This window comes from Urocitellus parryii, chromosome 4 (genome assembly GCF_045843805.1).
Source record: "Urocitellus parryii isolate mUroPar1 chromosome 4, mUroPar1.hap1, whole genome shotgun sequence".
In the NCBI taxonomy this organism is placed as follows: domain Eukaryota; kingdom Metazoa; phylum Chordata; class Mammalia; order Rodentia; family Sciuridae; genus Urocitellus; species Urocitellus parryii.
This window is the reverse complement of record NC_135534.1, coordinates 145954367-146026455: the sequence shown is the minus strand read 5'-3', so window position 1 is coordinate 146026455 and position 72089 is coordinate 145954367. Positions and strand designations below refer to the sequence as shown.

Below are 72089 nucleotides of genomic sequence, written 5' to 3'. Positions count from 1 at the left end.
ATGAATTTACTGAAGGAGCAAGGCTGTAGCACATTGGACACTGTTGTGCACACATCCACCAGATGACATTTGGTGGGGAACTGAGACACTCTTGTTATCAACTCAACTTTAGGACTGATTTTTTCTCTAAATTCCCTGCCCTACTCCCTCCCTGGGAAAATACAAAGAACAAGAAAATTTAGTATTAGCAGATGCTTGCAATTCTGAATTTATAGCTTAAAGGCATTTTTCCCAGTTTTCTTTGGGGGTAAACTGTCTTTTGGCTCCCAGAAGCCATGAGTGGGTTTTTTTTCTTTCTTTCTTTTTGACCTTCATGGTTTGGCACAAACCCACTTTTATGATTTGGCATTTCCTCTGTGGATAAACTTTCTGGTTTTGGAAAAAGCCTCCTTTTTTATGAGGCACTTTTAACCTGCAGGATCTCCATTTAACTTAATTGGCATATTTATGTATTGAGATGGGTGCCCAGAGGGCTTGGGCCACAGCATCTTTTGTATGAATTGAAAAAAAAATGAAATGAGCTGTTCACACAGTTGTGTGCCCTTCAGTCATGGAGTGTGCTAAAAGGCTCATCATTTACAGGCTGCGAAAGCTCAGGAAGATCAATAGGCATAATGCAACCTGCAGCCATTTAGAAAAGCAAAACTCTGGGTTTTCAAAGCCCAATTACTTCAGGAGCTTGGCCATTACTAATTCCCAGTTAAATCCTTCCTGGGCCTTCATTCTGGTGTTAAGGAATGGCCTCAACTCTGGATTAATCATCCTCCGAAGGCTAAGCGAAGAGCCTTCTCCTGAGGGTTGGACAATTTGTAAGCTCTGGGGAACTGACTGCTCCTGGCCAGCCCCCTCTGATCATAAGCTCAGCTGCAGACTGTCACTTTTCAGGTCACTTCTAAAGCCCAGCATGCTTTGAAGGCAAGTGTGGGAATTGATTCTTATTAGTTTAATATAGCTATGGCTAATGGCTTATAGATTTTTATATACTCTGGCCCTGCTCAGCATGTCTATTGAGTCTCTATTAAGGTTGACAGAAGAGAGAGAAGGTCAAAGGTCCTGGGACAAATTCATGGCTTTCTGCAAGTCAGGCTGAGAAATGTCTCCTTAACAAGAGTTCTTATGACCTCCTGGAGAATTTAAAGAGAAGAGGGGCCTTTTGGTGGGTACCAGGGGAATTTGTCACCCAAGCTCAAGAATGCTTGTCTCACTAGGGCCAAAGGTAGTATTAGGATGCACAAATACCCTGCTGGGTTGAACTGATGAAAATAGAGACAGGTGAACCAGCTTCCTTTAGAGGTTTCAGCTCCTGCCAAGATGGCTGTAAAGTAGGTTGAATGGCAGTCCTGCAAAAGATGCATCCACCTGGAAACTGTGAAGGTGAACTTGTTCAGAAAAAGGATCTTTGCAGAGGTAATTGAGTTAAGGACCTCAAATGAGATCACCTTGGATTTTCTGTGAGGGCTGTATATCTGATGACAAATATCCTTACGAGACGACACTGACATAAGGAAAAAGGCAATATGAAGACAGAGACAGAGATGGAAGCAGTACATCTGCAAGTGAAGGAGCACCAAGGATTACCAGCAAAGGACAGAAACTAGTAGAGACAAAACCTGTACTGCTATCACCTTGATATTTAGACTTCTGACCTCGAGAACTGTAAGAGAAAAAATTTCTGTTTTTTTAAAGCCACCTAATTTCTGGCAATTTCTAACAGTCCAAGGAATCTGATATAACAATCAATTATTCAGGCTGCTGGCCTTCCTCCACAATCAATCCTGGAGAAGTTCTGGAACCAAAAAGAAACATAGGCTCTAGAAATTAGCGATAAGAAAAAGTACGAGGCACCCCTAAGGAGACAAAGCTGTGTTGATTTGTGCTAGCACAGATAAATGGCTGCAGCTCAGAAAGAGGGTGACCCGGGGCAATCGTGCAAAAAAAGTTGGAGGAAAGCTTATTAAATTCTGTACATGCCTCTCTCCTAGGTGATTTGGAGCAATCATTAACTGATCCTTTGCTGCAAAAATCCCTGCAATTGTCCAGATGTTCTCTGCCAATATCCAAAGAGTGATGGGCACAGTCACCACTGCCTGAAAGGGGCAGAGAATTGAATAAGAGGAAGCAGGGCTCTGAGCAGTCAGTTTCCACTCCTCTCCTCCTCTTCCAATCCCAGAACTGTTGCTGGCCTGCAACCTAGGGAGAAAAGCCCCCCCCCCCCCACACACACACAGAGCACTTCTCCCTAGGATTTTAAAGGTATGATCCTGTGCTGAGGGCCATTGCCAAGTAGGAATGACGCATCGAAATTTCCTTGCCAGCGTATCCCATGTTAAATGGAAATTTGTTGTGACTTTGCATGTGTCTTTGAAAAAGGTGACCCTGCTCAAGGACCAGGGTGGATCCAGGTTTAAGGTGTATCCTGCAGGTTTTAGGAAGTATCCCGGTTTAAGATAATTTGGGTTTAAGGCGTTCCAGGTTTAAGACAAATCTGGTTTTAGAGAAGTTTCAGGTTTAAGGTTATTGCTGCTGGGTATAGGGCGTTCCTGCTACCTGAGTTCCCGTTGAGTTCTTGTGGAATTCAGAAAGTATTTTGGGACGTGAATTGGCGGGCAGAACTGGGATTTCCCCAGAACGTGTTTGTACAGGGCCGGTGTGAGTTCGGGAATAAAGAATTGCTGTTTGAATCTACAAGGTGTGTGGTGGCTCGTGATCTTGTGCCCAGCCAAGACATTGGCAATCCTGACTAAGAGAATTGTCTGGTGAGATGGGAGCAAACCACAAAAACTACCAGTTGTCCTGTAAGAACCCAGGGATCATTTCTGGAACTTATCTCTCCTATATCCTCTGACTCATCTGAACTCACACTGATGAGCCCTTCATATTCCATTTAAAGCAGAATTGTGGGAACAAAAATTTAAAAATAAACATGAAAAAAGCTTGTGATAAGGGAATATGTTAGGTATATGAACAAATAACAAGAAATCAAAAAAAAACAACATCATGTTTTAGATAATACAGGAATGTTCAGAGGTGGTGTGATTCAAGATTATGAGAGTTGGAACATGATCAGTGGATTAATCCATTTGACAGAGTAATAATTTAAAAGGACTACTGTACAGGGTTGTGACTATAGGCAGGTAGGCTGTGTCTGGAGGAAGTAGGTCCCTGGGGTTGTACCTTTGGAATTTATATTTTGTCCCTGGCAAACAGAGCTCTCTCGGTCTCTCTCTGATTCCTGGCTGCCATGAGCTGAGCAGCTTTCCTTCCTGAAACTTTTCAGTCACGTTCTGCCTCTCCTCAGGCCCAAAGCTATGGAGTTGGCTGACCATGGACTCAATCTCTGAAACCATGAGACAAAATAAACGTTTTCTCCTCTAAATTGTTCTCATCCAATTTTTTTTGTCTCAGCAAATAAAAACTAACAGAAAGAACTAAATACAAGCTCTAATTCTTAAAATAGAGAATATAATACATGGAGTAAATGTGGCACTGAGTGGTACCACTCTAGTAGTACCAGGAAGAACCCTGATTCCTCTAGATCATCTTCTGGCACCTAGGCTTCTTTCCAGGAATTGTGTCACTTTACTTAGAGCTAGAAAGAAAAGGTTCTGGTTGACACAGGTACCCAGAAAGAATAAATTCATTACTAGAAACTACAATGTAGGTCTGAGGAATTTAGAAAGAACTGTACTTCTAATCAAAAGGAGGCAGCTCTGAGAATTCATGGTTACTAGCCTTACACGCTACTCAGACACCATCAATATATCATTATTCACATCTTCCCCTGTGGGTCCTCCCCACTCCTGCCTCCTTGTTGCTAGGAATGTTTTCAAGATTAGGTACATTAATATAATTTATATTTAAAGCTTTACTACTTGGGCTGGTGGGATTTCTTATGCTTAAGAGATTCCACTTTTGTCTTTGGGGACATTGTTTGAAAGAATAAGAAGCTTAATCTCTAAATTTCTTCTATCTATCAGTATTTCCTTGGGGATGCTCAAGTTATATGTTGAAGTGTAGCATTCTTATAAGTTGACTCAGAATAGCACAGACTTCTGCAAAATTTATCCCATTTTCCCTAATGCTAAGTAATGTCAATATTCTTATGTAAAGATAGCATACATATATATATACCAGTTTATAAATGTTGATGATGGTTTAAATGAATTAGGAGAGTTGCAGGCTTTGTTAGCAATACGGATTTTAGCGTGATACTTGGAATAGAGGCTTGGTAGAAAACTGAAGAAGAAAAGATATGAAAACACTGGCTATATAGAGAAAAGAGACCAAATGTTAAAAGGGAAGGGAGGAAGTGTTGGGAGGAGAGAAGGAGGTCGTGACTAGGTTCAACGAAGAAACTGAAGTTGATATTGGTGTGATAGAGATGAAGGCATGTTGGCAGTCTGTCACTCTGCTGTTTTATGTCATCTTATTTAAATCCACACAAAATGTAAAGTTAGTTTGAATGATTCATTGAGTTCATTTGTAAATGAGATGCTATGACATTGAGGATAGTTATTCTCTATTCTTTTACCATCAATTAGCTATGTAGAAAGATTATTTTTTAATGAAAGAAACTCAAGGGTAAATTTTTGAAAATTCAACTTGTCAGACCCTGAAAGTACGAGGAATTACATAAGCAAATCTGTTATTATAAAATAGATTTGTATGAGGACTTTTGACGAGCAAAAAATTAGTAGGAAGACAAAGGAGAAAAAGAAAAGAAACTAAGTGGATCTATGTTTTCATTACTGAAGATTTGGTAGAAAATCAAAGGGCAAAGAGCAGTGTGGACACTCCTGAAGAACGATGGCAGAACTTGCTCTCTCCAATGTCAAGACTAATCAAACTGCTGAAGACACTGAGGTACAGAGGTGCTGCAAGGACGGCCAGGTAGATCAGTGGTACAAAACAGAACACCCAATTTGTAATTAAAGAATCACTACAAAGTCATAGAGAAAGCATAGCCTTTTAAAATAAGTAGTGCTGTAACAACTTAAGAATATTCGTTCTTAAGTGAAAAAAAAAAGGAAGGAACAGTGGGAGGGAGGGAAAGAAGGGTGCATCTTGATTCCTACTTTGAACCCTATTCAAAAACCAATTTTAGAGGGTTAAGGATTTAAATATGAAAAGCAAAACAATGAATCACTTAGAAGACAACAGAGTGGCATATCTTTGTAATCTTGAGGTATAAAAATATTAAATAGATCACAGAGAACACTAATGAACAGACTTTTAAAATATTAAAGCTTTTGTTCATCAAAGGACACCAATAAGGAATGAAAATGCAAACCATTAAGTGAGAAAAATATTGTAGCACATGACACTAACAAAGGGCTTTTATTCAGAGTATATGAAGAATGCCTGTATACAAATAAAAAGATTACAGTTCAGCAGAAAAATGAATTAAAAAAACATATACAAAAGAGTTAAACACTTAACAAATGAGGGAATACAAATCAAAATGTGCTCATTTTCACTAACGTAGAGGGAAATAAAAAACCAAAGCCACAAGGAGATGTCACTCTCTACTCTCTAGATTTGCTAAATTAAAATGTCTAAGAATATCAGATGGCACTGAGAAAATGGCGAAATTCTAGCGCTCACGAATCACTGATGGGGTATGAATTTGTATATGCATATCAGAAAATAATGTCATCAGTAAAGTTTTAGATATGTCTTCCTCTGGATTTAGCTATCTTTCTTCTAGAAAATATCAGAATAGGTTTACGAGGAGGAATGGAGAAGGATATACAGAACAACATTCTCACAATGTGAAAGACTAGGAAAAATGATCAATGAGGAAAAATTGAGAAATAAATTATGGAAAATGTACATCATGTCATCCCATACAGCACTAAAAATCAACGAACAGCTATATACAACGATGTGCATAATTTTTAAATGTTGAGCAAAAGAAGTTAGAAAAAAGTGATTCCTGTGATTTTATTTTCATAAAGGTCAGAAATGACAGAAACTGGGTGAGGGACATATAGCTCAGTGGTCAAGCTACTTGCCTAGTATGCACAGGCCCTGGCTTCAATCCCCTCATCCCTGTTAAAAATGGCAAAAACTAAGGTATAGTGTTGAGGGCTGCCTACTTACATGACACAAGTAAAGAAAAACAAGAAAGCCACGAGCATAAAAATGGGGAGGGAAGTATGTGATCAGGAAGGACCCATAAGGACTTCTCAGGTGCTGAAAATCTGTATTTCTTGACATAGGCATTAGTTACCCATGGATAGGAGGTCACATAAGCTATTCATTAAACTACATTAAAACACAAATTTATGTTTAACATATTTTTTGTTTGTGTGTCTAATTTATTTCCAAGGAACAATTAAAAGGAAAAAAATAAAACTACTGGACACTAAAAAAAAAGAAGAGTCCCAATTTGGGCAGATGAATCTGAAGCAGAGGGGAGATGTGATAGATTGATAAATGACCTCTTCATACTTCAAATAACATACCTGATGCTTGTAGATAGTTGGTTTCCTGGTTTTGTTAATAGGTTGAAAAAAAATCGCATCATGGGTCCCTACTGGGCAATAATGGTTATGGCGATTGTTTGTGGCAAAGACATTTTACTTTCACAAAACTTGTATTTCACATTAAATATCCAACTTAGATCAATTCTTCTCTAGTCTACATGAAGAGACAGGAAATAGGCAGCTCAGGACAGCATTTTTTAAATAGCTAACTGGAAAATGTGTCCATCAAAGTTAAATTGATAGATTATGCTAAACTCTGCCTAAATTAGGCCACAAACTAGAAGCTGCACACAGCAATCTGGACCCCTCTCTTTTTCAAATGTTGAGTGAAAGAGGAGAGATACAAAAGGACATATTTTTCATGATTCTTTTTTATTAGTGCATTATAGTAATACATATTATTGGGGTTCATTTTGACATAATCATACAAGCATGGAATGATTTGTTCTACTTCAATTCCCAGCATTTCCCCTTTCCCTCTCTTCATCTCCACCCCAGTCTCCTTCTTCTATTCTATTGATCTTCCTTCTATTTATGTTTTTTTAAATTAGTGCTTTATCAATAGACACAAAGATGAAATTCACTGTGGTATATTTATACATGTACATAGGATAGTTTGGTCAATTTTATTCTACCATTTCTCTCTTTTCCTGTCCCTCCTCCCTATTCCTCAATCCCCTTCCTCTGCTCCATTGATCTCCCTTCTATTTTTCTGGGATTATCTTCACTTCTTCATTTCTTTATTTCAGGTTATTTTCCACATGTGAGAGAAAACATTCAACCTTTGTCTTTCTAAGCCTTGTTTGAGTCACCTAGCAGCATGTTCTCCAATTCCATCTATTTACCAGCAAATACCATAATTTCAATTCTTTTTTGTGGTTGAGTAAAACTCCATTGTGTACATATACCACATTTCCTTGATCCATTCATAACTGTTGAAGAACACTTGGGCTGGGTTCCATAACTGAGCTATTGTGAATTGTGCTGCTATAAACATGGATGTGGCTATATTGCTATGGTATGCTGATTTTAGTTCTTTTGAATAAATACCAAGGAGTGGGATAACTGGATCATATAGTGATTCCATCTTTAGTTTCCTGAGGAATCTCCATACAGCTTTTCAAAGTAGTTGTACTAATTTGCAGTCCCACCAACAATGTATGGGTGTATTTTCCCCACACACCCTTACCAGCATTTATTATTTGTATTCTTGATAATTGTCACTCTTACTAGAGTGAGATGAAATTTCAGTGTAGTCATGGTTCCATTTTTAAGAAGTTCAAATACATGCAAAACTTAAAATTTAGTGTTTAAGGGTACATATTTAATGATGAAAGTGTGAAAAAAAAGCCAGAAATTGATAGTGAGTGTATTATGGGTGGGCAAAGCAAACCAGAGCCTCACATGTGCTAACCCATTCTAGGATACTACCATAAATAACTATGCTGAATAATTTGATTCTAGACTCATAGCATCTCACGATTAAAGATCACTGAGCAGACCTTTGATTTTTTTTATTTCAAATTTTAGAAATGGCAAGAAGTAAATAGTATCAGAATAAATAATAGTCCTTTTAATTGACTAAACTTGGATTCACAAATCATGTTACCTATATCTTTCTAGGGATTTAGTAAAAATTGTGTAATAGACTCTCACCAATGTGATAAATTTCTACCCCACACACCACCCATCCAGCCCTTGAGTTTTCTTTCCCAAATCCATGAAAAGTGGTGCTAGTGGCTATCTATGCTTGAACACTTGGGGCGAATGAGAGTTCACTGCCTCCTAATAACATTTCTTTACTTTTGAACATGTGACTGAACCCTCTGATCAGAAGGCTGAACCTAATTCCACTTGTTTCCCTTTTGCTTTTTGTTCCTAGATGCAATTTACCTGCTGTCAAACCATGCAGTCTTCTGATTGTCAACTGCAGGATGTGAGCAACATACTTTTCCCCTTCCCCCACCCCCTGCTCCTCAAGCCTAAATACCCCAGGTCTTGTTTGTACTTTCTATACATATCATGTCCCACATCTTCAGCATCCTTGCCACTCTGACTATGGTGGTCCAGTTTGTCTGTATCTACTTTTAAAACATGGTATTCTAAACTGAGCACAATTTTCCAGGCAGCATGCCTAGCACAGAGGGAAGAGTAAACCCACCATCCATTTTATTCTAGACATTATACTTCTTTATTCAAAGTAGCCCAAAGTTGCCCAAATCAACCTTCCGATTCTTATTAACCTATTCAATGAAAACAAGTTTATACTCCACTCTGATCAAGACTGCTTGCTCATAGAAAGATGGGATGATGTAGCTTGTAAACTGATGATAGGACAATACTTATTTTTTAAGTGCTCTGAATGTACCTAATTTGCATTTAGGCTGTGTTATGGTTAGAAATTAAGTGTTGCCAAAAAGCTTATGTGTAAGATAATATAAAAAGGTTTAGAGGTGAAATGACTGGGCTATGAGAGCCTTAACATAATCAGTGAATTAATCCACTGATAGGGATTAACTGGGTGGTAACTGAAGGCCAGGAGGGTGTGGCTGGAGGAGATGGGTCATTGGGAGTCCTGCCTTTGGGGCATATATTTCGTCCTTGTTAGGCAGAGGAAGCAAAGGCCTCTCTCTCTCTCTGTTGAGAGCCACAGTTTAGTCGGAATGATGCCTGGCATTTTGCTAGAGGGAATGGTTGAAAGGTGACCCTGCTCTAGGATTAGGGCGGCTCCAGGATTCGGTGGGATCCTGCTGCCTTGGGCACCTGCTACTTTGGAGTTCCGGTTGAGTTCTTGCAGGGGTTCCAGGAGAATAGGCACGCAGAGCCCGGTGGAGGGAGTGTGTTCCCGGGAAGTGTGTGTAGAGTGTCGGTGAGAGTTCAGGAATAAAGAGTTGCTGTTTGAACCTACAAGGCTTTGTGGTGGCTGGGTTATTTTGTGCCCAGCCAGACTGCGGCATCTCTCTCTCTCTCTCTCTCTCTCTCTCTCTCTCTCTCTCTCTCTCTCTCTCTCCCTGCTTCCTGGAACCATGTCCCCAGCTTCTCTCCTCTGCCACACCCTTCTGCCATCATGTTCTACCTCACCTCCAGCCTTTAGGAATGGTGTTTACTATCCAGGGTCTGAGACCTCTAAAACTGTGAGCCCCCAAATTAACTTTTACTCCTCTAAAATTATTCTTGTTTGGTCTTTTTGCCACTAGAAAAATAGCTGACTAAAACAGCCTGCATCTCTCCAATTGTCAGAAAGCATACCATTAGTGAAGTCCCCAAATATCTTTCAGAGGACTCACACAGGGTCTTGATATACTAAACTAGTCCAGTAAATTCTAGAGGGCAGAGAATGGGGCAGGATGCAGTAACTGAGCTGGGATTTGTCCTTGCTGGCTGCTCCATGGCTCCCTCTACTGATACCAGTATCCTGGTACCCAGTAGGTACCAGAAGTCCCACCAGCATCAGTTCAGTGATCTCATTTGCATGTTTCTTCAGTAAACTACACCTTGATTTGCCTGGGCCATGAGGTACAAAGGAAAAATAATTAAATATCCTTACTCATTTGTACATTGTAAGAAAGTAAGACAATTTATGAAAAATTAAATTATTAATAATAAAAATACCAATTTTCATCCGTACCAAGGAAAGTTAGTTAATTAAGTTAGTTAATTCTCTCACTCCATTCTATATTTATATTTATTTATCATTCTATATTTATATTTATATATCATTTGTCATATTCTCTAGTAAGTTTAGCTAAGTATGTATATCTATTCTATTTAATATTTAATAGAAATTTACTCATAACCCTCAAAAGCATTTTTCAAAAAGACAATACGAAATTCAGTTATTTTAATAATTCAAAAAGAGAAGGAAACATTTGTTTTCATTAAATGTTATCTAGTTTGCATAAAAAGGCAAACTGTATTTACAGAAAATTAAAATATGTATGCATCTTGTATTATTTGTACAATTGCCAAAACTCATTTTCTATTTTCACTCTTCTAACTTTTAAGAAATAACCTTTACAGACTAACATTACACTCCATTGAAATCACCCCATGAAACCCACCCATGGTGATTTTGTACTTCTAGATTCAATGCAAGACAATAGAGGGAAAAAAAGTCTGAAAAAGTGAAATTTGAGAATTATTGACATTACTGTTCCTTTTCAATCTGCTTCATTCCTTTAATAAGTATTAATTCATCACCTACAACATTCCCAACCCTGTGCTCGGCACTAGGGAGACTGAAGCTAAAAAGCTAAATCCCTGTCTTAGGAAGCTTTCGTGTTAGTGAGGGAAACAGAAAATAACAAGGTAAGTACACAAGTAAATAATGTCAGATAAAGAAAAGAGCTAAAAAGGAATAAAGCAGAGTAGGGGAGAGAAAGTAATGGGGGACAAAGGATATTTTATCTGATGTAGAGACGCAGAAGCTCCATGTTTTCTATGACTCTAACTACTGGAGTTGGCTGGCTTTCAACAATGACCACATCTTCCATCTTTTTCCTCCACCTCTGGAGGGATAATAAAGAAGAGAAGCAAAGGGCAAATGACTGGGCAGTATTCCTGAGACCGAGTGACTTTGGATAAAGCATAAATGGAGGAGCAAAGAGGTTCCAGGAAGTGGCTTTGGCTTCAGTCAGAAAAGAAGAAAGGGGAGCCTGGAGGAAAAGAATGTGGGAAGGAAACCTTAGCACTTCAGAGGCATGACAAGAACAGAAGGGGGGGGAGGAGGAGCTGTGGCTGTGAACAGGAGGGGTTGGGGCCCCAGAGGGATGGAGAGGGAAAGGATGTGTCACATCCCTCTAATTAAGCCATTCCAACCTGGCCAGCTTGAATGAGGCTTTGCTTCCTTCAACTGGCAAAATGAATGACAAATGTCTCAAAAGACAGAATTATAACAATTCTAGTTTAAAGGTCTTACGTGGCTTTTATTCATGATTCTAGAATCCAGAAACTCTGGCAACTTGCACAGGTTTAAAGACTTACGGGTGCCACATGGTCAGAGGGCACCAACAGACAGAAAACGGAAATGCCCTACAGGAAACAGAAGTGAGGTTGCCAGAGGCTTGCTGCGCTATAAAACAGCCTTTGTCTTATTTGAACAAGGGCCACCAGTTGGTTACCTGTGCTGAATGAAGCTTTGAGGCTGTTATTGGCTGAAGCTACATATTACCCAAGTATGCTCACACCTAGGCTTTCATTTAGTTTACATATGAAGAAGTTAGGCTGCAGTTAAGTAAGGACCTGTGTCCAGGCATTCTCAGGCCACATTTGATTTAACTGATCCATTAAAAGGCATTGAACGTAGGGTCTTGGAATATTCAAGAGGTCCAAAGACCGAATCCATGAACTGGACAGGGAAGGGAAGGAAGTAGAGAGACAGAGAGAGTGCAGAGAGAAGGGGGAAAAAATATGTCTTTATTTTTATTAAACTCTAACTAAAATGAAGCAGTTTATCAAATAAAATCATAGGCCACCAACATAATAAACAATTGTAGATATATTGAAATCCTGTCAGAGTTATTTCAAAATTATAATGGACAGGAGGCCTGCCCTTGGGTTTTATTAATTACTGCCTTAGTAAAGATGCACATATATTGCTGACATTTTCTTAAATATTCTAAGAACCATGTTTCATTATGTTTGGCTTTTTTTGTAATTCAATGCGTTCTATTTTATGCATTTAAGAACACAAGGGTGAGAAGGACTTCAGAGGCCTCACCAGACTGCCACAGGCCTTAGAACCCCTGTACTGAACTACTGAGGTGTGGGAAGAACAGAATCCTTCAAGTCATCCTTTGTGGGGGAATCCTGAGAACAGACAGAACTACACTCACCCCTTACCTCTGCGGCTGTAGGCACCTGGCTTTAGAAAAGATAATTATGCCTCACTTTGAATCCTGCGGTTCAGTACTATCAGACATTTCAGGGATAATACTGCCATCTGGTGGCCAATGGTCTTCTTCCTGGACATACTTCTGTTTGTCTTGCAATTAGAAACAGTCGCAGCAAATCACAGTGGCATTTCCAGGGTTGGTGAAGAGATCTTCCCATTTTCTTCCTCCTGCTTGTGCTTAGTCTTGTCAATTTCCATATTTCACGGATTCACTGCGTGATAATGCTCAAGCTGGGTTCTGTGGAAACACATTTTTTTTATTTATTATTATTCGTTCTTAGAAATGTTCAGCAGGGGGCAGTGGTTGGCAGTATTTGAATTCTGATTATCACAGAATTCTGTAATGGGGAAGGTCCCTCTTCCCTCAGAAGAGCATTTTGATTTGTGATGGTGCCTGAATAGTTTCAAAGGCAAGGTGTACACAGATAGGAAGACTGTGGGGTGTCCATCTCTCTGCCCACTGGAAGCCTGAAGGGGAGTTGATCCCAGTAAACTCATGGAACTCCTAATACACTGATCACAGATTTTCTTTCACATTTTGTTTGACTTGCCCTTGATCCGTCAGCGCTGGTGCTGGTTCCTTACCTGGGTCCCACTACTTTTCTGTCTCTTCTGAGCCATTTTTCACAACTTCTGTTTCCTCCTCCAGATCCAAGCCGCAAGCTTTTTCTCTCAGATTTTTTAAACAACCTCCTTTCCCTCTTCTTCCACCTTGCCCTCTTCACTTCATTCCACATGGCACTCAGAATTATCCTGTAAAAACACACTCAGATCATAAATTTCATATCTTCCTTGTCAGAGTAAAATTGAAATTCTTCATAGTACCCTACAAGACACTATGATCAAGCCTATGGGTAACTCTTTAATCTCATTGCCTCCTACAGCAACATTGGCCTTCTTCATGTTCTTTAAACAAGTGGGACACACTTGTGCCTCAGGACATTTACACCTGTTCCTGCTGCCTAAAACACTGCTTCTCTAGGTACCAACAGGGCTCACTCTCTCAATTTTAGGCCCAGAGACTTTGCATCCCTTCCTTCCCAATTTAATTTTCTCTATAGTACTTAACACCATCTAACATATTATGTTTTTTACTTATTTTTTTGTTGTCTTCCTCCTGCTGCTAGAATATAATCTCCTTGAGATAGAGATTATTGTCTCTTCAGTTGATTGGTGTCTAAAAAGATGCTAAGTCACAGGGTAGAAAATCAAATGTCTGTTGGTTGAAAGGCTTATATATCCTGCCTTCAGAAGATCATGCTCCACCTGTTGGGTGGACTGCTGTGACTCTGCCCTGCCCCCATGGACTCTCTTGGATCATTTTCAAGTATATCCTGGGCAATGTCAGGTTTATCTGATGCTTATACTGTTAAAGAAAGACCCCCAAATCAAAGTGACCCAAAACTATTTCTCATGTACAGTTTGAGCCAATCTTGGGATGCACCCAGGATCACCAAAGTGCAAGTTTTGAGTATACAAAATGACAACATTTCTTTAGAATGTCTATAGTTTATCCTTGAGAGATTTTTTATTATTTCTTTAAAATATATTTTTATTTTTTAATTGACACATAATTGTACAGTGTAACATTTCAATACATGTACATAATGTGTAATGATCAGAGTAATTGGTATATCCATCACCTCAAACAATTTATTATTTTTATGTGTTTGGAATACCCAGAATCTTCTCTACCAACAATTTTAAATATACAATTAACTGTTGTCCACCAAAGCTACCTGACTGTGTTATAGAATGTTGAAAGTCGTTCCTCCTGTGAAACTGCAATCTGTACCCATTAACCCTCCATTCTCTTTCCCTCCTCCCCTCACCCTTCTCAGACTTTGGTAACCACTATTCTACTATCTATTTCTATGAGATCAACATGTGGCATTTGTCTTTCTGTGCCTGACATTTCTTAACATAAAGTCCTTGATATAATGTCTTTGGCTCCTCCATGTTGCTACAAATGGCAGAATGTTTATAGCTGAATAATATTCCATTGTGTATATATACATTTTCTCTACCAGCATTAAATTGATGGATGCCTTGGCTGATTCCATATCTTGGCTATTGTAAATAGTGCTGCAATGCACATGGAAGTGCAGATGTCTCTTCAGTGTACTAATTTCATTAATTTTGGACATAGACCTAGTAGTGGGATTTCTGGATCATATAGTAGTTCAATTTTGAATTTTATCAGGAAAATCCATACTGTTTTCAATAATGACTGCACCAATTTACATTCCCGCCAATGGTGTGTTAGAGATTCCTTCATCCCACATCTGTGCCACCAGTTGTTATTTTTCATCTTTTTTATAATAGCCATTCTAACTGGGATGAGATGTTATCCCATTGGGGGGTTTCTTTTCCCTGATTGAGATGTTGAGCATTTTTCACATACTTGTTGACTATTTGTATATCTTCTTTTGAGAAACGGCTACTTGGGTCAGTAGCCCACTTTTCAATTAGAGAGTTGGCAGTAAGATGGAGTTTTGAGAGTAGATTATTCCCCACCACCTAGAAAGGGGGACTATAATCCATGTGTGGGTACATGAGACACAAATGATCCAAAGCGCAAAGTTGCTGCCTGTTGCTAAATTTTTCACCATTGATGGCCTGGGGAACATTGTAAAGGAACTGCTGTAAAGGAACACTCTTGCCAGTGTGACAATTCAGGCATGCGAAAGTTACAGGGTGAGGGATTCAATGCATTTAAGGGCAGTGGAAGTGGATGATTTTCTACATACTGATAATGAGAAGCAGGATGCAGTTTATGACTAAAGTCTAATGGGAGAGCCAGAGGCATTTTTAATAGTTTAGAAATGGGATCCTAACTCCTTCGAAGATAAAGGACAACATGAGGAGCAAGCACAAGAGTTACAGTCATGGAGCTCCAGTTTAAATGCTAAGCCAAAGCAATATGTTGCACTGAGATCAGCATCCTAGTTGGGCAAACTTGAGATTGAAATAGGGAATAGAGAGAATATGGCTCTAATGACTGCCCTGAACACACAGAGCTTTCTCCTCCCTCCTTTACAAGATTTAGACTACCCCCAAATAGGAAGATGTTGCACAGGCTTATCCCCGCATTGCAAAGCCCTCCCCTGACCAGGTGTTGCCCCCATCAACTTTCCTGGCTGCCAGGCCTGTAACTAGGATTAAATCTCAGTGGCATGCTAGGACTGATGAGGGAGAAAGATATTATACCACACAGGACTTTCAAGAATTGCCCAGCTTGCATTTTTAAAAGAAGAAGGGTACCCAGGGACTGGATTATAAGGGTGCTCTACCAAGGGTCTGGCAGGTAAAAGTGAACATTCGAGGATACATTGACTTGGGGTTATATTCTAAGGGCATGGACTTAGCACCCTAGGGAGGTCCCTGAAGGATAGGGCAAACACATTGTCATGTGGCTTCCAAAGTCTGATAAAAGCAGTGCCCCAGCGCTGAGCAAGGGTGAGATGCTTGAGTTGCCATCACAGATGGTAAAAGTGAATGAAAAAAATAGATGGAAAATAAGATCAGAAACAGTTCACATTCCTTGGAATGAACAGCAACATTCATTTACAGTTTTGCACTAGGGCTATGTTAGTTCGCCCACCCTCTGTCTTAATATAGTCCAAAGAAATGTGGACCATCTGGACACCCCACAGCATATCACATTGATCTGTTACATCAATAAAGAGATGGCTGGGATGCAAGAGACCTTGGTAAGAAACATGTGTTTCAGAGGGCAGGAGACAAACTCTATAAAGATTCAGGGATGGGCCACTTCAGTAAAGCTTCTAGGAGTCGTAAGAGAGTAGACACAAAACAGACATTTTCACATGCTAACATCTATCGAGAAGCGTTCGCTGAGGAGGAGACATTGAATAATTAAGCAGACAAGTCAGCCAGTTGGCGTTAGTCAGTCTTCAGAGTTGGGCATGATGGGTACATGAATGTAGTGACCACAATGGTACAAGCAGGGAATGAACAGCATAAACTTTCACTTTAACATATCAAATAAAATTGCTGCTTCCTCTAAATGTAGAAACTTCCAACCACAGAAAACAATGCTGAGCCCCTCATATGAAACTATTTTCCAAAGAGACCAACAGGCCACTTGGTGGAAAGTTAATGACATTGTACTCCTTTCATTATGGAAAACAGCAGTTTCTCCTTGTAGGAACCAAGTGCTGCAAGTATAGGCTTGCCTTTTCTACCCACAGAGTCTCCACCAGCATCAGTATACAGAAGCTCATGAAATACTTGATCCATAGACATAAAACTTCCAAACAGGGTTTATGCTCACAGCAGAGAAGGTGCAGGAGTGGTCCTATGGGCATAAGATTCACAGGTCATACCACATATTGCGTCACCAGAGACAGCTGGCCTGGTAGAGCACTGTAGTGGCCTGCTGAAAACACAGCTGAATTTTGAAGACAATAGTCTTCAAAAATGGGTTCAATCTTCCAGAAAAGAATAAATAAATCAATATCAGAGGTGTCCTAATAAGCACACATGGGTCTAGGAACTGAGGGATAGATGTAGAAATGGTCCCACTTGCCATCCTCAATGACCCTTAGGAGGAATTTGCTTGCCCAGCATAGATGGGAGGAGTAGACTCTGGCAGCCCTGGGTGTGACCTGCTCCAATCTCCTTTCAAGAGAGATCTGCTGTGAGAGGAACGGCTGACTGGCAGCTTCTACCTGCCATGACTTCCAGCTGCACGGCAGCACTGTACTGAGGCCACATCCTTCCTGGGTTCCTCCCCTCCAATGACTGTGCAGGGGAAGTAGAAGGAGGTCATTCCTAGCCAGTATGAATATCCTCCTCTCAAAGGAAATCTTTACTCTAGAGTTCCAGGCTGGCCTAGCCAAGACCTTCTGAGAGTTTTACTGTAGTCTGAAGACTTTTTACACATCTTCCTTTCATCTCTCCCTCCACAGTTGTCAGATGCACATCACAGTCTGAGACTCTCCCCACTGACTCCTTTCCCCTACCCACTTGCCCTTCATTCGTTTTTCTCACAATGAATCTCTGGGCCTCTTAATTCTGTCTTGGAATTTGCTTTCTGGAGAACTCAAACTGATAAAATGAGTTTGGATAAGTCAATTAATATTTTTCTTAATCTTAAAAGGAAGATGTAGGGCCAGGGTTGTGGCCAGTGGTAGAGCACTTGCCTACCATGTGTGCACTGGGTTCAATCCCCAGCACCACATACAAATAAACAAATAAAATAAAGGTATTGTGTCCATCTACAACTAAAAAAATATTTTTTTAAAAAGGAAGAGGTAAGTTGAGTAGGTAAATAGGTAGGGTTAGGTCATTATGCTAATGACCAAATTAAAATTTCTATAGTTTATTTAAAAGCAAAATGGGAAGAATAATTAGAAAAATACTGATTATTCTTTTCATATTTGAAAAGACAAGTTTCTTATTTGTTAGCCTAATAAAATATATCTTAGTTATGCAGTCTTTATTGTTCATAAATTAAGGAAATCACAAGATAAAACTAATTGTTATTTTCCAAAGGAAATTGCTCATATTGAGCCTGAAAGTAAAATTTAAACAAAAAGGTAAGCCGTAAACATGTTAATTGTTCTTGTTCTAGATTACAAAAAACAGCTTGTACGTGACTACGACTTTACAAAATCACGGTATGATATAAATGTGCTATGTATAAATGATAATTTGTGAACTTTAAGGGATATTAACTAATTTTTATTTTGTTTCTCTGTTACCTACAATCAGATAAACTTTTATCCTGGCCATACAATTTTTCTGCTGCTCTCAAGCGAGTCACCAAAGAAAGAGTATTAGGGTGAGGTTAATTTTGTGTTTACTAGACAGCAACCAGAACATTACGAATGCTCAATTAATGTTTAGACTATATTAGTGCATTTTTAAAGCAAATTTATGGTATTGAAAAAGCATAATGTACCCTATTCAGAAGCAGTTCTTTTTTACTAAGAGAAAAATTGTTGGCAACTGCTCTGTTTCCATGGATTTATCATTCTAATAGATCCTGAAAATAAAACCCAATCTTTGCCAAAAACTTATTTATGCTTTATATCAACAACATGCCCTTTATATGTGCTTATGCATTTGGGAATAGAAAAACAATCTTAATTAGTTAAAAATACACTAATTATAACTGATTGTGGGGAGGGGAATATGTGGGAGCTGACACTAACATATTTTGTTTTTACAAAAAATAGAAAATTGCACAAAATTCTAAGGAATTGAAAAAAGAAGCAAACATCTTCCAGAATATATTTGGAAGCATATATTTCAAATTTTCAATATCTAATAGTATTTCATCAATAGGAAACTATAAGCAACAAGAAAGATATAATTATGTCTGAGACATTATACTTACACAAAAAAGTGTATTATACATTTAATTCTTAATTTTAGTGACTGCAATAAAAAGAGGGGTTGTGAGGTTGCAATATTTAATTCACAAGTTAGTTATAAAATCAAATCAACAACTTTAACCCCATTTTTTAAACAAGTAGCTCTTAATTTTGGCTGTATATTAGCAAGACCTGGGGAACTTCCCAAATTCTCAATACCAATACCAATATTTTTACAATCGTAAAAATAATGAGAATTACTAATATCTTTATAAAAAGCATCTACAGGTGATTTGAGATACTATCAAGATTGAGATCCATCACCTTGGATATTACAGTTATTTTAACTTTTAAACCATGTTTGCTTAAGTTACACATTAAATCTCTGCTGCTGTATGGAAGAATATTTACCAAATGATCTTTAATTTTATCAGAGTACTCTAAAAAGAATGTAATCCAAATTTTTGGTTAATATTATATCTGATGGTCTTTTTATCTTGGAAGTGGCCAGGTGAGCCAGTTCTAGGCACTGAAATAGAAGGAGATCCCTGCTGGGTCTTTTCCTTCTGGAGTGAGGACAGAGCCATATTGGAGGACAAAAAGTAGATTTCATCCCTTTTCTCATTCCCTAGCCCCAATCTCTGATATAAATCCTGAAACTCAGGAGCACATCTGGCAGTCAGAAACCAACAGAAGTGATAATAAAAAGTCAACATGTTGAGGATGGTAATTGAAGATAGAAACTGCAAGATCTTGGGACTTTGATAACATTATTGAGTCACCGAATTAGAACAACTACCTTCAGAATTTTTGTTGTGTGAAGAAAGTAATTGCTCTAGCCACTATTAGCTGAACTTTCTATCACTTGTAGTCAAAAGCATTTCTAGTGGATATATCTTGATTCTCTCTACCATGAATCATTCAACATTTACTACTGACTAAGAATCTCATGTATATTACCACTTTGAGGCCATACAACAACCCAAAAGATAAGCATTATTATATCCATTTTATATATGCAAAAACTGAGGTCCACACAAGTCAACTCTATTTTCTGTTACCACACAAATTTAGAATTGTAAGTCAGATCCACTTGCCAATGCTCTTAATTGCATAGCACTAGTACTGTCAATAACTTCTTAGATGTATATAAATCTAATTACTCTAAATCTAACTGTATTCCACATGCAAGAAGAGCATCTTATGCTTCTAGGAATCCACATAGTGGTCTACATTTAGATCAGTAGATATTTGAATAATTGGTGGGCCTACTGGATTAAAATCAAAATTACAGGATACATCTTCTTTGTGCTATTCTGTAACACTGCAAGACACTTTCTGCTTGCTCCAAACAAACAAAATAACAACAACCTTACCCAAACCAAATTTTTGACAGCACAGAAGACTTGGTAAGAATGTTATTAATAACAACCTAGGGCTTTGGGTATATAACTTTTTCTTTTCCCTGGTGAAAGGCAAATAAAAAGTATGTTTTTGGTGTATTATTTTTAAGGGACCCACTTGAGTGTGTCTATGAGGCTAAGGATGGTACTTTCTGTAGAGTAGAAGACACAAATGTACCCCCTTCCCAGGATAATGATGTAGGGTGTATTTTGATTTTAAAAATTTTAAATTTGTTTTAATTAGTTATATATGACAGTACAATGCATTTATGCACTTTGATATGTCATACATAGATGGGATATGATTTCTTATTTTTCTCAGTGTACATGTTGTAGACCAGAATTTGCTTATCAGAAGTTTCAAGGTATTTAATATCCTACACTATTACATTATTTACCCACAGGTACTGCTGTGGATCTCCTGCAATTTTGTTCCATATTCTCTTGAGCACTTACCAAAGAATTAATGGATTAGAAAACACAATCCAGAGGCAGCCATGTTCAGTCAGGCTCACAGGATCAATGCTAGTGTTTCCCCTTTTCTCATGAGAAAAGACCTACTTCAAAAATTTTTTGATGAGACTTAAAGTGAAATATAAAGGTACTTGTAACAAAGCAGACAATAAGTACTTATTAAATACTTATTGCTAAGGAGTGGGATAGGTGCCTGGGAAGTAAGCATGACACCTGTCCTTGAAAGCAATGTTGGGGATTGCTTTCATTCAGTCTCAAGCTGAATCAAAGGCAAAAAACAATGAATTGGAAGATAGCAAAATCTTGAGCTCTATGCACCTGGGATCAAATTCCAATGCTTCAATTTTCCAGAATTGAAGCATTGGAACTTGTAGTGAGTTGCATGGTCTCCAAAAGATAGGTCCATGTTTTAATCATAAGAACCTGTGAAAGTGGCCTTATTTGGAAAAAATATTTATTTTTATATTAAATATTTTATATTTATATTTATTTGTATATTAAATTAAGGACTGGGAGTTCATTCTGGATTATTCTGGTAGGCCCTAAATCCAATGAAAGTGTTCTTACAATAGAAAGAGAAGGCACATACACAGAAGAGCGGGCCATTTGAAGACAGATGGAGATGGGGTCATACCACTACAAGCCAATGAAACACCAGAAGCTAAAAGAAAGAATTCACCCCTAATGCTTTCAAAAGTACCTGGCCTCGCCAAAAGCTTGATTTCAGAATCCTAGCCTTCAGAACTGTTAAGAGAATAAAGTTCTGTTAATTGATACGAATAAGTTTGTTTTGTCCGTTTCTTCGTCTGTAAAATAGGGATAATATTCTGTTTTTTTGAAGTAGAAAAGGGATATGCAGGATTCAGACACGAGAATATTTTTAAAATGGCAAGCATTTATAGAGAGCTTTTCAAGTTCATTCACTGTCTTAAGCGTCTTGCATGTGTGATGCATTTCTATTTTATTGATTAGGAAACCAAGCCAAAAAAATTAATAATTCGCCCAGAGCCACACAGCTAGAGAATGGGGAAAAAGGGGGGGGATTACAATTCAAAGCCAACTCCTAAAATGGACATTTTGTCTATACTCGGAGCTGAACTACTCAAAAAAGATGTAAATCAACCCACTCTAAAGATTAGATATTTTAAGATTAGTTCACTGTTCTCAACAGCGTCAGATCGCGTCCTCAACAACCTGTCAGCCCTCGCGAGAATCCCGTATCTTCCCGGGTTACGGACGCGACGGGGTTAACACGTCACTTTCGGGCTCCACCGACGCGCCCTCCGCCCGACGGATCCTTTCAAGGGCCAAAACCCGTGTGTGGCGCAGCCCTAGCTCCCGGAGATGAGCTGTAACGAAGACGGACCAATAAAGAGAAGGAATTTTCGTGTTTCCCGCTAAGCTCCACCCCTTAACCCCAGCGCCCAAAGCGGAAGAATACAAAAAGCGGGCCAGGAGGCGGGGCAAGCCGAGGAACCGGAAACGACGGTCGGGAATTGACTAGGCGAGCTGCTTCTGACCCACGTGCAGGGTGAGTGTTGCCGACTCCCGAGTTCTTTTTAGGGGTAGGGGTTCACTTGCTCCGCGCTGGAGTCGGGAGGGTGTCCCTGGACGCCTAGCGAGGGCATAGGTTGCTGACCTCTTGCCCGCTGAGCATTTTTCTGTGACCCTTTTGTAGGCTGGGAGTTTGGGGATTGCAGAACTTGGAGAGGAGGGCAGGGCTACGAGCTGTCTTTCTACCACGTTACCCTGAGTGCTGATTTAGACTGAAGTAGTTTTAATTTAAAGTCGTGGCCTGTGATGTTTCCCGTCAGCCTTCCGTACCATGTTTGACAGACATCCATTCTGCATTCGATTAGTGCTGGGTGCTGAGGTTACAACCTGAATGTACCGTGACCAGTTGTAGGTGCTGAGGGATAAGGGAGTCTCAAGAAGTTATCCTTAATCCGAGAACTAAAGCAGGACTGGAGACAGCCCTTAGATCTTAGAGTACTTTAAGCAGAGGCAATTACGGTCTGTCCCTAAATGAGAGATAGAACAGTGAAACAAGATAAAGATGAGGAAGGGTGCATGAGTTTTTGCAAAGCGTTTGTCTCTATACTATTTGTATTCTTGTGTGAAGAAAACATTGGAAGCTTTGACAAACCTTGGTTTTCGTTAGAAAATGTATTTAATTTGGAAGTTCAATGAGGACATTTTTGATGTTCTGCATTTAAGAGTAGTGGTAGCAGAGAGAAATCAGGAGTTAAAGGTATTTTAACAGGGAATTTAAGAGAACTTACTAATGGATTGTGACATGGAAGGGAAAGCAAGATGTCAAGAATAATTGTAAATTTCTTGCTTGAGTTGTGGAATAGATTATGTGTCATTGGTTGAGGTAGGGGGAGAATAGGGGTGATTTGCAGTGGAAATACAGGAAATTATGTTTTGGAGGTATTATGTATAAGGTGCCTGTGAAACACATGGTCAAAATTGTCAGGTAAATAATTTGATTCACAGATTTGGAGATCAGGAAAAGTTCTTAATGGAGAAATAATTTAGGAGTCCTCAACATTGAAGTCAAGGAGATTGGATGGAATCATCTAGGGTCAAGTGTGGAGATAGTGGGGTTCACAAGGACAAAAGACTTGAGGAATGCCAATATGTAGAGTTTGGATATTAGATGTTTACCACTTTCAAAATACATTGCTGGGCCTACTGAGGGCCGTGAAGAAAAGTTAGTCAGATATCCCTCTACCTCCTGGAAATCTCTGATGCTTGGCTAAGGCAGAATTGGGCTCTCAGCCACTGGCTCCCTTAACACTTTGTATATAATTATATTGCAGCACTTTTAAATACATTGTGTATTAGTTTTTTGCTTTTTGTTCATTAGACCACACCGTGGTCCCCCTGTCCCAGTATTTTTTCAGCCCAACAGCTTTTTAGCAGTGGTTTGTAGGTATTCAGTAAGTTTCTGTAGAGGAAAAGTAGAACATCCATGAATAAATTTAAAGTGTTACATTTTGAAAAGGCCATAAAATGTGGCCATAAAATGTATCCATAGAATAAAAAGGAAAATGATAAAGGAAAGAGGGGAAACCATATGAAGAATGTATAAGTGAATGTCATTTAAGCTGGATTTGTAGGATGGGTAGGGGATTCTGTTCATAGAAAGAATTCCTTTTAAGTTCTGATCCTGAAAAAGAATTGGGAATAAGTTTGGTTCTTGTGTAGTATTGGGGGTGAATTAGAACCAAATTTTGAGTAGTTATGAATGCCAGTTTGAGACTTTTTTTCCTTGTAAGCAGTGGGAAATTTTCAAGCTATGCAAGTATTGAAATATTATGAAATCAGTGTATTAGTGGAAGATTAATCAAGAAACAGAGTGAATGCGGCAGATTGGATATAAGGGCAAAACAATATAAGCAAGAGAACAAAAGTCTAAATGGGGTAATAGAGGGAAAGAGGAAAAGGCATAATTATGAGAGACACTGGAATGTGATTGGTTATAAAGTACAACACTCAAATGTATTTTGCTATATGAAAAAAGCAAGACCCAAAAGGTTACATATTATTTGATTTCATTTGTATGACATTTTAGAAAAGACAAAACAGATGAAGGACCAATTAGTAGCAGCCAAGGAAGGGGGCAGGTGTTGATTACAGAGTGGCTGTACAGGGCACTTTTATAGAGTGATAAAACTGTTCTGTATGGTGCTGTGATGCATGGCTCTATCCATTTGTTAAAATCCCCCAGAAATGTACACTAAAAAAGTGAACTTGAGGGCTGGTGTTGTAGCTCAGTGGTAGGGCGCTTACCTTGCATGCTTGAGGCCCTGGGTTTAGTTCCCAGCACCACATAAAAATAAACAAATAAAAATAAAGATATTGTGTCAATCTACAACTAAAAAAAAAAGTGAACCTGACTATCTGGAGGGTTAACAAATCAACTGGCATTTCTGGGGTGGAATGCAGATAATGAGAAATGAATTTTATTATAAACCTATAATGTCACTGAAGACGGTGGGTGATTTAAAGACTTTAGAAAACAGTATTTATGAGGAAAAGACAAGAACTATACATCAACAGTGCAATAATTAGTATATTTTTTTAATTCATGGGATACAATTTAGGAATATTGAACCTACTTTACATTTGTATTAGGGTTGAACAAATTTATAAATAAATTATAGATCCCGGGAAGCCGACTTCTTAGAGGAAGAAGTTAAAATTGAACAATGGGGAGTACCAGAATAAAACTTCTGGTATTTGACCAGAGTTGGAAACATTACTATGAACTTTACATTATTTTAACAAATATAGAAATATAGGTATATATGAATACATGAGTTAATAAATGCATATCTATTATCCAGTTTTGTATGCTGAAAAGACCTAGAAGAAATGACCCCAGCAATGGCAAACACTTGGCAGTTAGTTCTTCGTTTTTAAATACCATTCATAATAAAAGGAACCAGAATTCAATGGAGAAATGGCTACTTTCAAGAAGGACAAAGAAAATATGAGTCTATAGCAAGTGCCAGGAAATAAAGACAGGCTTAAAAAGAAAAGGAAAGACAGACCATATTAGAAGGATAGAAGCAACCTGTAATACTTCCCATTGGCCAAAGCTGCAGCTATTTTTGAGCAATAAAATAATGTTGATATTGTGTTATACCTAAGGAATAGAATAAGTATCAGAGACCATATTGATACGAATAAATAAGTAGCCGGGCGTGGTGGTACATGCATGTATAATCCCAGCAGCTTGGGAGGCTGAGACAGGAGGATAGCAAATTCAGTCAGCCTCAGCAAGGTGAGTTGCTAAGTAACTCAGTGAGACTCTGTCTCTAAATAAAATACAAAATAGGGCTGGGGATGTGGTTCAGTGGTCAAGTGCCCCTGCGTACCAATAAATAAATAGATGAAAAAGATAGGACAAGTCTTCTCTTTAGGAGAATTTGAATTAATGAGGAAAACTAAAATTAGTGGACAAAACTTTAAGAAGACACAGATATTTGTATAGTTTCAAATATCTTGCCCCAAATTTTAGTTGCTGTAGTAGTTTAACATATGTCTATAAATTCTTTGCTATTCCTCTCTCGGAACTGGAGCTTAATTTCCTTCTCTTTAAGTTTGAGCTAGATGTAATGGCTTCTAATAGAGTAAAGAAAGTGAAAGATAGTTAACCTTAAAGAAATTTGGCAAACACTACTTGACAAAGTGGTCAAGGTTAACATGATCACTAATAAGTCATATTGATGTCTTGTGCCTCTTGTTATGGTTCTATGAAGAGAGTACTTCTTTGTGAGGCTGAGGCAGGAGGATCACCAGGTTTAAGTCCAGGTTTAGACTGTTTCAAAAAAAGGGTTGAAGAAGAAGCTTAGTGGTAGAACATTTGCTTTGGGTTCAATCCCCAATACTGGAGGTTGAGAGGGGATCAGTAAACTCGGCCTAATCATTAGAAATCATCAGTCAAACCCGAATGAGGCGTATTTTGCAGAATACTAAAGGAGACATTATGGCTAAATTTAGTGTATCCTGGAACAGGATATTACAGAAAAATGGTGGAATACATAATTAGTAGTGTTTAGCTTAATTAGTAGTGTTAATGTTAATTTCTTAGTTTTGATAAATCATCACAGTAAAAAAAATGTTAATTTAAGGTAAGCTGGGCAAATGATAAGTGGGAACTCTTTTCAACTCTCTGTAAAACTATAATTATTTAAAAATACAAATTAAAACAATACACAGGGAAAATGTGTAATGAATTTTTGGAAAACCACATGCACTTAAGAGCTAAGAAATGCTGGTATGGGTATGATGGTGATAGCCAAGTGATAGTGACCCTGCAGTTCTACATGCCCTGAGGAAGCTCTATAAATCAGGAGCCATCCATGTTTTTAGAATCTTATTTGTAAAATTTAGATTAGAACAGCATCTTCTACTCTTGGAACTAGAGCATTCCCTGGAAACCTACTGTTCCCTTAAGATGGCTCCAAGAAAAAGCGGTTCAAATAGATTTGGAAAATGCTACATACTTTAGCTTTTACGTGAACATGGATAGTATGTTACCAAATTAAAGAATCTGAAAAGCCTTTTCTTTTAGCTTTTATGTGAACATGGATAGTATGTTACCAAATTAAAGAATCTGAAAAGCCTTTTCTTACAGACTTAATGTTTCTCAAATATATTTCAATCCAGAATGCATTTTTCTTACACTATCAGTATCTTGAGAAATTAGTTCTTGATATTACAGGAACCTTCTCCTGTGCACTGTGAGATTTCCTTCACATGTTATCTGTTGGACATATTCTTTTAAATGAAACATTAATAAATATTTTAACATAATCTTATTTTGGAGTTCACTGTAAGTTACTTAGGTGCCTCTAAAACAATCTCAAACATTGGTCAGTAACCTTTATTTTAACTACATTGGAACATAGAGATCTTTCAGAGAATCATTTATTTTCTTTCATTATATTTGGATATGTGAAAAATACAGCCTGTTGTTTTTTCCTAAAGGTTAGAGACTAAAAAATCAAATGGTAATATTGCCAATAATTCATCACAAGTCTTCTCAGGTTATAAAATGCAGGTTATATTTAATGTTCTGTTTTTAACCAGTGCTGTTGCTAAATGTTGCTTGCAGATACATAACACAATAGCCAGGGTGTGTATTTTTAGTCTTTATGTTGGTATCTTGTTGGTTGGTTGGTTTTGGTACTGGATACAGGGTCTTAAGTTGCTCGGGGTCTTGTTAAATTGCACAGGCTGACCTTAAACTTGTGATTATCTTGCTTCAGCTTCCAGAGTCACTGGGATTATAGGCATGCACCACTACTCCTGGCCTTTTGGTCATTTTTAAAGTCTTCGAAACAGTGATTGTGTAATTGCTAGACTTGTGTGGGTACCTGTGCTTTACCTGGGTGATATTTATACTACATCTGAACTCAAGGACTAAATATGGCTATTACTACTTAAACGACTTTTATTTGATTATAAGCAATTCAGTGATTCATTCTGGTTTTTGTCTTCCAGAGTTGCTATGATGGAAGTCAAAAGGGAAAAAAAATTCACAGGAAAGGGTACAAAGTCATTGCAAGGAAAAAACAGATTTCATAAAACCAGAGGTAAGATAGCTGTACCAAAACATCCTTCTCATGTGGTTGTTTTGGCCAATATAATTGAAGGGATGGAAGGATATGTAGCAGATTCCAATCTGCATTCATATACTAGAATTAGCATTGAAATAGGAAGACATGGGTGTTATTGTTTATGAGTTAGCATGTTTCTCACGAAATTTAGAAATTATAAAATTGCAAGAATAATTGAGGAGTGCTTTACTCTTGAAAGACCCCTTCTCTCAGCTATTGTTGCTGTTGCTTCATTTTATGCACACGCGTTCACTATATATTTTATTTTAATGTTTGGTAAATTGAGGTTGGTTAATATGTACTGTTGACTAACCAAATACTTGAAGCTTCAGAATTGTGAATTGTGATGTCTTTCTTCTTCCATCAGGTGTCAGTATTGGGAAATAGAAAAGGGCTGTGAACTTAATGTTTGCTGAGAAGTCTTTTATTTCCTTGTAACAGTCTTAAGGTGTAGCTGTTGCTATTTGCATTTCACTTGATTGGTACTTAATTTGCAGGCTTTTTGATTCCATATTTGTATCGAATGATTTTATTATAGGTTTTAAGATTATTTTCCTCAGTGGAAATTAGAAATTTGAGAAATTGACATTTTAAATTTTTTATTTATATGCTCTCTAAATTTCAAGCATGTTAATTTTATTCTTAGACACCTGTTATATCATTGTACTATTGAAAATTATCTATAAAGATGAACACTAAGAAATATAACAAACCAACAGCAGTGGTTATCTCTCGGTAGTAGAAGTATAGATGGTTCTGATTGTACATTTCTCTACTTCCTAGGTTTTGTATCAAGAACTTATATGATGATTTTATAATCAGAGAATGAAGTTTTCACATTTTGATTTGATTATTTAAATCCTACTCTATTCAGAAGAGTAAATGTATATAAATGTATACTTGTGAGTAGGACAATTATGTTCCACTAGAGAGCATATAATTCTTTGTAGCAGATATAATACAGTAGATAAAAGAAATCTTGTCCTAGAATAATTAAGGTAATAATTATTTGTTGTCACCACTAGATTCTAGTTCTTCAAAGGCATTCCCCCAAAAAGTTAAGGATAGTGGACCTAAAATCACATCTAAGAACTTTGAGAAAAGTGCTACAAAACCTGGGAAAAAGGGTGTGAAACAATTCAAGAATAAACAACAAGGGGACAAAGGACCGAAGAACAAATTTCAGCAGGCAAATAAATTCAACAAAAAGAGAAAATTCCAGCCAGACAATAAAAGTGATGGTAAGCACCATTTCCTCTAGCAGTCCTTTTTACTTTCTTTCTTTTTTTTTTTTTTGGGGGGGGGGAGGTGCTGGGCATTTAACCCAGGGATGCTTTACCACTGAGCTGCATCACCAGCTCTTTGAGTTTTATTTTGAGACAGGTTCTCACTAAGTTGCTGAGGGCCCTCTAGGTTATTGAGACTTGCTCAAACTTGTGATCCTCCAGTCTCATCCTCCCAAGTCGCTGGGATTGTAGGCATGCATCACCACACCCAGCATCTAGCATAATCTTTGCAGAGTCTTTCCTTGCCAGAGGTAGCATCTGGACCATTGTGCACAGGGACTCTGGACAAGTTCTAGAGACCTTACTTCTTGCTCCTTAAGTGGAACCTTAAATAAAACATTCCTTTCTGTAGGCCAAAATTATTTTTTTAATTCATTTATTCATTCAACAAATATTTTGAGTTTTCTATCTTTGTGCTAGGAGGTGGAGCAGAATGATCACCATCATCAGTAAAGATTCCCAACTAATCAAAAAAATTGGTCTTTAAGAACCAGTTGTGTCCTAGCTACGTGTCATCCTTGGCAAAAAGGCCTTGGTAAACAAGGGATTTATAGACTCTGCCCTTACAGAGCTTAGCCCAGTCTAATACAGTCAACCCATTAGATGGCCCAAGTCTAGTCGCAACTTCAGAGAGGGTGTAGTGCACACATGACATGATTTTAATTGGTTTAGGACGAGATGTTCATTGTAGAAGTGTTGACAGGGCTTCTGTTTGTCATTAAAACAGACTACTAGTTTTTTCCTCACTATTTTCAAGGGATTATTTCTGACCCAGGGCTTTGCTCTTTGTTGTACAACATGCCCATATTGTGCATTGTCCTGTGCTGGTTACATGTACAGACACACATATACCTTCTTTGCACTTTATGAGAATTTCTCTGGTGCATTTTAGTCTTTTTTTCTCTAACACAAAATATATTCTAAAACTGCTTATTTTCTGTGAGCTGCCTTTTCAGGTCAGTTCTCTTATCTTTGGACTTTGCTATTTATTCCCAAGGGCTGCTCATTAGAGAGACAGTTGCCTTAAGACAGGGAGGTGAGAAAGAAGAAGTGGAAGGAAATTTTATTGTTTCTCATCAGGCCTGCAGGTTCCTTTCCCACTCCAGCCTCTTTCTTTTCTGTTTACCTTTCTTTGCATCTCCTCCACTCCCCATAGTTCCTGTTCCATCTTCTTTTTTCTTTTTCCTTCTCTTTCCTAGCCTGGGTAGTAAGTCTGAAATCTTCCTCTCCTTAATAAAGTTCTTGATACATGCATTTGAAATATATATACATTCATTCTGATTAAGGTCTTGCTGTGCTATGGCCCTGTTTGAGAGACATATTCTTAACGTCTTAAAATGAAGTTCTTGATTTTATTTTCTCATATTTTTATATGAATAATAGAGATATGGGGTACTAGACATTTTCAGAATTTGTATATCTGTTGAAAACCCAGCATGGCATGTCAAGAGTACCCAAATGTTTGTGAAATTAAATTAGTAATTATCAGTAATTATCCTACTGTGTAGTACATGATGCCTTACTGTTAATTGTAAATATGCTTTCCATTGCCGCTAATCTTCCATTACCAGACAGGGAATAAACAAATAGTAAAGGAAGTAATTAAATACATTGTAGTATTTAATTGTATATAATCATTGAAAGTTAGGTTTTTGATGAATATTTAGTTTCATTGAAAAGTGCTGAGAGTATAATGTTAAAACAAAGATTATGAATATTTAAAGATTTATTTAAACCATACATGGGAAAGGGGCAAGAAAGAATAAGCTGTTGTTTTACCTAGATTTTTAGCATTGCTGGGGATTTTTTTTTCATTTTCCAGATTTTTGAAATGAGTATATCAGAGAAAGATATTTATAATAACTAATTTCCAAAGTCTTATCTGTAGGATTTTCATGTAAATGATACCCATTTTGTTAAGATTTTTTTTTTTGTTTAGCCTTATTGAATTTTTGGTTCAATTGATAAGATACTCAAATTTTGAAGACCAAAGAAAAATCATCATAGAAAGAAAATTAAATTCAACATTTATAGCATCATTCTGTTTGTAGAAAAAGAAATTTTGATTATGCATTGTAATAAGTAAAAAGCAGTGAAGAGTTGTCTCTGGATTTGAATACTGTTTCTACCACTATGGTTGAATGGCCTTGGACACATAACATAATTAACTTTCTAAACCCTTTGTTTCCCCAACACAGAAGAATGGGTATGGGGATAATAATTGTACCCATCTGGCAGTAGTGTTTTAAGAATTATGTTGACTTAATAAGCATTTGTACTCAGAAGAGAGGTTGTTTGTATCACTGGGGATTGAACACATAGCCTCACATACACTAGGTAAGCACTCTACCACTAATCTACATCCCCAGCCCTTGAACTGTGAATTTTTTAGGTTTTTTCCTGTTTTATTTTGGACTAATTGTTTTTATTGTACTAATTTTGTTTCATGGAAGCAATGTGTTCTCATTATAAAGTCCAATGACATTAATGTTTTAAAGTAGAATTTTATTTTACAGTCAAAAAAAGATGCTAAAATTTACCAATTGTTTTTATAATCTTTTTAATATCCTTTTTTTTTCTCACCAGGTACCCTATTAAGAATCAATAAAAAGCTATTAAATGACTGGTTTTAAACACATTTAAATTATATAAACTGATCGATAAATGCAGCAATGATTAAATAAATAAATAAGTAAACAAATAAATATTTCCCCCTTCTAGCTTCCATAATGAGTATCATCCTGATTAATGATTGTCCTTTGTATCTAAATTGTATTTGTTTGTGGTACTCAGAATGTTAAATGTAATTGAAAATAATTTCTATAACATCTAGAATCAGCAACTAAGAAACCTAAATGGGATGACTTCAAAAAGAAGAAGAAAGAACTGAAGCAGAGCAGGCAGCTCAGTGACAAAACCAACTATGATATTGTTGTTCGAGCAAAGCAGATTTGGGAGATCTTAAGAAGGTAATGTACCTAATAGCATCCTCATTAGTCCCTTTGATACTATATGGAGAAGTAACAACATGCCTTATAATTAGAAATGTCCTAAAATAAATGATGTAACACTTATGTTATTTGGGAGTACTTGTAACATTCCAGTAGGAGGCATCAGTGTTTGGGTGTCTGCTTATGCAGAAGTGTGTGGAGTCTCCATTGTTTAATTTTTTGACATTAGGACAGTGTCAGATACGTTTATGGGAATATATGAGAGTCAAAATGGATTTGACATCTTTCCTTGGATTTCTGAGAAATGAAGGATACTTTCTTATTGGCTAGGTTTTGAGATACTTAAGTATTTGGTATCATAGACTTATTATTTTCTTCCCTTCTAAAAGTTCTGGTTGTTAAGATTTAGATTGATCCATAAAATTATACCTTGTGAGATGAGTTTCTGCCTCTGAGAAAATTACTTTTGTCTGACTGCTCTGGAATGGTAATTTTAATGTCAGAGGTTTGCTGCCTTCAAATAGAAAATTACTTTAAACCTGATGAATGTATATTCGTATGGTGTTTAATTCTATTTTTTTTTAACTTTTTTTTTTTTTAAGAGAGAGAGAGAGAGAGAGAGAGAGAATTTTTTAATATTTATTTTTTAGTTCTCGGCGGACACAACATCTTTGTTGGTATATGGTGCTGAGGATCGAACCCGGGCCGCACGCATGCCAGGCGAACGCGCTACCGCTGAGCAACATCCCCAGCCCTGGTGTTTAATTCTATATGTTTAAAATAAGTTCTTCATTTAACTGTGTGTTCTCCCTCTTCTCATTTATAGAAAAGATTGTGACAAAGAAAAAAGAGTAAAGTTGATGAGTGACTTGCAGAAGTTGATCCAAGGGAAAATTAAAACTGTAAGTAGTGCGTGCTCATGCATGCAATTTTAAGCCATCAGAGTTGTCTCACTCTTAGGGAAGGGCAGTTAACCATTCATTACAGGGGAACTTTTCATTGTTTCCAGTTTATTTGGCTAAAAATTTCAACTGTCTTTCATAACACTGGCTAAATAAGAATTAATACAGGTTGCATAGCTCTTATCTGCAATGCTTAGAACCAGAATAATTTTGGATTAATTTTTTTCATATTTTGGAATTTGCATATACATAAGAAGATATCTTGGTGATGGAATCCAAGTCTGAATACGGAATTCATTTATGTTTCATTAGACACTTTATATACACATAGCCCAAAGGTAATTTCATGTAATATTTTTAGTGAGCCTGTGTTAATTGCAACCCATTGTCACTTGGGGTCTAAGTATTTTTATATTGTTGCTCTTCAATCCTGTTTTGTAATAAAATTCCATTGATTCTTAGATTATAAGGCAATATATTTCAATAATTTGAGGGGAGACTGAAGGGATAGTCTTTGCCAACCCATATGCATAGGTCTAACATGCTACATTACAGCATGAGGAAATGTTTTGAAATGTCTAGTCTTCAGCTGTTTCTTTCTTATTAATTCTGTAAGATCCATAGGATGGAATAGCCAGCCCCTCAGCTTTGTCTGTAGTCTTTTATCCTTAGTTTATAAATATTTTATACTCAGAATTCTTTGTCAAATACCCTTAAGTCATTGTAGCATGGTAATGTACTTGGGAGTTAGTCTGGTGCTCAAATTCCACCTCTGTTCATTGAACCATTTGTACCTTTGGACAGTAATAATAACCTATTTATCTATTATTTACTATGAGGAATTGTGCTAATGTATGCACACATTGTTTCATTTAACTTAGCCATTATTCCTTTTGTACATTTGATACATATGGGTCTCAAAGTAGTTAAGTTTTTTCCCCAAGGTCACAGGGGTGGGTAGCAAGTTCCTTAACTTCTTGTAACCTTACCTTTCTCATTATAAAGTAGGAACAGCAGCTCATTCTTAAATTGCTTTGAGATCTAAATAAGAAAATATTATTAAAGCATTTGTATAGGTCAGATAGTAGATACTCAGTATATATAGTAAGGTAAACAACTTTATTTTTAAAAACAAGGTTTATTGTAAACAACTTTATTTTTAAAAACGAGGTTTATTAAAGATGTCTAAAATCTACCTTAAAGAAATTTTAAAATCTCTTGTCTATGTTGGAGATGTATCTCCATTGTTTAATTTTTTGACATTAAAAATTTTGATAGACAAAGTAAACAACACTTTGAAAATAGATTACTAATGTAGCATATTCAAAACAGTCTTGCATGACTGGTGTTTTGTGGATGTTATTGTGGAAAATTGATCAATGAATTCTTTAATGGCAATCTAATGTAGCCAATACCTGTAAGAAGGAATGGTTTGGAGAATGTGAAAATAGGATTAATTTTATAATGTGATTGCCTAAATGTAGCAATGTTTTTACATCTTTTTATTTAGCAACACTTTTATATTGATCTTATATATCTACTTTTGGTTCCCAAAGCCAAACATTCTTAGATCACTTATGTAAAAATCATAAAATAGTAAAGTTTTTATACTGGAATATCCCTCTTTTAGGGAAGGTAACTGTCAGAAAAACAAAAACTATAATCTATATAATCCTTAGATGATTTTTATTTGGTGTAGATTTAATTATAATGTTAGGCATATTGCAAAATGGGTTAACTTATCATTGCCTCAGTTTCATTATTAATTATACTTATCAAGTACAATAGGCAACAAAACCTCAAATGATATTTTGCATAATTAAAATAAGTTTTTTTTCTCCCAAATAGTCAAAAATTTGATTTAATCTGTGAATATGCTACTTTTTTCTAACAAGGAATTTTCAAAGAGGTAGCAACAAAACAAATAATAAGAAAGAAATACAACTCTTCAGAGAGAATTAGTCTAAAGACTCCAACTGTTTTTCTTGCAGATTGCTTTTGCACATGATTCAACTCGTGTGATCCAGTGTTACATTCAGCATGGTAATGAAGAACAGAGAAAACAGGCCTTTGAAGAATTACGAGGTACTGGCTGTATATTGAAGTTGTTGTCATTGTAAATAACTCACTTGTTTTCTCTTGGAATATCTAAGACTCCTAGAAAATAATTCTGTGGAGGTACCCTCTATAGTATCATTGTTGTTTTTATTTGTTCTTTGCCTGAGACAAACAGTTGTAGTCATAGAATTGTGCATTTATTTAGCTTTTCCCCTTGTTTTTGGAAAACTGAAATGAGGATATCAAATCATTATAGGATATTTTGTTTTTCAGGTGACTTGGTTGAATTAAGTAAAGCTAAATATTCCAGAAATATTGTTAAGAAATTTCTCATGTATGGGTAAGTTGTGTTATTTATAAAATACATTTTTTTCTTATTTTTTACTGTGCTCAAGTGTTACTTATGAAGTCTGTGGTCATATTAATAGCCCTCCACAAATGCCTTTGAAGTTTTACAGGTATACCACCTTAAAAACAGTTATTGAAATTAATGAGATTTTGGTATTGCTGTTCCTATTCTTAAGAGACTATTTTTGTGTCTTGAAGCTCCATTAGAAATGGAATAATTAACTTGTAATTAATCAGCAGTATTTAAAGGGTAGAAAGTTGGAGCAGCAGATGAGTAAACTCTTGAAATAGGATAAGTGGGTTAGAAAATGTCAAGATAGGATTTCCTAAATTTAGGTGGAATTAGTGTTTGTCTTGGCCAATCATTTTGGGTGTAATAATGTCCCAGAATGTGGTGACCAACAAGAAAAAAAATGTAACATGACAAATGTATTCCTGACTGATTATTAGCAGCTTAATTGTATTAGGATAAGTCCTGTTTTTTTTAAAAGAGAATCCTAGAATATGTTTTATTCCTATCTTTCTGCATCTTTGACTTACTGCTTCTTTTTTCCCCTACCCTACTTTTTTTCAAGTTCAACAATTTAATAGGAACTGGCATTTATTGGGCACTTACAATGTGCTGCTCACAGGGCTTGATGCTTCTTAGTTCATTTAATCCTCACAGCAGCATCATTTCACCTATATGAATGGAAAGGCTGAGGTTAAAGAGTTTGTTCAGGGTCTTTTGAGCCAGGTGTCAGTCCTAGAAAGTCTGGTTACTAAATCACTTAAAAGCCTGAAGTAGAAATACAAGGCAATTAGATTTTCCTGCTCATAATCTTTTTCTTTATTTTTAATGAGGTCCCCCCCCCCAACACACACACATACATAGAGTGATTAGTCAGCCTCAGGAGAAGTAGATTGTATTTTATTGTCATCTAGATTTTTCCTTTTATCTCATACACACACACACACACATTATTTTTTTCCCCATGATTTTTAGGAGTAAACCGCAGATTGCCGAGATAATCAGAAGTTTTAAAGGCCATGTGAGAAAGATGCTGCGTCACGCAGAAGCATCTGCTATTGTGGAGTATGCATACAATGACAAAGCCATTTTGGAGCAGCGGAACATGCTGACTGAGGAACTTTATGGAAATACATTTCAGCTTTATAAGGTGATGTTTCCATAAGGCTTTTTCTTGTGTTTATTTGTTCTGTATGTTGTCCTTAACTTCTAGTGCCTTGTTTTCAGAAGGCATTTTTACTTTGGATGCTCCTTTAATAGACTGTCTCTTTTCTTGTAGATGATTTTGTCTCTAATATAGTGGGCAAGTGATCACACTTAAATTTTTTTCTTCCAGATGTTATCTTTAAATCTCCTTCAAATGAAACGACTTTTGTTGCTCTATTCCTAATGCTCTGTGTGTAATGCTTAATTAAGTACTTTCATTTCTGAATCAGACTGAGGTCAAAGATTCTTAGTAGTTAGCAAAGCTTTAGAACCACTCTCTATCCAGCTCTGGCTGAAGGGCATTGGACTCTTCTGTTATTGCTTTCTCCCACCTTTCTTCATGATGTTGCATTACCCTTCTCCAGATGGTCTAGAGAAGTGGGGGAGTAGAGACAGTCCACTTTGAATAGAGTGCAGGGACTGAATCCAAGACTGGGACAGCTAGAAGGTCTGTTGTAAACCATGGGACATTAATGTATGTTTATCTGAGGGATATGGATTGATTACTGGTTTCCCTGCATTAGGCAATTATGTTCCTGAGTTGAACTTATTGTTGTTTTACTTTTGTAATACCTCACTTTAGGACTATGCAGCTGCTAAAAAAAACAGGACAGCAAGATTTGTGATCTACTTGATTTTGTGGTTAGCTATGTTAGGTCTTAGCAAGTGTCTGTTGGCTGGTTGGCATGATTGATGGTTTAACGTGGCTCTTTGTATCTGTGGGTTCTGCATCCGAGTAGTGAACCAGTCACAGAATGAAAATATTTTTCAAATGATGCATCTATACTAGATATACATAGATATTTTCCTTGTCATTATTCCCTAAACAATTGTAACAACCATTCATACAGCATTTACATTTTACATTGTATTAGGAATTATAAGTAATCTGAAGATGATTTAAAGTATATAGGGATCCTCAAGGGTATTTATGTATTTTTATTTATATATATATTTATATATAAAATATTACTACGTATACATACGTGGGGGAGGGTTATAAACAAATACTATGCCATTTCATGAGATTTGAGCATCCTCAGTGTTTTGTGTCCACAGGGGTTTCTAGACCAATTCCTTATGGATACCAAAGATGACTAGACATCTGTACATCTGTACAGTCTCAGAATCAGATCAAGAATTATTCCATGAGTGTGTATACAGTAAAGCTTGAGTTATGCACATATGGAACACCTTACATTTACTTTAAATTTATTGAAAATAGCTATAATTGTTTTTTTTGTTTGAAATGAAGAAACATTAATTTCAGAGGGGTTTGACTTTTCTTTTGTTACAGTCAGCGGATCACCCAACTCTGGACAAAGTATTGGAGGTACAGCCAGAAAAATTAGAGCTTATTATGGATGAAATGAAACAGATTCTAACTCCAATGGCCCAAAAGTAAGAAAGATGTTTTGTATTTTCTTAATACATTTGAAAAAGATATTTGAAGGAGGAAAGTTTTATATAACCCTTGCCCCAAAAAAGGTAGGTATTTCCTCTTTACTGTTATTAATCTGTCCTAAATTCAAGTGTAAAAACTTTTGTTTGGAGTCTGTCTTAGTATGAAAGGGCATCATTTTTTCTGATACTGCATCCTGTAAAAGGACAACATAATAATGGTTTATAAACTTTGTTTAAGCAACAAAACATTTATTCTCAAAAAACTGTTTTATGGACTATTATATGTTATATTGAATAGTTTCACAAACATAATGTTATTTAAATTGGATTTTAAGACTTAGAAGCCTATGCACATGGCCTTCTTAGAATTGGTAACATAACACAATTGTTGGGAGTATAACTTGACTGCATGAGTGACTCCTGCTATCCCCTCCCCCTTAGACAGTTTAACCTCTCTATGAGTATCCTTATGGTCAAATTGGGATACTAATAGTATATATGTCATAAAATTTTATGAAGATTAAATGGGATAATATTTCCAAAGAACTCAAAACAGTGCTTTGCCCATAAAAGCAGAATAGTTTGTTATCTGTTTGGGTAAAGTATGTGAACTTTATGTTTTTGGTGCCTGAACATCAACCTCCATTTTTACCTGAGTTCACCAAATGTCACACTATGGGGCATTGATAAAATATGGTTGTTGCTATTTCTCTCACTGTTTGATTCATTCAGGTTTCAGTTCTGCTAATATTTTGTGAAACTAATGTATTTTGAATAGTGCTTTCAGAAAGAAAATAGCTTAAAAAAAAAAAAGGTCTAAATGTGGATTTCCAATCATGTTTCCAGAACTGAGGGAGGAAAATAGAGTTGTTATTTATAAAGGTAGAACAAATTTTGAACGATGATATAATCTTTGTTGATAAAACACTGAAATTTGTACTTAGGTCAATATTATAATTTTTTTTGAAATCTTAGTACTGTTGAAACATACAATCAATTTCATATTTCGTAAAACCATCTTATTTAGATTATTTTAGTTTCAAGATTGCCTGTCTGTTTGGCTTTTTGCCAGATCTGATGGTTTTTTTTGTTGTTGTTTTTGTTTTCTGTTTTCAGAGAAGCTGTGATTAAGCACTCACTGGTTCATAAAGTATTCTTGGATTTTTTTACCTACGCACCCCCAAAACTCAGATCAGTAAGTTCTTGGGTTTTGTTTTTAAACCAAAGTGTAGAAAAAAAGTCATGTAGATATTTTAACACATTGCTTTGATATACACACTCCTTTGGAAATTTTAGAGTTGCTTTCTTATTTAGAATAGATGATTCACTAAACTTCCCTTGAATAAGCTTGCTAATTTGTTTTACTTTTTGTCTAGAAAAATGATAGAATTGACTCTAGTTTTATTAATACAATTGAATTTTTATATTTTAATTATAAACCAGAGGATATCCTCCAGATTTTCTAAAAATAAAGTAACTTGAGAGGAATATTTTGCATTTAGGTAGTTTTTAAACTCAACTGTGCCAGTACCAAAAAAAAAAAAAAAAAAACTTGCTGACATTAAAAGGTTAGTGGAAGATACTTAATGTAAAACTAAATGGCCCATGAAAACCTGGACCTTAAATGATAGAAGGAGAAAGAACAGAGAGTGAAGGTAAATTGCACTGCCCTTCAAGTTAGTGAAGGGAATACAAATGAGAATTCATCATTTGGTTTCCTGAACTTTGCTTGCCTCATCATTCAGTGAGCTCATTGTCCATTTTGTCCTCATTTTCAGTCACACGGGATAACTAAAATAATGAATCTGGCTTATTTTAACAAATATGCCAGATTACATATTCATAGGAATTTTGACCCTCTCAATTAGCACGCAAAATAATTTCTCAACAGTCGGTACTCTCCTAAGCTCATTGTGGAGTGACCATAGCAGCATCTTCTCTTTGGGGGATTTCTGTTTCCCACAGAACACAGTATCTCACACTTGTGTGTTTCCTGAGATAGGATTGAATGTTCTGTCTGGCAAAATGATCATTTGAATATATTCAGTGCTGGAAAGCATTTATCTTTTTAGTGTTGAGTGTGTTTTAGGAATAAAAAAAATTGGAACGGGATATAAAGTAATGAATAAAGGATCTTTTCTGGCACTGGGGGCAGTTTTCAAATGAGAGACTTAAAAATATATCATTGGGGATATTGGAATCATAACTGGAATACATATATGACTTTCCAACTGGATAGGTATGATGGATGAAATCTGTGTTCTAGAGATTTATCCCGGGAAAGGATTGTAAGATAGTACAGAGTGAAATTGCTTGTTCCTTATTGATGAAATTAGGCAACTACCTTTCCATTTCCTGGCTTGAGGCTTTGTATTTTGTTTAAAGTTGGAATAGGCTAAAATGAGGCCCTGCGGCTGATAGCTGCCAGATCTCATTTACAACTTGTGCTTAGAGTTTGAAGATATGAATAAGAAACTGTATACATTGAAAATGAATGCTAAAGATTAAATTAAGCTAAGCTACCTCATAAAAAAACTAAATGATTTTTCTACAAAAGTATCGTTTATAGGTGAAGACCTAGTCTAAATTTTTATAATATAGAGATTAATTTTTCTTTGGGAAATGCTATTTGTTTATGATAAAGAATCAATACGATTTCTGGAGATAATCTAGTGATAAACTAAAAAAAGGGAAATGTCTTTGTTAGAATGAGTTTTGATTCTATTTATTACATACATGTCTCTTAAGGAAGAGCATTTTATTTATTTTCATTGTTCTGTTTGAAACTCCCTTATTGCTACCACCTTCTAGACATTTTTTTCTTGGAAAATCATTTATAATATATTATGTTACCCATATAACCTGTAACATTTTTTTTTAAATAGACATTGGTAAAAGTCAGATATGTTGTTTAATAAAAATTGCTTGCCAGCAATATTTGCTGCTTTGATAGAAAAGGATGTTTCTAGAATGAGGTTGTTTTTGTCCGATTGTCTACAGAATTAAAAATTAAATTGTTTGCTACCTGTGCTCTCTTCCTTTTATTTTCTGTGCCTGACTGTTCTGTAGACAGGTAAAACAGCAAAAAGAAGGAAAAATAAACCAATGCCCTGACAGCATTTGTTCCCTAGGAACTGATTGAAGCCATCCGCGAAGCAGTGGTATACTTGGCACACACACATGATGGTGCCCGAGTCACCATGCACTGTCTATGGCACGGCACACCCAAGGTAAATGTTGTCAGTCAGGGCCGTGTCTTCCCTGCAGGCTGGACTTGCTTATTCATTGATTGTCAATCCCCTCTAGTCTTTCCCCAGTTATGCATAAGCATCTTATTATCAAGTTGTGTCTCAAGGCTTTACAGGTATTTATCATCTTTAGGCCTAGTATTTCTTCTCTGCTTTAGTAGAAACCTTGAGCTTTGTTGAAGATAAGAAAGAGTCTGTCAAGCAAGTAAACCCAAGAGATTTTGGTATCTGTTAGACTCTATTTCTCATTTAATGATCATATGTGATGGAGATAAGATAGTAAACAGTCACACTTGTGAGTGTTATTACTCTGAGTGTTAAGTACTTTGAAAAAAAGATAAAGATCCATATTAATCACAGAATTTTAATGGAAATAACTTATTTATGCCTTCAAAAGATAATTGTATATTCTATTTTTTCATTAGTGCACATTTAATTTTTATCAACAAATGCATATTGGGTACTATCTGTATACTCTTGCAGAGATATTTCAGACATTGGATAAGAGATCTCTCAGGTCTTACTGTAAAAACTGGTTCATTAGAGTTGTATTGCTTGCAACTTACATGTTTTGGGTTCCCTCTTTATGTCTAAATGGACTGTCAACTGTAAGTCTAAGATTTACTCTGAAAGGAATTATATATGTTGCAATTTTTCATTCTGTTTGCATAATTATTATTTTCACTAAAGAAAAGTATTCCACTCAAATGAAATCTTAATATATAAAAAATTTTAACTATGAAATAGGTTTAATCTATTACTAAAGGTTCATTGAGGCAATGTTTCCTTTTTAAGGACAGGAAAGTGATTGTGAAAACAATGAAGACTTATGTTGAAAAGGTGGCTAATGTAAGTACAGTAAAAGTACATGTTTCTTTTAATTTTAGTAGTAAAATGAATTTATGTCTTAAAGAAAAATTGAAAAATTAAAAAAAAATTTATCAAGAAAATTGTTTTATTATAGTCTTTTTGTATGTATATTTTCAAATGATTATTTGTAAAAATTAGAATTCGGACCACATGTCTCTTTTCTCTCTCTCCTCTTTTTTTGTTTTGTTTTGTTGTTGAAGTGCAGGAGATTGAACCTAGAACCTTGAACATGCTTAGGCAGGGGCTCTTCACTGAACTGCATTCCCAGGTCCCTAAACCCCCCAGCCCTCTTTTAAATTTAACATTGTATTGTGTCAGTTCCTCATTTTTACTAGATATTTTTTTAAGACTTGATATTTACTAGGTCTCATTAATGAATTTGTTGAATCATGTTAATAAAATGTGAAAATTACTGCCTTGATTAAAGTATCTATGTTTATATCTATAGGTAAGTAATGTCGGTTGCCATTCAGAAACTTAGTATCAGTGTTTGTTACCACCTGCAAAATTAGAATCATCTCCTTTTTTTCTTAGAATAAATTTGCAGTGTAGCTATGGTGGTTTTGCTCCTTAGAATCCCCTGGAGATATAGTGACAACCTTCTAATGAAATTAGTGGACACAAAATAATTGCCTCAAAACTAGTGTTTGCATATATTTATAGATATTTTCTGCATTGTTATAAAATGACACTATAACTAGAATATATGTGGTAGTAAATATAATTTTAATTTTTGAGTTATATATTTAATGACTTAATTCATCAGTAAAATTCTAATTAAGTGATGAATCAAAAATTTCATGACCAACTACTTTTTTCAATGAAAAATCCAGTGGGAACTATAATGTGTGCTGACTTCATAATATAGCAAATCCTAATTCAAACATAAAGGAAATGCTTGGTGATTGTGTACTTACCTATTGTCTTCTATAGGGTTGGAGATTAGAAAAGTTAAGTTTGAAACCATTCAGAAGGCATTCTATATGGTATTAGCTCTCTTGAGCTATTTCTGCAATATAAGAATATTTTCTGATTCCTCAGTCATTATTAAGTAATTTAGTCTTCACGTATGACATTTTAATTTGAATACTTAAATTAGAATTGAGTAAAAATAGAATGAATAGAAAGTTCTAAACTGTATTAGTAGTAGTAAAAGATTTTTAAGTAATCAAGTTAATTAGAATGTTTTAATTTTATAGTTTCGTTATTTTAGGTAATGCAACAATTAAGTTTTTTGAGAACCTAATCCTACTATGACATTGGGATATAATAGAAATTGATAATCCAATGTCTTTTAATCTCTTAGAATAACCTCTGAAATGATGATATGAGCTAATAATATAACTCATGGATTTGAACTATCCATTATTTAGAAATGTAATTTAATTTCTAAATATTGAGGATTTCTTGGTATTCTTTATTATTTTAATCCTTTAAATACATTGAGACTTGTTTAATTGTGTCTTAAAAAGAATTTATTTTGAAGTTGTTTGTGGTATTCTATAACTGTTAGATCAAGGTGGGTGATAGTGTTGTTTAGAATAATCAGTGTTTTTACTGGTTGCTATTTTGTTTTTTAGTTTTCTTAGCTACTGAGCAAAACATGTTAAAACCTCCAAATATGATTATGGAATTGCTTATTGCTCACTTATACTGTTAATATATATAACATCTATGCATATTAATCATATAATTTGAACAGAAATCATCATTGATCAATGTAATTTTGCCTTCAAAAGATAGTATGTCTGCCTTTTAAATTCAATTCTCTACAGACTTCTTCTGTATTTACCCAGAAATATTGTACTCTTGGTCAAGCTTATGAGTGTATGATTTCAGAAAGCTGAAACTAATGATTTTGTACTATGTCTTGTTGTCTCCTTCACTTAATTTGTCTTAGGGACCATCTTATTTCAATATATGTGTATCTGTAGTTGTTACCTTTGTTTTCCAAAGTTGAGCCACTTTGCATTCTCACCAACATAAAAGTGTGCCTGCTTTACCTCAACTTGTCTGTTATCAGAGGTTTTCAACATTGACTATAGGATAAGTGGACAATGGTGTTTTGTTGTTTTAATTATTGACCTTAATTATTCCATTAAGGCATTATTATACTTTTTAAGCCATTCTGTAAAAGGACTTTCATTTTTTGCTGTTTTAGTTGATTGTTGATCTTTAGATCGCAAATATGTTAGATCTTTGGTGTGTTTCTCCAGTTTGTTTTTACATCTGTGTATTTAGCAAATTCCTCATTGTTTCTAATTAAAACAATGCCATGTTTCTGAGACCTTGCTATGAATCTGTGCTGGCTATTATAAAAAATTGATTCTCCCTAATTAAGACAGACACATACAACATTGATATCATCATCCATGATACTAACAAGAATATGCAAACAGTGTTTTGGTTTGGTTTTATACATAAAGTAGAAGAGTTCTTTAAATGTTTGGAGGACAATCAGCATTGCAGAAATAATTGTATTATTTCAAGAGGAGATTGTTGTGAAAGCCACAATTGTGAATTTACATGGGTCTTGCTTCCATACTTCTTTTAAAGCAAAAAGTTTTGTCTTATTCTCATATCATTAAGTAAGTGTACCTTTATAGTTTGTTTTGTAGTTTACTTATATTCTTATTGTGGAGGATTATTTTAAGAAAATTTTTGATCTAAATACAATTGGAGAATACATGATTAAAAAGATTATAATCCTTTATCCTAGAGATGATTATTACATTACAGCATTTTGCCTTCTAGAATTTTCTGTCATGTATTATGAATTGTGTGTGTGTGCAATTACATGTAAGCTTATGTATTTTTGTGTGTGATTTTAATATTCTCTGTGTGATAACTCCCCCCCCCCAACACACACATAGTGTTAATCTTATCACTTGGACTTTCTTTTAAGTTTGATTTTCAGATAGCTATTCATTAACAGGATACCTATTTAGACAGTATTATATCCTGGTTAGTCTGGGGCTCTTTGGCAATGAAGGATATGCTTTTCTGTTTCTTTTTTCTTTTTCTTTTTAATCAATCATTTCTTAAGAATGTAATTAACTAGGTCCGGATAAGAAAGAAAGTGCATTTGAATGGCTTTTATTCATGTTTGTTAGGTAAATTGTCCCTGTTGGTAGCCTTTATGTAATGACTCCATAGATGGAGTAAGAGGAAAAAATCTTTGCATTTTTTTTTAAGTTTTACTACCTTTCAATTTTTACAGGGCCAATACTCTCATTTGGTTTTACTGGCTGCATTTGATTGTATTGATGATACTAAGCTTGTGAAGCAGATAATCATCTCGGTATGTAATTCTGATGGTCTTAGATTTAAGTTGCATTGATATACCAGTTGTGGGTATATAACTTTGATTTCACACATGCAGTGTTAAAAAGAGTTTTCACCTGTACTTCTGCCAGTATTTTTTTAGTTGTCTCAACTAAGTCTTATTTTGGAAATTTGCTCTTTTCCTATATGAATCATAACCTTGTAACTTGATATTAATACTGTTTAAAATATTTAAAAGACTGTGGTTAAGACTTGATTTTTGTTTTGGATTAGGGTAACATAGGTTTTTTTTATTGTTGTTGTATTTAAAGACTATATTAGAGATTAAAAAATGAAAAATCAGCAAAGCAGTGCTTAGATTTGATCAGAAATTAGTTTTGGTAGTAATTTGTCAATTTAACACTCTCTTCCTATGGACGGACTGTCTCTCTACAATTATCCAGTTTACTAATACATTTGTTCTGAAATTGATAGAGAAGGAAAATTCATAAAGCTCACTTAGTCTTGGTGCTTGTTAAAACTTTCATGAAAGCTTTTGTATAATTAGATTAAAAGTTAGGACTAAAATTAAAATATTAACTTCATTTTTACATTTCAGCAATTCCTCTAATCTGGCTTAATGGCCATAAAGTGATTATGCTCAAGTACAGTTTATTAGCTCTAAACTTTAACATGCGCATAAGAAAAACCAAACTGTTCTTTTCCAAAAGTAAAAGTTGAATTCTAAACTATTTTTATTCCTCTATTCTTTTTCTGACTTCTGCTTCTATGATCCTCTTGTATCTTCTTTTCCTTTATTTTTGGAATGCAGTTGATATTGAGTATATGGGATGATTGAGATTGCAAGGGTGGGGATAAGAAATTACAACATTGGTAGCACTGACCAGACTTGGAAATGTTTTAAAAATAAAATAGTCTGTATAGACACAGGTTATTCATCTGAAAATTATACATACTTTTGTGTTTGGTATACAACTATGGGGATCTTGGAGAAATCCTGGGAACACATGGTACTCTTGGCAGAAGAGAAGAAGCACATGGATTATCTAGAGAGTTTACCTGTTGTCAAGTGGTGGTGCTGTGTCCTCTCTTAGTAGCCCATTTGCACCAGTAGAACTGGGTTCAATAGAAAAAGTATATCAGCCACTGGAAAAGAAAGAGGTTTTTTTTTTTTCTTAAATGCCAGCTCTAGGTCCCAGTGTGAATTTCTCATGCCCTTGCTGTCATTTTCCAACTTTGTTCCTAACTGTTTTAAGATGGTGATGACTTTCTTTGAGATAGGATTGTGGGAAGAAACAAATTGGCAAGACTTTCATGTCACAGACTGAGTATTTTGACATGTTCCTTGTGGCTTTATTACCCTTTTGACTCCAATCAATAATGATTGTTTTTCATTTCTGTGACAGAAATGTGAGGCCATAGAATTGGCTAATGAATAAAGTTGTTTCACAAAAATGGAAACAGGCTGGGCTATTGAAAGTTTGCTTTTGTTTAATATTTTTACCACAACTAAAATTTGCATATCTGTTCCAAATGGATTTCAGGAGAAACCAGACTTCCTTCAGAATTTCCCAGAATCACCTCTTTAAATTTTTTTTTCCCAAGATTAATCTCAAAGTTGCTATTAAAACAGTTTCAATTCCTTGTGCTTATCAGTCCATTTCCCACAACTATTTAATTCACATTCTTGATGACTGTCCCTCTTAGGGCAGCTTTCCTTGCATGGCTTGACTGCTGATCTCTTGCTTCTAACTGACAAAAGCTCAACAGGCTCTGTGTATTATTAAACTGTGTAGCTGGTGATAAAATTGGAATGCTAATTGCTCTTGCATTTCCCCACCCCACCAATCATCACAAAACCTGTTGCAGAAGGCAGTTCTTTTTAAAAATAACCAAGAAAGCCAAGTGTTGTTAGGCACTCTATTCAAAGTACTCAGACTTCAGAAATGTCAGGTTGAAATCACGGCCTGGTCAGATAGCCTTCCACTTTTCAAAATGGATGCAAACTGATTCTTACCTGCTTTACCTTCTGAAACATACGTATTTATTAAAACTTGATCCACTTACCCTGAAGTCATTGGTATGACACACCTGGTGTGACAACAATATTCTGTGAAAAGGAAATAAGTACACTAGCCAGTTGCTGTTTAATGGCTGTAACTGAACTATGTTGTGAGTTTCATCATCAGGGGTTAGCAAGCCTTTTTTGTAAATGGCCAGATAGCGATTATTTTAGGCTTTATGGGTCTTATATGGTGTCTGTCTCATTTTCTTGTTTGATTTGGTTTTCCTTTTTAACAACCCTTTAAGGTGCAAAATCTAGTCTTTGCAGGATATACAGAAATAGGCTGCAAGGTGGATTTGAACTAGACCTGAATTTGCCCACCTTTGTCCTTGGTCATTTATTTTTTAATGCAAGGTAGTATTCTATCAATCATGGATATATAGGTAATTTTCTTTTTCTGGTGATAGATGTTTAGTTTTTTCTTTTGAATAAACTATTTTTAAATTCTTATTTATTTTTGCTAGTGCAGATAATTCCATTAATAATCACGTCTATTTTCTTGCATACGTTAAAAGTCTGTGAAGGCATTTACTTACCAGAATTGCTGAGTTGACAAATATACTACACATAGAGTGTTTTAGTATTTTCCACCCAGCCACTAAAAAAAATCACTACATATTGTATTGTACAGTGTTTTTAAAAATAGCCAAGAAAGCTTAATGTTGCTAAGCATTCTAGTTAGAGTATCTGGATTTACTGAAATGTCACATCAAAATCATAGTCTGATAATCAATCCTTGTTTTCTGTTAAGACTAGATATCAGTCTTTGATCTCCCAGCCAGATCTGGTCTGCCCATCCTGTCAACTACTGTTTTCTTTGGTTTTTCTACCTATTCACTTAGTAGTTAATTGTGATCTGACACAGGGCTCACAAACAGAAAAAATGTCCATTGACTAAACTGGTAAATGAATAAGGCAGACCAAGTATGTGAAAGAAGGTAGGGGACTGAGCAATGAGGAGATCACCTGCCCTGTCCAAAGTGATGGCAACCACTCACCTAAGCCTATGATAATGAGCTCTAAGGTGATAGACCTTCCCAATTTTGCTTTTGTTTTCTTTGTAATTAAGATAAAATACACAACACAAATGTGCCATCTAAGCATTTTAAGGATACAGTCAAGTAATATAGAATATACTCGCATGGTCGTATAACCAGTCTCCGGGACTTTTTTGTGTTTCAGAACTGACTGAAACCCTATGCCCAATCAGGACCTGCTGTTCTTTTGGTGGTTGTTTTGTTGTTGTTGTTGTTTTGTTGTTGTTGTTGTTGTTGTTGTTGTTTTGAGGGTAGCCAAACCATGAACTTTGATATAAAAACACCATTTTTTTGGTAACAAAACACTTACACTGCCTGGTAATACAACCTTCTCAACACTTCAGCTGGTATTCATTATTTAAGTTTATTTTGAATTCTATTAACTTTTTTTGCTTCTGCTAGATTTTAGCTTCTTATGGATAATGTAGCTTGCATTTCTGTTTGTCTCCACACAGAAACATATACCAGCTTCTCAGTAATTTATGTCTTTTTGCATTTCTGTCCTTAACAGAAAATAATGTGTATGCTCTAACTCTCCTTCCTGTGTGCATCTTTGATTTTGACCTTTACCCTTTCTCTTTAAAAGAGAATAGGCAAAACAAGAGTACCAAGAAGTCTGGCAGGGGCCTAACACTTGGAGTTCAGACTGACCAAAGGTGTCTTTGGGTAGAAATAGTTTTGGAACACGAGAAACTAGAACTTCAAGAAACAGGAGGGAGGTCTTTTGTTCTTTCCCGTGCTCTTTGTTTTTTGAAGCATAAGAAAAATAAGTTACAAAAAATGGTCCTTCTTGTATTTTCTCTTAAGTTAACTCTTATAAAGCATAAGCTAAGCCAAAGTGAAAAATCAAACTGTCATTGTTGTCATTTCTCTTTGAGAGTGAAAACCTTTGACTCCACTAGCTTTATTTAATCTCCATAGTTGGGGATGCTATATATTCAGTGATATGTTTTAAATATGAAAATAATTCTTTTACAGCAGCTTGAATGGTTTTCTGTTTTGCTCATGGTAATAGCCCATGGGTCAGGTAGGTGGATCATTTCCTTTACAGATAAGGGAATTAATGGGCAGGGAGGTCAAAGGATTTGCCAAAGGCTTCTAACTTGACTTGAAGACTTCAGAGATCAAATTAAGCACACAATCAGTTATGTCATAGCCATCTCCTACCTATTTATCTGTGTTAATGGTATTCTCCAGGCAATGATCTAGAAATCTCTGATTTGCAACACTCACATACTGTTTTCTTTGTATTTTTCAAATATATATAATTTCAGAGGTAGGAAAAAGTGTCATGAAGGCAAAATGGAGAATTAAATACTACATATTTAAGTAAATGTTTTGAGTTTCACAAAATTGTGTTATAAATATTACATATTTTCAAGATTTTAATTAAACATGAGTTTAAATTCTAAATTTGTTAATTATGAACCAAAAGGTAGTAAAGATCAGTGAATTCAGAGTCTAGTCCTTGAATATATTTTTGCATGGATTTTATACGTTTCTTGAAGTTCTAGCTTCTGTGTTCCAAAACTATTTCTGCCCAAGCCACATATATTAGGTCAGTCCAATAGTAACCATTATAGTTGTTTACTGTATATCCCCATGCTTTGTTTTGACACTTATGTCACCCAAGTTTTAAAGGTATTAACTCTAGAGGTTTCTGTTATTTTTAAAGGACAGCAAAGGATTGTTGTTTTTGTTAAGACTGTGGAAATTGACCCAACCATTGTATCATTCTCAACCCTATCTTGAAATGAATTAACAGATTAAAGAGCAGATTTTTAAAAGATGAGTCTTCTTGTCCGAGTTGATGGAAGTTTAAAACAGATACCTGAGGATATACTAGAGGTCCCCCCTACCCACCCGTATGGGGCATCAAATGCCATCATCAAAAACACATATAAAAAAGCTCCCTATTCTACAATAAGTTTGGAAAGTTTTTTGGTTCATCTTCCCTTGCATTATGGAAGTTTTAAGTTCATTTCTCAGGGTGATTGAAATTATATATTCATTTTGAGGTGGTTAGATTTATTGAATCCATTCTGGAAACTTGTATGTTTTATGTAGGAATCATTATGACGTGACCTTAAACTTCTTGAGAAGTAGTTAGGAGAGCTAAGTGAGGATTGGAGTCATGTTAAACAGGCACTGTGGTGAATGTCATTTAACATGATAGATGTACAGCTTTCAACAGTGTCTGGCTCCTAGTGGCACTTAACAAATGTTAGCTACTATTACTAATTATCAGAAACATACTTTTATGCAAAAATATGAGGGAAGCTTGGGATTTTTTAAAAAAGGAACATAATACATGGAAATCTGGAGTTTCATCATCAACCATGGAATCTTGACGTTTTCTGTATTGTGGCCTCATGGTTCATAACTCACTTAGTCTAGTTTCCTTCTTTCACTAAAATTAGTAATTTTATCATAATAAATAGTCAAATTGGAAAAGAGCAGACCTGAATATGATTTTATAAATAAGTCCTCTTCAAAAAAGATTGTACGATTTCTTTGAAGGAGACTAGATTTAGAGTCAGGGTACTAAGACTGGTCAGGACCCTAGTAATGATTCTACATGGCCTCTGGCAAGTCATTTCTCCCTTCTGAGTGCCTCATCTGTAAACATGGCCAATGGAACTGAATTCTTCCTTTGGCCTCAGCCACTTCTAAGAATCTTTGGTACTGAGAAACGTGCATTTGCATATAAAGTTTATTACAAGAAACAAGAATGTTAAGGGTGGGGGAAAGCAGATGTTCTCTCTTTGTGTTTTCTCTATCAAGAATAAAGGAATTTTTAAACAGTGACTTTCTGTCTTTGAAAACATCAGATTTACGTAGGCCCTCAGTTGAGATGGGGCAACATTGCTTTTGTCACTTCGATTGCAGCCACTAGAAAAGGAAGTTCCTGTGCCTGTGTATATTGACTGAAAATGTCATACAGGGTAATTTGTAACTACTCAGTGGAGTCTTTCTGGATTTACTTTCCATTCCCACTCTGTTCTTGTTTTTACTATAATAATTAAATAGCCTTCATTCACCATGAACGAGCAACCTAACTTTAAAGGCTTTTATCCATTTTTTTTTTTCTGTTTTACAGTTTTTGTATCTCCCTCACATAGTCTCAGCAGAGAAGTTCTGAGAAGGATGTTCTTCATTGAGGCTATGGTTAAGTGCAGCTACAAATTAACCATCTACTCAGTGACTCAAGCAAGAACTGTCCCTAGGAATAGGCCTAAGAAATACTGGCATAATGAATGAAGATAACTACTTTAAATAGGTTTTAAGTCCTTGGTCTTAGTCAGTTAATATAAATGGATTGTTTAGTGATACTGGTGACAGTAGAGAATTGACTCTATGCTCCAAACGTGAATCTCTTTGTGTTTTAATGTGACAGTTCAGAACTCACTCCATTTTCCATTAAATACACTGGAAAATAGTCATATGTCTATTCTTCATTACCATTCAAATCTCAACCATAATTTGTAGATATACATAAAGGTTTTTTTAATTTATAATTTTATAGGAAATTATCAGTTCCTTGCCAAACATAGTAAATGACAAATATGGAAGGAAGGTCCTTTTGTATTTACTGAGTCCAAGAGATCCTGCACATACAGTACCAGAAATCATTGAAGTTCTGCAAAAAGGAGATGGTAATGCACACAGGTAAAAATTAGTAGAATGCTTTGAGTCCTTCTTTTCTTTCTTTGACTGTTCATGAAATCAGAGTAGTCTATACTTCCAGAAATGTATAGTCACACATCCATACTCTGTCTCTTACTCTATGTCTTAAAAAAACCCAAAAGGTGAATTTTGTTTCATTCCTGTAATTTTGACAGATTCTAAAGTTCTTAACTTGACAAGGAAATAAAAGTGTCATGCCAAAAGAACACCTCTGAGCCCTGGTACATAGCGGGTATTCAGGTGCATGGTTTGTTTTTTGTTTGCTTTATTTTCAGAACTACTGTTACTCTGGTTTTGAGTACCCAAGGAAAGGAGTAGAGTCCATACAGTAGTCTTAAGCATGTGTTAGCTTATGGAATAATCCATTGTTGTCTGGGAGTTTGGGCTTTTGTTTGAGTGTTTTTTTTGTTGTTGTTGTATTGCATAAACTAAGCTTCCAGCCTCAAGTCACCTGTTGTCTATATGCTCAGTAGAATTGTTAACAGTTACAATAGATTGTGACACAGACAATGATAATTGCCTAAGGTTTTTGTGATAATAAGATTACTATTTCCTTTTCTAATTTTCTTACCATAATACTTCATTCAACATATTCCTATAGTAAAAAAGACACAGAGATCCGCCGTCGTGAGCTCTTAGAATCCATTTCTCCAGCTTTGTTAAGCTACCTGCAAGGACACGCCCAAGAGGTGGTGCTAGATAAGTCTGCATGTGTGTTGGTGTCTGATATTCTGGGATCTGCCATTGGAGATGTTCAGCCTGCCATGAATGCCATTGCCAGCTTGGCGGCAGCAGAACTACATCCTGGTGGCAAGGACGGAGAGGTAATGTGCTATTTTAAGAGAGGCATGAAAGTTGCGGGGGCTATAAAAACTCAAGTCAGTTCATCACTCCAAAGAGTTTTAACAACAATTAATCCTCCTCACACTGACAGTACATTTGAAAATTGGGAATTCAAAACGACATGCCTTTACAGTACTTGTATTTCTTAGAAATGTATAATGATTCATGTTAGCTACAGAATAAAAACAAAATGTTAGTATTCTAAGTGAAAACTGTGAAGGACAACTACAGGTTTTAGGGAATTTTGTAAGAGCCACCCATTCCAAGAAGGTTTTCTGAAGGTAGGGAAAGCTAAGCTGAGACTTGAAGCTCATCAAGAAATAGTAGAAAGAAGATTCCAGGCTGAGGGAGCACAAGTGCAGCAGTTTGAGAACAGGAAGGTGAAGTGGGAATGGAAATTGTCAAGCAGAGGAAGAAGAAGGCAGAGGCCAGGACATACTGGGCCTTTGTGTTGGGCTGGTTTATAAGCTCCCAAAGCTTCTAACGTATTTATGGTAAACCTACTGTTTTCTGAGTCAGTGGCCTCTACTGTCGCCTAGAGTTACAAATCCTTGATCTCAATCCTCACAGTGGCCCTCCATTATTATCCCTAGTATTACAGTTTTAAGATTAAAAAAAAATAGATTACTTAAGTTCTTTGCTTTGAATAAATCTGTTCTAAATGCTTAAAAGGTATTCAAAGATGAAATGACAGGGTCTTTGTCCTTAGAGCCTGGTGTCCATTGGTGAGACATATAAGCAAGGTGTTAAAGTAGTAAAAGTCAATTCTCATATTGAATTATGTTCAGGATGTGATGGGAACTAAATGTAACATCTGAATTTTAGTCTATGTCCAAGGACTTTTAACTTTTTGGCTTAAATGATAAGTTGCCTCTTGGTAGCTGTTAGATAGTTAATTACCGTAATAAAAGTAGTGCCTCACAATGCCAGATTCCACCTTCCTGGCTCACTCTTAACATCTTTGCAGCTATTCTTGCATTGCATTTGCTAGCATTCACAACCTTAGCCCAAGTCCACACATCAGAGTCCCAAGCAGGAAGGAAAGAGCAAGAGTCTTCCTCTTGGGTCTGGCAAGTTCCCAGTCTTTCTTGACATTTTATTGGCTAGAACTAGATCACATTCACTTGTGGGCCAATCTCTGGCAGAAGCAGTTTGGATGAACAGAACTGCATCAGACCAGTCAGGAGGTATCCCCTGAAAGTAAAAAGGGAGCTTTAGAGAAGGTGGGTGGCTGGGTGAGGTGTTAGCAGGAAAGAAAGCTGACAGGGGAGGTGCTGTTGAGTGAACAGTTGAGATCCTTTTCCATAGCAGCAGTTATATTGTATTCAGCTTTAAATCATCTAGACCAAAGCCTGGCATTTGGAAATGTTTTGTACCAATATGTATTTGGTTCTGAATGAAAATGATGCCATGTATTTAGTGTATGGCATACTTCTGACGCATAGAATTGGGAAGGAGAAGTGCAGCCCTGGCCTCTGCCCTCCTGAAGCAGTTTATTACCAAGTGGGAATGAGCAGTGTGTATCGGAAGTTTCTCTGTAAGGAGATTGTGCCATTGTTTCCCATACTTCATATGCAGAGTCCCCAGATGGAAATGATTGGTGTGGCCCTTAAAAAGGAGTCAAGTTGAGCTAAAACAGTTTTTCTTGACCTGCTCAGATCATTGTAGTCACATGTATTTAAACACCATTCATCATTCAAAATTAGGTTTCAGTGTTTCTGCTGTGGTATTCTGTTTCAGAAGTTTATTCTCACCTCAGAACTACAGAATTGCCATTGAGTGTAGTTTTGGGTGGTGTGGTTTGGACTTGAATTCAGGAAGCCAAATGTGCCCTGCCCTGCAGGAGCTGCATTCTTGCATAACCAAGTTCATTTCAGCCTATCTCTGGTGCCTCTAGCTATAAGAATATTCTAGATAAAGACTTCTTAAGCCTTGTGGAACTTGAAACTTGACTTTATCCTTACCTACGTGTGGTTATATAGGTTGAATCTTGGGCCAAGGTGTGGGTGAAAACAGATGTTTGAATTAGCCTCTTCTTGATCCCCTGTAGCTTCATGTTGCAGAACATCCTGCAGGACATCTAGTTCTGAAATGGTTAATAGAACAAGATAAAAAGATGAAAGAAAATGGAAAAGAAGGTAAGCCATGCAACTTGTCCTTTTCTTGCATCCTATGTGGAATTTCTATAATTCCTGACATCACTGAACTTTACACTGGCCCAGTAAGTTCATATGAAGTTTGTCAAGTGTCTAGAAATGATGTCTGTGAATAAAAACTTGTGTCCGAGAATCCTATAGTTTTTTTTTTTTTTTTCCTCATTCCCACCCTCCCTCATGCTTTCTCTCTTTCCTCCTCTGCTACTTCAGATTTTTAACCAGACTTGGTCATTGCCCTGAATGCCATTCTGTTCCTGGCAGATAGTGTAGCATTACCCCCAATGAAAAGGCCTGGTTTTTAATCTCTAGTTTTGAGAAAAGAATAAGCTGAAGAATATTATCCTCATCAGAGAATTTTGGACAGCTGCCTGTTTATTTGGCATTGAATGTGTGTGACCAAAGGGCAAGCCAGTCCTTGGCACTTTTTAAATAAGCCTTATAGCTGCTCTGTAGAAACTCATCTATAAAGAGAACAGCATCTTGTATTTAAAATGTTGTATACTATTCCCCTCTTAGTCCTGTCTTTAACCTGACCTTTTTTACTGTATTCACATTCCATGTGGTATTTAAGCCACTTTTTTCCTACCAGATGAAAAGTTTCGGCTATGAACTGTCTGAAAAAGGTGGTGCGTGAATTAAGACGAAAATTACATCTCTCTAGCTAGTGAGGCGACTAGTATAGCAGTAGAGCTGCCACTTCTCACTCCCCCTATAAGAATAGGAATTTGAAGCTGTCTTTCACTGCTTTTTTTTTCCAATATGAAAACTTAAAATCTTAAAAAAAGTGAAGTTCACTAAGTTTCAGTATATCTTTATAGGATGTTTTGCAAAAACACTGGTAGAACATGTTGGTATGAAGAACCTGAAGTCCTGGGCTAGTATAAATCGAGGTGCCATTATTCTTTCCAGGTAGGTAGATCATGTTTCTTCTGTGCTCAGGACCCAGTCATACAAAGGTACACTTCCTTCCCCTTTACCTCACAGCTCTAATACTTGTTCCTAGTAATCTGGCATTAGTCTTTACTAATTAGTCCATAGTCTAGACAAGTAGATCAAATATTAGAAAGCAAATGTTGCTTTTTCAGTTGTCCTTATGATTTCTTTTACTGCCATCTTTTGGATATCAGAGATCACAAAATGATGACACTCACAAGGCATTATATGATGGTTTTGACCAAAACATAATTTATTTATTTATTTTTATATATATATATAAAATTTGTAAGTAATTTGTGTCCCTTAGGAAGCAGTGACAAACCTGATTTTTTTTTTTTAAGTCATGCCTAACTTTACATGTAATTTTCTTTGTTTTTAGTGATTCTAAATGGATTAGGAAAGCATTTGTTTCTAAAATCTGTATGCTAATTTTTTTCTAATAATTTACAGGTCATTGAATTTCCAGGCTTTTTGTGCCCATATGAAACCCTCTGTTTAAAGCTTTTGTTTTATAAGATTTGTGTGTTACTTTGAGGCAGTCACTGTTGATTCTTCCCCTGCTGTGCTGCCATGGTTTTGGAAAACAGATACTAATCCTAGATTGAATCTCCTACCATAATTCATTTGTACTCGCTTTGCAGTTTAACAATATTTTTTACAGATGTAAGGTTAAATGTTTCTTCAATATATAATTTGATCTTGTGCACGTATACTCTCAACACACACATTCATAAAAGCCTCCCTTTTTTTTTTTTTTTCTGGTTGATTAGTACCCCCAAGTACATGAGTGTTTCATGTAGATCATTTTGTTCATTTCTCATTAATGTTAGTTAATTTTCTAGTTGATGTTGAACAGTCAAAATTCACTAGCTGAAACACGAACTTTTTGTTATTAATTTCTTTACCAGACATTTAGAAAGTTAACACCTACTGACACATTCTTTCATTACTCTCAATTAAATAGAAATTTCATTGATACTATGAAATTAATTTATAAAGGTACTTTATTAGAGTTCCTCTTGAGTAGATTTCAAACATAAGAATACTACAGGTTTATCGTGGGGTACTATTTGGAACTAGTACAGGAAGACATGAAAGACTTGGAGGTTCTAAACTGAAGTTGAACTATATGTAACTTAATTAGTACAATTATTATTTTTTGAATATTGCAGTATTTTATTTATTTGATAAAATCTCCTGCTTATTTATATTTTACTTAAAACTTGTGATTTGGAAATCTTGATGTGTTTCGTTGTTGTAGTTGTTTATTGATGTTTGTCTTTTTGGTGCTGTACCTTTTTATAGCAAATGAAAAAGACTTATTTTGAGTGGAAAGAGAGAATCAGCCTTGTACATCAGCAGAACAATAACTCAGGGAAGCTGAGCTTCCCATCATGTAAGAGCTTTGGCTCTAGATAGGCTGCCTGGCCTCCAGACCCAGATTATAGGTAGCCTTGGGGAAAATATTGAACTTTTTTGGTTTTTCTTGATTGAAAATGAGATTACTAATAATTCTAAAGCTGTTATGAAAACCATGCATATAAAATGCCTGTCATTATGTTTACTGTGTTAAATGTTATCTTGTATTAGTGGTATACATTATGTAACTATTTAGCCAATAAAATTAAAACACCACATGAGTCACAAATCCATTAAAAGGGTACTTCACTTTTCATCATTTTCAATTTTTCAGATGGCAAGTAGTTCTATTGCTTGTCTCCCACCAGCAGTGGAATGCTGCTTAATGCTAATAACTGGCCCTCCTCTTTGCTGACATGATGAAAGTTATTGGGTTCTGGGACTTTTGAAAATACCAACTAATTTCCTTCTAGACTGTGTTTCAGAGGCTAGCATTTACATGTGGTCCTGAAGAAGCAGGGGAAGAACAGAAAACTCGGGCATGTGTTCTGTGGTGAGGTGCCTATAACATGGCCCCAGTAAAAGGAATGGGCCTACTGCTACTAGTCTCCCAGCTCTATTCACTTTGGTGGCAAAACACTTAAACAAGGTTTCAGATTATTTTATTGAGTGGGTAACATTTATTGTTTGCTAAGTGCCAAGAAAATTTGAGACTCAAAATAGAACCCTGTAGGGGTTTGAGTGTAACACAGTGGTAGAGTGTGTGCTGAGCATGTGCAAGACCCTGGGTTCTATTTCTACACCATAAAGAAACAACCAACTGAAAAGAGTGGATTCTGTTGTAAATCCCATTCTACAGATCAGGAAACTAAATCCTAGAGAATTTAAATATCATGCTTTTAGTTGTGTAGTTATAACATTTCACACTCAGGCAGTGAAACTCTTTCTCCTTAACTGCATGTTGTAGAGCTCAGTGAGAAGGCTTGCTGTCTCTTACCTTTCATGACCCCACTTAGGCTTCCTGTATACGCATTCAATTGGGTTAATTAATCTACTCATCTTTTCTTGAGTAAAAAAGATGAGTAGATTAATAAAATAAAATTAAAAAGAGGAAAGAAAACACAGGGACTCTGCTCTTGAGCTTATAATATAGATAGTAAAGAAAAGATAAAAGGCATGTAGAATAATTTAAGGCAGGATATAATTAAATACTGTGATAATCAGAGTCATTTAAATCTTTGCTTGAATGACTCTACCTGCAAGATTATAAAACATTCTTATATGGTTTTAGAATATATAGACTACTGGCCCTATTCATCTGGTGAACAAAAAAAAAATTAGAGTGTATATAGTTAGAAGATTCATTTCAACATTAGTGAAATATTTTATACTGTGGGTACTGGTAGTATTGCAAATTATCTAGGGTTTTTTTTTTTTTTTTAATTAACTATTGTTAATTTTTCTTCTGTCTTCAGTCTTCTGCAGAGTTCTGACCAAGAAGTTGCAAACAAAGTCAAAGCTGGGCTGAAAAGCCTGATTCCCACGTTGGAAAAAAACAAAAGTAAAAGCAAAGGAATAGAAACTCTACTTGAGAAACTGACCACGTAGGTGGAAAGAATTAAAAAAACAATGGAATCATTTTTTCCCATTCTCTGTTCTCTTCCCAACACAGAAAAGAATGGCAAGAGTCCACCTTTTTGTAATTTGGGAGCTCTGTACATTTGTTTCTTCTTTGTATAAGAATCTGTTTATATAAAATTATTTCTAAAAATGGTCTTTATTTTTTAAATTACAGCTCTCTCATTTTGAGTAATAAGCAGATCACAATGTGTGGCAGTACTTAGAAAGTTTAGAAATCCTATGTGGTTATATGGTGGGACCAAATATCTATAAAGTGTGGTTGAATGAGTTGGTTCAGGGGAGAAGACACCTTTAATGAGCATGTACTTAGGCTTCCTGGAGCAGTTGAGACTTGAGAGGACCATTGGTGCCAAAGCAAGCCAGAATATGGAAAAGAAGAGCCAATGGGTGTCTTTGGTGGGATCAGTTAGATGGGAATTAATGGTTTTGAACTGAAGTGTAGGAAGCCGTGGGGGACCCTTTAATGAGGGCATTCTAATTATTCTGTGGATTGAGTTCCATATTAAGTTTTCTTTGAAAGCTACTTCGGTAAATTAAGCTCATACAGGAAATGTGCTAGATGAATTAGAGGATCACAGTGGATAACAGTGTTAAGGTAAGGGTCACTGGGAATATCTCCCTGTCTCTGGATTTGGGTCTTATAAGTAAATAAGCTCCTTGTGATAAGACATTCTACCTTTGGATTGGCACTAAAATAGTCAAAAGTCTATACAGTAAAAGGCAAAAAGATACAAAATTGTTCTAGTGCAGAAGTCTGAGTGCAAATAGCATGTCTGAATGTTATAGTTGGCTCTGAACAGCAGAACTTAGAAGGGCAGGTAGGTCAGTGGGGCTCATGTAGCCATGCTGCTTTCAGTACATGTCTTGATTCTGTCTCAAGTAGTCTGATAAAACAGGACACCCAGTCATGCCTGTCAACTGCAGTTTACACTCCTGGAGAAGTGAGTGCAGCTTTCCTATCCAGACTGTGGGGTCCCCGTAGTACTCCTAACATAAAGCTGCCTAGTCTTCATTACCCTCTCTCCTGCGAGGGTGTGTGAACTCTTCTCAAAGAACAGAAGAGCGGATACCTATAACTTTTCACACGAATTTCTTCCTGACTACCACCCTCTGAGTCTCAGGGTATGGGGTGGGGCAGCTGGGGGAATTGGGCATTGTGTGAGGAGGTGAATGGGGAGAAGGCTACATTACAGCTTGCCTTTTACTAATACATTGTGATTTATGTTCATATAAAGGGCCCATTCAGAGGCTAGGGGCAGGGCTATTTTTTTTCATCTTTGAAAGTAAAAATATAAAATAACGTAAATAATTTAAAAAGTACTTTTGTAAAACATAAAAAGTAGCCACCTCTTCCACCCCCTCCTCAATATCCCTGTCTTATCCTCTCCAGAATGACTTCTAGTTGTTATTAGCTGTGCCGTTTCTAAATATCGTATTTTTATAGTGTTTATTTTTAATCTTTCAGTTTTAGATGTTGTCTTCTGGCTTCCTATGATAAAAAAATACAGATTAAGAACTTTACCACCACTAATCCTCCCCTTCCCTCTCACTTCCCAGTAGAATTGCATCAGTCAAAAGATTTATGATATTACATCTACAAAAATTGTTAAATATTGAATCAAGCAGTGAACTTTCATTTCTTCTGCCATTTTATTTTTCCTAGAATAAATCACTGTCTCATTTGTTTTCATTTACATAATTTTTAATTTTTTTTTATAACCAGAATTGCTTAAACTTCCCTCATAGGCTCCATTAACAACTACAGGATGGCCATTTTCCTCTTTAGCCTAGTGAGATGCCCTTGTTTCTATTTCTTTCCATGTGGATTAGCTGTCCTGTTCCATGTTTTCCAACTAGTGTCTCAAGTGGGTTATAAATGTGAGATTACTTGCCCAACTATACACCTGTTCCCTTGTTTTGTGCAGAAAAGCACTGGTGTAAACTAATCCTGGGGCTGCATTCTTTAAGTCAGTGATTGATTTAGGAAGGAGCTCAGCCAGTGAACTGTGAAAGAGATGGTATTCCTGAGAAAGGTTTCTAAGACCCTAGCCCCACAGGAAGAGTCCCTTCAGTGCAAACAGTGCCTGAGCTGTTGCAACATCTTGCAACCGAGAGAAAAGATAGCCAACAGTTACTGAGCAAGAGCTAGAAATAATCTATAACTTGATGATATTTAACTGCTACATAAATCAACTGAAGCTGTGCTAGATGAAGATCTGGTTATATAAGAAAATAGACCCCCATTTTTCACTTAGGTAATTGTGAATTGGATCTTTAGAAACTTATGTCTAAAAGCATGCGATCTAACTTAATACTACATGTCAGTCAATTTAACATTTCCACTTCCTGTTAGAGACCTGTCCCCCGCCCCTGCCCCCAGCTTTCTGGATGTCCTAAAGAATGGGCTATATGTCTAGCAGCATCTTCCCGCTCCTTGCCTTCATTTTCTCTGGTTTATTTGATGCCATGCATTTTTCTTTCTTGCTCAACACATTTAATTGAATGGTCACAGGTTCTTATACATTCCAAATGCAAAAATACATGTGAGGTAACATTGTAAAGCCCTTCCAAGTCTAAAGGTCTATTCTACTTTCATACTCAGATACCTAGTTTAGCTGGGTATAGAATTCTAGCTTTAAATTAATTTTTTTTAATAATTTGAAGCATTGGGGTTTTTTTGTGTGCAAATCTGCACACAGAATGTGCAGAAATGCAGTACCATGTTACCAGTTTCATATGTGGCCTTTTGGGGAGGGATAGACTAATCTTCAAATTTACACTATTATTTTTAAAATCATCAGCCTTCTTGTATTTCAAGATTGTGTGGTATGTCATGTATGTCTGCTTTTCATTCTTCATGCTGGGCCCTTGGTAAACTATTTTTAATTAGAAAAACCAAGCACTTCTATCCTGGGAAATGATTTTGTATTGTTTCTTGGATTTTTCATACTTTTTCTCCCCAGTTTTCATTTGTCTTTGTTTCAGGAGTTCCTGTATTTGCATCTTGAATGGTGGTCTGAAGCTCCAATTTTCCTCCTTTACTCCTATTTTTTTATTTCTTTGGTTTTTTTGTTTTGCTTTCTGGGTGAGGTGTTTATTTCTTCCCCTTTGTCTGCCAGCCCTTCCAGTAAAATGTCTTGTTTCTTGGATGTAGTCAGTATCTGTATGTCTCTGGGAATGTCATGTTTTCTGATTGTTTTGTTTTACTTTGCTTTGCCCCTTTTCTGTTGTCTGCTCTTTTCTTTTTTTCTTTTTTTGTCTTGGTGTTTGAGGCTTTGCAGGAGAGGTTTCTGGCTCTCCTTATATGTTGTAGACACTTGAAACTCATGGGAAGGAGGTAGGCTTTTCTTGTTCTCTGCTGTAGGATGTACTGTGTGGGTTTCTAGCTGTGGATCCTGCTGTTTTGCTGTATTCCTCTAGATGTCAGTATTTGTACCCTCCTGAGAGCAAACCACCTGCAGCCCATGTTCCAGTTGCTTGGCACTCAGTGTGTAAGTTTTAATGAATCAAGTTGCTTCCATTATAGTTTATAGTTTCTCTTACATTGTCTCATACGTGGAGTCCTCTCATCTTGTGCAGTTGGACCAGCATAATTCCCCAAAATATGCCACCAGATTCTGCCAGTGTGGAGGGTCAAAGTTTGGACCAGCCCCCCAGATTCCTCCACCAGGACATGGCACATCTTGTACCTGGGATTCCGGGTGCATCATGCTGAGAATTGACTTGCTTCTCTGCATGCACTGGTTATTCAGCTTTCCATTCTGCCACTTTCCCCAATGTTTCCTGTTCTTCCAGTGCCATTGCTCACCTACTGATAGCTTCTTTCCTGTTTACTTTGTTCCTGTGAGTTTATGTCATTTTAATTTTTTAGTTATGTCTGATTCTTTCTGGAAGGAACAAATAAATTTAGCAATATTCCATTTTTAAGCAACTGTCTAAAAATACTTTTAACAAACTAAAAACAACAGAACTGGTTTGTTTTAGGGGCTTGTTTTCCAAGGAAGAGCTTATTGGATTTGAGAATATTCTTAATTTGAAAACAGTTTATTATAGTCTTCACTTTGCATCAACTCCATGCTTTTTTTCCAAGGGTCAGATGTCTAGAAGGAAGGAAGGAAGGGAGATCCATTTTCCCTGTAGGTCTGACATTATAAACATTCACATACTGGAATAAGGACCCCTTGGAGGATATGATCCAAACTCAAAGGGTTGGTGCTTTAAAATAGGAGATGGCACTTCTGGTTTTGTTCTCAGGGCAGTTTTGAAAAGTTATATCTTAATTTAGCAGATGAGTAAGTCTTGTAAGGTTTAGGAGATGTGTGTATTTGGAATAATGGGTAAGAGAACACAAGCTCTCAGAGCTGCTGCGCTTAGAAGGGAGCCAGTTAACAAAAGCTATTTCTAGACCAAAACTAATGAACTAAACAAACATAAAATACTACCACTTAAGCTCTTGTCGCCTCTCATATTGCTTAACTTAAGGAAACAAGCTTAAAATTATCTTCATTTTTTTCTAAATTTGAAACACCACCGAGGTACCCCAAATCTCCAAACTTTATTCTCTGATTTTTAAGATTTTGAGATGAACAGGGTCAAACAGGAGGTTCAGTGTGCTCTTTGACTTACCTGTCTTTTGTGAATAGTAACTAGATGGCTGCTCTGCATTCCAAAGTGTGCAGACACTGCTGTGTACATGTTCTCAAAATGGTGCCTTGGAATACAATGCTAATGCCTCTCCTTCTGTTCCTATAAAAGAATGGTGTTTGGAGTCTTTCATAAAAATAAAAATGTTTCATTCATTTATAAAAATGTTTAATCCAGTTGTAAGCTTGGACCGTGCCTTTGCTGAATGGAAGTGGACAGACAGAGCTGCAGAATGTGGGAAGGAGGAATTTTGGCCCAAGCTTCCCTGTTTTTAGGGAGTTAATCATAACTTGGTAGGAAATGATTAGCTCTTAGTAGTGCCTGATACGTGACAACTACTTGAATGGAAGGTGATAGGAGTCTGAGGTCATGAGAATCATCTGACTTTGTGCTCTTCATGACTATAATTAAGCATAATGAGTATTTAAAATTTAAATGACTTCCAGATGCTTGAAAACAGACTTTCCTTTTAGATAGAAATTCTTTTGCGTTTAAAACTCATATTCAGATTGATACATCTAGCAGTGAAGACGTAACTGCCTTGTTGCTGCATTCAGCTGGAGGTAGTAATGGGAATCTTAAAGACCAGCATAACAGCAGGAAAGCATTTTTGAGGAAATAGACAAGATGTAGGTTTTTCTTACCAAAACAACTTTTCTGCCCTATCTATTGCTCAATATCTAAGTCTAGTTCTAAATATAGATCTGATCAAATTCACTCTGCTGGTAATAATAATCCAACAGACATGTTTTTTTCTGGCTGGCATCTCTCTGGGGGTGGTTCTCCCATGTTTCAACATTGATCTTATTTGGGGGAGACCTATCTTAGCCCATGAATCATGACTCAGGTCTTCCTAATCTCAACACATTCCTATAGCCACAGTGATTAGTTAATTTATGGTACTCTGATAAATAAATAGCATCAAATCAGGATCTGGTGGGGAACATTGAGAGTTCTGGAACTTCTTTGATAAAAATAGTGAAAAATGTTGTTTCTTCTCCCAGAATCCCAAGCTCCTCAGACCCTGGTCTGGAGCAGCCTGCCTATATGTTTCTGCATTTCATCAAATTTGTTTCTGCATATTTTTTTCACATTTTAATAAATCAGGTGGTAGATTAATGTGACATCAGTGGCATATTAACATGACCATTGTTTGATTGGCAACTTTTTTCATTAGTGATACATAAAATAATTGTGGACCTTAGAGTTAAAAGTGTATTTACAGTTGATAAAATACAATATTCTGCTTTCTCCTTCCTTTAAGTGTTTTCCAGGGTCTGTGTAAGCCTGCTTTGTTTTTCACCTCTCTAGAGTTTTTATTATTGAACCCTCCTTAGAGGTGAGCAAGGTTAGGATGAACTGTCTTCTGCAACACATTTGCACATGAATTACACTTCTTTGGAAGATGAATATCAGGTAAAATGAGAGGTTATATGGAACACAGTATGGTTTGAAGCCTCACTCTATAGCCAGCTTCAGTGGGCAAGTTACATAACCTCTCTGCTTCAGTTTCCCCATTTATAAGATGAAGATAATATTTCACATCTTTGTAGATTAAACAAGTTTGTATGTAAGTACCTAAGCTGGGCCTGGCACAGTCAGGACTGCCTCTCAGGGCCAGACTTCCCTGTGGGTAAGTAGAACCATGGGAGATTTGGGGGTTACCCCAAAGGCCCCTATGACAGCTTGTAAATCAAAATTCTGATCCTTCAAGTTTTTACTATTGAATATTTCCAAGGCTCCCACCCCTATACATACCACAGTCAAACATGAGCTAAGCTGTCATTTTTAGCTAGGATTAAGAAAGGTTTGGCCTGGCACAGTGGCACACGCCTGTAATCCCAGCAGCTTGGGAGGTGAGGCAGGAAGATCGGGAGTTCAAAGCCAACCTCAGCAAAAGCGTGGCACTAAGCAACTCAGTGAGACCCTGTCTCTAAATAAAATACAAGATAGGGCTGGGGATGTGGTCAAGTGGTTGAGTGTCTTTGAGTTCCATCCCCGATACCAAAAAAAAAAGGTTTGCAGGCCCCTTGCAATCACTTCTGCCCACAGTTTAGGAAGCAGAGGGTGAATATATTTGAGCCCAAATAGTTTCCTAAAATGCAAGTGACTGTGGCAGGAATAGCACCTTTAGCTGTTCCCTGCCATAAAACCTTCCTGTGAAGTCTCAGCTTGCTTGAGAAGACAGCAGAGAGCTAGACTTGAAAGAGGGAGTTTTTTTTCCTTAGGAAGGAGAAAGGGATAAATTGAGGTCACTTACCTAGTCCAACAAGTTATGTACAGCAAAGAAGTGGGGGGCTTCCAGTTGTGTACTGGTCGTGGCCTCCAGAGATTTAATTTGAGTCTGTGCCAGGATAATGGGCTAATTGGGTGGTTATTTTTAGGTGAAATAGCCTTGGACTCTTGGAGAATGTGAAAATTACTTGCACTCTGCCAACTTGCTAGGCAGGTGATCTTGGTTTTCAGTGTCTTCATCGACAAAGCAAAGCATCTATGGTCCCTAATTTGCACAGGGTTTCCCTGCAGTGTGAGTGGTTAAGAGCAAGGTGAAAAACCCCTAGAGTTTGCTTTCAGAAGTTCTGACTTTGCAGCTTGGCCCAGGTTCTGACCAGGAATGTGGGCAAGTCCTAGTCTTCAGAAACTCCAGTTTTCTAATTGTGGAAGTAGGGAAAATACCTGAAAGTCTCAGGGCTGAGGTCAGAATCAAATAAGATTGTACATGTGAGGCAACTTGTAGAACTTCATAGGTTTTTGACTCTAGATGGATCAGATGTTCCCTGACTTGTTTTTTGTTTTTTAAAGAAAGAGAGAATTTTTTAATATTTATTTTTTAGTTTTTGGCGGACATAACATCTTTATTTGTATGTGGTGCTGAGGATCGAATCCAGCGCCTCGCGCATGCCAGGCTAGCATGCTACCGCTTGAGCCACATCCCCAGCCCTTCCCTGACTTGTTTTGCTTTCACATTTCAGGGTTGTGGTTTATAGAGTAAACAACAAAAAGAACAACAAGCAAAAGCCTCTACTACTAGGTAAAATTATGTAAAATCCAAACAAAAAGATTTGCACTATATAAAGACATTCTAAAGCACTATCTGCAGAGCCACAGGACAATTTTCTTTGCAAGGAGGGGCCATAAGTAGAATATTACCTGGAGTTGATCTAAGTTTGACCTCTTACTCCTGTAGTCTTTCATTGAATGTGTCTATGTGTGAGTGTGTTTGTTTGTATAGTTTTACTCTGCTGTTATCTTCCTTTGAACTAGCTTTACCTTCCTTGTTTTCTCATTAATGAGTTACATAAATCTTTCAGTTTATATTTGTACTTTTGACATAGAAACTTGCTTTTTGTTTTTATATTGCACTTTAGATATAATTATGTTTTGTAAAGTTTTAGTACAGTAAAACCCAGGAAATTTGTTCACTTCAACTGATAACATTAGGTGATGCCTCTTTCGTTAGTAGGACAGGCAGACTCCAGTTGCTATTTTGTTGTCACCTGCAATCATGATGTTACTATTCTGGAAAGCTATTTTGTTACGTTCAGATTGCATTTTCAAGTTTAGTTTGTCTTAAAAAAAAAGCTTTTGAGATGTACAATTTTAGTTACTGCATAACATTAAGGCCTCTTACCAGATTGAGAATTTTTAGCGAAATTTTATAATTAAGCAAAGTGAGACTGATGGAAGAACTTCCCCTCTAACTAGAAGACAGCATCAAGTAATTTTGCCCATAAACAGTTTTGTTGAGAATTGCTTGAATCAAGAAAAGCTGTGAAAGAAAAGGCAGACAACACAATAGGAAAGTTTTTTTGTAAGTTGTAAGTGGGCAAAAAGTAGTGCTACTTCTGTGAAAATGAGCAGCAAGTTAAGAAGCTTCCTAAAGCAAATTTCTGCCAAGATCAGAAATATAGTAAAAGACATAAAATTTCAGCAAGTGAAGAGGAATAAGTTTGCAGCCCATGTTTAAGTCATCAATAAAAATCAAATGCAGAAAATAACTATGTCCTTCATGTGCTATCTCTTTAAATCTGTTTTCTTTTTTTAATTTATTAGATATACTTCTGTATACGTAATTTATAAATATAAAGTCAACTCTGTAGATGCAACTACGCAGGGATTCAAAAACAAGTGTTTTTACTGAATATTACACAGATTTTTTTCTTGTCATTTTCCTCTGAATAGTACAATATAAGAATTTATATAGCATTTACTTTGCATTAGATGAGTAATCTAGAGGTGATTTAAAGTGTAACAGGGAATGCACTTTGTTATATGCAAATACTATTCCATTTTATGTAAGGAATTTGGGCATCTGTGGATTTTGTCATGATTTCCCCAGTGGGTCCTAGGAATTGGGGGATGGATGTATTTCACCTTCATGACCCTTTCAGTGGTACAGATGCACCCACTATCTTCATTCTGTCTCTTGCCTTCCCCTGGGTATGCCAAGAATTTGGCCAGTGGTGCAGAATGAACTAAGGAGACAAAGGATGGGCAGTTTAGGCCAGTAGCCTCTGCTAATGAGAGCTGAAGGAGTATATACCCCTCTCCAACCTGGACTGCAAGGGTGAGAGAGATTTTCTGACTTTTCCCATAGCAGCAGGTAATACCATGATTTGAATCTGTCATACTATAGATACTACATTTGGGATAAAATGAGAGACAGCCTGATAAAAAGCTTATGAATCTGACTTGGGAATTTTGATATAGTGAATAGATCTATTCTAGTCATCACCTAGCCAATAAGCTAATGGTGACCCAAGACGAGATATTTAATCTTTCGTGGTCTTTACTCTATCCTCCATAAGAAGGAAAGCTTGGAAAATCTCAGGTGGTTCTTCACGTAAGAGACTTGAAGTCCCAGCTTTCCCCTAGGTGCAACAAGAGCTGCGTAGGACAGAGCAGATGGAGGTATTGATCCATCACCTGGGCTCCAACTGAAGTGTCCCCAATTACATCTGTTTACTGTGTTCAGATTTAGAGCGAGACTTCCTTTTGTTACAGGGTTCTGCTGTTAAAAACAACAAACGGGGCTGGGGATGTGGCTCAAGCAGTAGTGCGCTCACCTGGCATGCGCAGGGTGCTAGGTTCGATCTTCAGCACCCCATATAAAAATAAAATAAAAGATGTGTCCACTGAAAACTAAAAAATAAATATTAAAAAATTCTCTCTCTTTAAAAAATGAAAGTAAGGAAACCACTGACCGCTGTTACCTCCAGTGTTGTCCCTAGATGAAACAGTTCTCCATTGCCTGATTGCAGTGACCTGCATCCTGTCCTTGGTCCTTTTTCTTTCTGCAAACAGTACTGGAAAGGAAATGTTAGGCTGGAGGCAGGTTTCCCATGATGCCAACAATCCTAAACATCATAGTCCCTCCCTTGCTGGGCATTCCAAAGACCACTTTCTAATTTTGTGTTTATAATTTAATATTTTTTAAAGAAAATTTATCTAAAAATTCAGTCCCCAGAAACCGGGTTTTCCTTGCATTAACCCTGTGCTTCTTGATATGTAGGCTCTCTGCAGACCTGTTTAGTGATCTGAAAACACATCTTGGCAGCAACTCAGGAAGCTGAGACAGAGGGTCATAAGTTTGAGGTCAGCCTTAGCAGCCCTGGCTCAAAATAAAAAAGGACTAGAAATGTAGCTTAGTGTAAAGCATCCCTTGGTTCAGTGTTCAATACAAGGAGGGAAAAAAAAAAAAGGCTTTAAAAACGTATCATAGAATAAGCTAGCCATTTGAAGTGAAATGGGGGTGGTTTTGCAAGCTCAACTTTACCAAGTGATGGTGAAACCAATTTTGTTCTTGCTAATGAGGACAGATATAAACTATCAGTCATTAGCAAAATGTTCATCTCCTCCACCAACACTTTTCATCAGAGTGTCATAACCGAGAGTCCAAGAAATGCATGCTCTGGAGATAAACTGCCTGTGTTGAAATTCTGCTCCATCACTTTCTATTTAGGTGACATTAGGCACACTAACCAACTTCTTCAAGTCCCAGATTTTTCATCTATAAAATGAGAATCAATCCCCCCCCCCCATAAAGTTGGAAAGGTGAAATAAAATAGTGTTGCATCATGCACTTAACACAGTACTAGACACATAAAATGCACTCACAAGTTAGTTTAGTTTTCTGTATTATTGTTGGGTGATTAGTTGAGGCAGAAACTACTACCTCAAAACCTCAGAAACAGAACCTTGGTTTTTTTCAGCTTTCTCCACAGAGAATGCTTTTTGCTAGTGAGATATAAGAGGAAGTATTGTGCTTTGCAGAAAGTCCTGCTAAAGGAGTCTGAATGCCTTTCTTTCTCTGTCGTCTTTTCAACCTGAATGTAATGGTTGGAACTCCAACAGCTATTGGATCCTGTGGATAGGTTTGTATCCTAGGGGTGAAAGTGGTGAGCAAACAGCTGGATCCCTAACTTCATGGAATTGCTATACCAACCTTAGACTGTCTAATTTTCAAATTCTTTTAAGGTAGTGGTTCTTAAATCATCTGAAGGACTTGTTAAACAGATTTCTGTACCCCCAAAGTTTATGATTCAGTAGGTCTGGTTTGCAGCCCAAGATTTTACATTTTTTATAAGGTTCCTGGAGATGTGGATGGTCCTGGTCCAAGACCACATTTTGAAAGTTGATGTTTTATGTCTTAGAGAAATAAACTATCTTCTTTAAGTCACTACTATTTGGGGATAAACTGTTATTAAAAGATGAATTTAATACATTATGTAAGTTTTATAACTCACTGTTCTGGTAAGTGGTAAAAAGCAAAGTGGTTAAATGGTACTCAAAGTCAAGCAGAAAGCCAAAGTGAATTGCATATTGAATTGTAATCCTCTGCACCATTCATTTAGCAAATGAATATATAGTAGGCTCACCCTTACTATTTGGTAGGCATATACAAAATACTCATAACCAATGACTGCAAGAGAGAAGTAAGCCAATGATTTCCTTCATTTTGGAAATGGGGAGGGCACAAGAACACAGAATGGAGGTCCTTAGAGACCATTAAATGCAGTAGTCAGCAGCCCTCCCTGCATATTAGAATGACCTGAAGAACTCTGAAATACTTCTACCTGGACATTGCCTCCAGAGATTTTTATCTCAGTTATCTTTTGCAGATCTGGCACAGGATTGTTAAAAGTTCTGTTGATGAATCTAAGATGCATCTAAGGTTGACTGATTTAGCCCAACCCAGAGAGGTTAGGTGGCTGCCCCAAAGTGACTGACATAGAGGGTCAGAGGCAGGTCTGCTGCCCAGTGGAATGCTCTTCAGGTGCCCAGCTGATTCTCAACCTGCCTGAGGCTGGGTGTTTTGCCAGGTTAATTCTCCCTCACCTGTAATTATCAGTGACACGGGAAGTGAGGTGCTGTGAGCCTGTGTCTGTGCTCAGCCCAGGGATAGCTCAGCTCGATGCAGCTCATCAGTTTCCCTAACAAGATTCTCCTTGGTGACAGCAAAACAGATCATTTTAATTAGCATTAGATAATGAATTTAAACTGCATTGCAGTAATTCCAGATTCTCCCTTAACTGCCCTAAATAACATCATGGAGGAGGTACTCTTGTGGGATTTATTGTTAAAAAATATCAGTAGTAAGAACACAACTGGAAAGCCTTTTGTGGGATTATTTTCCCTGACTTTTCTTTGAATGTACAGTGAGTTTCTTTGAATGTACACTGTCGCAACTGCAGAGGCATTGATGTTATCTGGCATCTCTGCTCCTTGCCTATGTGCACATCCTCTGATTGACTTGTCCCTGCTGGTACAGGAAGTGATCTGTCTCCTAAGGCACTCCATCCATTCTGAAGGTCTTTTCTTATGCTCAGCTGACAATGTCCCTGCACCTTCCACCTTTGTTCCCAATTCTGTTTTGAGAATTCATTCTCTGCCCTTCTGTGTCAAGGGAACAGGGAAACATCTCTGGGGGGTACCAGGCAAGATTTGAATAGATGTTGTGTTTGGGATGAATACTGCTGCTGTTAGGGCTGTTTCTGAAGGAACTAGGAAAATAATGCATTGTCCCTGTGGCCCTGAAATATCTTGCAAATAGATTCCCTTCTCCTGACATTTCTATGGAATTGGTAATGGATATTTTTAATTCATGTTTCTCTGAAAAAAAAGGAAAGAAAGGAAAAATCTTGACCACTTTTAAGCCACTAGGCCATGAGCATGCTCATCTTATTGTGATTATCAGTGTCTCCCAGGCCATGTTCTGATTTAGTCAGGGGCTCTGCCTTCTTGTCCTAGCCTGCCAAACCTCCCTGTGGACAAGCTGTTTCATCACTAGGCCTTGGTTAGTGATGGATTCCATGGTAACATAAGTTAGTAATATGAAATTGCATGAGCTCAAAAATTCTGGATTCCCATTTTGTTTCTTTTGAGCATAAATTTCATAAAGTGAGACAACGAAGG

At 36.5% G+C, this 72089-nt stretch overlaps 1 protein-coding gene across 1 annotated transcript; it reads left to right on the top strand.

Moving 5' to 3' along the window:
- The first annotated feature begins 22084 nt into the window (after positions 1-22084).
- On the top strand, positions 22085-59153 carry Pum3 (pumilio RNA binding family member 3). The gene is made up of 18 exons (XM_026406472.2): positions 22085-22133; positions 27623-27714; positions 28764-28979; positions 31858-31993; positions 32802-32877; positions 34869-34962; positions 35209-35275; positions 36269-36443; positions 37797-37900; positions 39020-39098; positions 41035-41133; positions 41947-42000; positions 45242-45322; positions 51935-52077; positions 52697-52919; positions 54989-55076; positions 55913-56003; positions 58865-59153. Exons 2-18 carry the CDS (start codon positions 27630-27632, stop codon positions 58995-58997), a joined length of 1944 nt encoding a protein of 647 aa, XP_026262257.1. The 5' UTR covers positions 22085-22133; positions 27623-27629; the 3' UTR covers positions 58998-59153.
- The last annotated feature ends 12936 nt before the right edge of the window (positions 59154-72089 follow it).

Bases quoted from the DNA above. Each gene is read 5' to 3' on its own strand.
- Pum3 (XM_026406472.2), top strand. From the start codon at position 27,630: ATGATGGAAGTCAAAAGGGAAAAAAAATTCACAGGAAAGGGTACAAAG. The intron at 34,963-35,208 runs GTACTGGCTGTA...TTTGTTTTTCAG, and splicing joins GGCCTTTGAAGAATTACGAG to GTGACTTGGTTGAATTAAGT. The intron at 52,920-54,988 runs GTAATGTGCTAT...GATCCCCTGTAG, and splicing joins CTGGTGGCAAGGACGGAGAG to CTTCATGTTGCAGAACATCC.